Below are 72,089 nucleotides of genomic sequence, written 5' to 3' on the forward strand. Positions count from 1 at the left end.
ATCCATTTCCATGCTTAGCACTAAGGGGGCAGAAATTTCAGATTTTGTGCCCTAACTTCACTGTCCCATTAGGGACTGTTACATTAAGAATTTGAGGAAATGGTAAACATGAAAGTTGTTCCTTATTTTGTCTAGTTGAATTTCTTTTTTTTGAATCACTCCATTTGGAGTTTTGTAGCTCCAGATATGGTCAAAAAACCACAGCTGGCCGGATTAGAGAACTGCAGAATTTACCAAATCTACAGTACCATAAACAGTGACTGCCACTGCCTTGTTGAATAGGTTCTGGTCATATTTTGGGGTAGACATGAAAGTTGTTTTTCTATGTCTTATCTTGTTGCTGTAAAAATTTCAGCTCAATTGACCCATTCTACAATGAGTTATGGCCAAATGAACAGTTACTGTTCATTTGGTCATTCTGCAGAAGCTGATTGCAGGGTATCCGGATTGGGGCCAACTTTTGGTCCTCTTGCTTTGGTCTTTTGGGCATGGTTTCTTCAGCAAAATTGTGCCATTATAAGTTTAGTTTCATGTCCATTTGGCCAAACACCAATTAAACCTACACAGCCAAAGATATGGCAGTCCAAACAGGCTGGACTCACAGCCTCCCTGCTGATGTCACTAGGCAGCCTGCCCATTTCACTTTGCCATGCAATAGTTCACTCCTAATTATGGTCAACTTACCTCAAATGGTCACTAATTGACCATTAGAATGTTCTTTAACAATTTCATAAGAAAAGTCAAATTTTCACTCCCAAACCCTAGCTCAAATTCATGGTTTTGTACAAACTACCCTAGTTAACTAACTAAATCAATATCCTTATGTTTATATACTTTAAACATGATTTCTAGTTCACTCCAAGTCTATCAAAAACACTCAATCCTATTCCTTCCTTAGGGCAGCCGAAATTCATAGAGTACATATACATGAGTTTAGTTCATTTAATCTACCATTTCATAACAATTTCAAGTTCCTAACATGAAATAAAAGAAATACTTATATAAATAAGCACTAACCTCACTTGAGAGCTTTTCAAGAGCTCAAATTCTTCACTTTCTTTCCTTTTCTAGGCTGCCAATCACTTTCCCAAGATGAGTGGACAAGTTTTAATGAAGAGACCTAAGGGTTTTAGGGTAAGAAATCAAAGATTGGAAGGTATAAAAAAAATAAAAGCTATGGAGGAAGAGGAATGGATTTTCAGCTGGCTAAAGATGAAGAAGGAGACCAGAAATTTTTGGTCTATTTTTGACTCTTTTAAGTGTTTTAAGAATGCTTGTTAACTTGTGATTGGTTGGGAGTAAGTAAGTGACATCATGTGATGTCATTATCTTTAATTTTCTTTATTTTCTTTTCTTTTCTTTTCTACTAACTTCAAATTAATTTTTCATCAACATTAATTCATATTTTATGTCATAATAATTATTTACTCAACTGGACAAGTCGGCCAAAAACGTCTCTGAAGGCGAAATGACCAAAATGCCCTCCGTTTGGCTTAACGGGTCAAAATTGTCTGTACCGATTGAAAAATTTTTCTAGATATTTTCTTGGCATTCTACTGCCATAGGAACCTCAATGACCCTTCTCTGGAGTCCCAAAAATTATTTTATGAATTTTTCCCCGGGTCTAGGGCTCCTCATTGCGAGAACCGCAACTTCCCTCTGGTTACCCATCGCTTGGGCACCGGCTCGTTTAACTTGGTTGTATTTTATTTCTAAAATTTTTTCTAAATTTTTCTTATTAATATTTGAGTTAATTATGGTTCCTGACTTTAGTTTAAATATTTTTCCAGACGTTCTAGCTGTCCGGACTGACACCGGTCACCGGAATAGTAGAATGTACGGAGTTGCTACCGGGAGGGTGTTACAAGTATAATTCTAAAGTATTGTATTTTCAATTCCTACAATTCTGAAAATTTCATTTGTACTACTTGATTTAGTTATGTTTCCATTGCTAATCTTTTTCCTTATTTCATTTAATACTAATGTTCTTAAACAATTTCAATAATTTACACTACCCAGGTAACCTATGACAGGCTGACTAAACTGGATTAGGGGTCGTTGGCACTAGACACCACAGTGCCTTGGGCTGTCATACCATGGGACACGGAACGTCAACCACGTATGCAGATAGTATGGCTAAAAAGCCATGATGACATATAATCGGGCATAAAAGCCAATAGTGCGGGCATTAAGCCATGAATACGGGCAAAAAGCCATGAATACAGGCATAAAGCCTTACGCAGTACTACTAAAATAATACCCTATTGGCATGCCAATCTATCCAATCTGACACACGTGTCTAGGCAATACATGGGCACATAGGTACCATTAAATGTTAATAAATTGTGCTTTATGATTTCATTATTTCATGACAAATTCCAATTATAATTTATATATTCATTTGATCATTCATAAGATCACAATTCACATCAATTATCCTTATATACCATTGTACTCAAAGTATTAGTCCTTTCTACAATTGTGACACCCCGTACCCGTGTACAGTATACCCGAGTAAGTAATGCCACACGGTGTACCGGCACACTCTAATATACCCTAATTAATTTTCATCATAATTTTGAATATAACTTGTAAAATATAACTCATTTAAGTCATTTATTGAAATCATAATTTATTTGAGGTTCCGTAAATTTTAAAGAAAATCCGGCAGAGTACCGGCTAAAAAGGGAGAAAACAGTTCTTCGGAACCTGTGAAAAACACTTCCAATAAACAAATTCATTCATTCTCAACTCCAATATCATCACAAAACTCAATATCAAGATCTCAACATTTCAATTTCAATTCTCAATCATCCATCACATGTGATGATCACATATAAATCATAAATAACCATTTACTTTTCCATTCACAAATACAATTTTCATAATTTACATAAACTTCAATATACATTACACAAGTTTAATTACATATGAGAAAATCAAAATTAAGTTACAAAATGTCAAAATGACACCTAGTGTCCTACCAATGCACTACAGAAGTTGAGGTGACACGGACACTGTGCAGAGCTGCAGGATGGACTCACCCAGTCTGTGGTCTACTGGGCTCACGATCTGTATCTCCAGTACCTACGCGTGGCAAAAGCAACGCGCTAAGCAATAATGCTTAGTGGTGCAATAATATAATAAAAGAAAATAGCAAGAAATTAAATGTGTAGTGAATGTGTACGTTTTATTTGTTTAGTATGGGTATATACATTAATTCATTAACTTTGTTCACTTTCATTCATTTGGTTGCCCAAGTAACCTACACTAGACGACTGGACTGGATAACGGGTAAACTGGCACTGGGTATCTAGTACCTCGGGCCGTCACACCATCGGTCACATATGCATCTCCCGGCAGCAATGTAACGACTAACAAGTCAGATGTACATCAGGCACAAGGCCAAATCTCAATACAAGGTCAGAATGGCTAAAAGCCATAAAATCACAGAATGGCATATTGCCATGTGCAGTACTGCTAACTGAACCCTATTGGCATGCCAAACTATCCAAACCAATCATGTTACGTATACTAGGGCATTTGAAACTTTTAAATTCTTCAATTTGTGCATTTCAAGTTCTGATGTCACTATTCACCTCATTGGTCAACAAAAATGTTGACTTTTGGATAGAAAATAGGTGTATTGGTTTTAACACCCCAAACATACCACATTTTGTATTTAAAACTTGTTGGAATTGATTGCCATTTCCATTTCTCAACTTAATTCTAAGAGGGCAGAAATTTCAGTTTTTGAGACCCAACTTTACTGTTCCATTGGGCCCTGTTGCAGTGGGAATTTGAGGAAATGACAAACATAAAAGTTGTTCCTTATTTTGTCTAGTTGAATTTCATTTTTTGAATCACTCCATTTGGAGCTTTGTAGCTCCAGATATGGCTCAAAAACCACAGCTGGCCGGATTGCCAATCTACAGAATTGACCATATCTACAGTAACATGAACAAAGGATCGTGATTGCATTTTTGAATTGGTTCTGGCCATAATTTGGGGTAGGTTTCTTCATGAAAGTTTTTTCTATGTCTTAACTTGTTGCTGTAAAAATTTCAGGTCAATTGACCAAATCTCTGATGAGTTATGGCCAAATAAACGATTACTATTCATTTGGTCATTCTGAGAATCGCCATGTGGTATCCGGATTGGGGCCAAGTTTTGGTCCTCTTGATTTGGTCTTTTGGGCATGGTTTCTTCAGAAAAAATGTGCCATTATAAGTCTAGTTTCATGTCCAATTGGCCAAACACCAATTGGATCAACACAGCCAAAGTTAGGACTGTGTAATTGGATTGAAATTTCAGTCTATTGCTGCTGTCCCTAGGCAGCATAGTCATTCACTTTACCATTCTATTTTTCAGTCCATATTATGGTCAAATCTCCTCAAATGGTCACTAATTGACGATTAGAATATTCTTTAACAATTGCATAAACCAAGTTCACATTTTACTCCCAAAACCCTAGTTCAAGGTCATGATTTCTACAATTTACCTTAGTTAGCTACTAATTCACTAATCTTATGTTTATAAACTTCAAACATGGTTTCTAGTTCACTCAAAGCTCATCAAACAATCAAAATAATTCCTCCACAAGGGCTGCCAAAAATTCATAGTATGTATACACATAATTCTTGTCCATTTTAGTTACAATTCTTATTCAATTCAAGTTACAAATCATAAAAATAAAGAGTTTTAGGTATCTAATGCACTAACCATGAATAGGACAGATTTTTTCCAAGTTAAATCTTCACTTTCCTTCACTTTCTAGGCTGCCAAACACTCTCCCAAGATGAGTGGATGACTTTTAATGAAAGGGGTTTAGGGTTTATGGTGAAAAGAAGAGAGAAAATAAGCTTGATGGAAGTTGGCAATGGAGGTTGGCTATGGGCAAGGGTTTCGGCTGGAATGGGAAGAGGTGGCTGCTGGTTTTTCTTTTAATTTTTTAGTCTCAATTATCTCTTTTATTTGTTAGTCAAATGGTTACTTAATTGTGATTGGTCATAGTGTTCTTAATGACATCTCCATGATGTCATAAATAAGCTTTTTCCTCACTTTCTTTTCTTTCCTCCACTACTCATCTTCAATTTAATTTCTAGTAATGTTTATTCATATTTTATGTCATATTAATTATTTACTCAACTGGACAAGTCGGCCAAAAATCACCTCTGAAGGCGAAATGACCAAAATGCCCTCCGTTTGGCTTAACGGGTCAAAATTGTCTGTACCGATTGAAAAATGTCACACCTTACCCCTCTGTAAGGCATAACATGATCCCGTAGTATACCTAATGAATTACCAACTTCGTCTACTGATAACCCATTAAATACACTACAAGGGATTTTAAAAACTTTTCTTACTTCTTTTACAGTGGTGAGCACTATTTACAGGTGTTTACAGGTGTTAAAGACTTTGGTGAACTGAAGTGAAATAACTAACTCATTTGATTTATTTAGAATTTCTGTAAAATTTTTGGCAAAGTGCCCTCTGTATTTTGGATAAAACAGTTCTTCAGAAAACCTGTAAAAAAGCACTTCAATAATTTTTTCCAAATCTCAACTCCAATACATTTCTCAACACAACAATTTATCAACACAATTCCATAGAAATTTTTCAAAGTCTGAGATAAGGAAATATAATACAACTTTTACAATCCAAAACACTCATAATTAATTTACAACTTCAAGGTACAATTTAATTTACAACTGCTCAAAACCAAAACAATATGTACATACAAAGGTCATACATTACAAGATAAAAGCAAAAGCGGTATACTCAATATACCGTAATCCTCGCCGGATGTATATGCAGCCTAGTCTGCCTGTCTCTCTACTGCGACAAAGAATAAAGCTATCACGAGACAATGTCTCAGTGGTGCACAACATTAACCAAATCCAATTTAAATCACAATTCATAAGTCATGTAAATAGTGGATACTTAAAATCATAATTAAATTCAAGACAATAATTGTCAACAAGAATTTAAACTCCATTTCTCAATATCACAATAATTTTCCATAAGTCAGATCAGGTTTGAATTCAAAAGACATTATATGTCAATGAGAGTTTAAATCCATTTCACAATCTCACAATACACATCAATAAATCACACACAGCTTAATCATGATCCATAATTCAATTCATCCCAAAAGCCGATGGCTAATGAGGTATTCAATTCATCCCAAAAGTCGATGACTAATGTGGAATAACATGGCTAGCTAGCAAAAATATGAGTACTCATTCTATTCGTCCTCAACAGGCACACACCTCAACACTTCAGCCAGAGAGGGAATTCAATTCATCCCACTAGACAAGCTAGAGAGGAATACAATCAATATACATGATAGCTGTGGTTTCAAACCATTTCTAATGCTTTTTAATCAATAAGTATCCATCAATGTCATTCAAACCATTTTTCACAGTTTCAAACTATTCACAATATTTTTCAATCAATAAATATTCCTCAAACACATTTCCACAATTTAAAATAATGATATACAAATAATCAATATTTATTTCCATTGAAAATAATTCAAAAGAAACAGTTGTTGTGCACAAACACAATTTAAAACAATAATATACAAATATTCAATATTTATCTCAATTGAAAAATTCAAAAGTAATAGCCGTTGTGCACAAACCTCTGATATTTGTCTCCTGGTCTTGACTCAGTATTTCTTTTCCTTTTGCTGAGTCCTTGTTAACTGAGAAACACAATTTGAAGTGTTTCAGTACCAAATTAATTTGCCTCTAGCGATAATGTTCGATAAATAATTCACTAAATACCTTTATCTGCTAAGTCACCTAATATACCGACCCTCGTTGCGTTTTAGGTAAATTAGGTCTTAGTGTCATTAATATGTCATATTCGATAGGGTTTTAGGTTTGGTATGTTTTACCAAAGTCATTTCCTCGCTTAGTGCATTTTAATGCAAATTGTTAGATTCCGGGACACTGGTTTGACCTAACCGGACGATCTAGTTCCCTTGGTTTTCGAGTCTCGGTCGAAACTACAAACTTGTAGATCTAGGTCTTATTGCACGCGGTGCAAAATTTCAGGTCAATCCGAGTTAAGTAGACCAAGTTATGGTCATTACACTATTGCTGGTCAAGTGGTACCATTTTAGGTCAATTTTAGGTCAAATTGGTCAATTTTGGTTCGGCCAGTTTTTGGACCCGAACTTGTGCAAGTTGTTTGACTTGCTTATGGTCATTTATGGGCTTTGGTGTCTTCATAAGACTTGTAGGTATGGGTCTTAACTATTCTTGGTCAAAATTTCAGGTCAATTGGACCTGGTTTGAGTGAGTTATGGCCTAAACACTCACTGCTGCCCAATTGGTCATTTTTCAGGTCCTAATTGCATCTAATCCGAATTGGTCAAATTTTTAGGTCACCTTGCAAGCAGAATTTTGGCATGGTTTCTCAATGAAAGTTGGCACATTTTGTGCCTAGTTTCACCCCAAATTGGTCTCATACCAATTGAGGTTACACATTCAAGGTTATAGGCCAAAATATACACTGCCCTCAATATGCATTTCACACCCAAACTTCAAACACACACTTACCTTTGCAAGGTTCACTTCCATACCCTACCAAACTGTTTTGGCACATTACCAACAACATTTTCTACATTACATTTGCATTATTTTGGGCAGATTCCAATCACCCTTAACACACCAAATATCATTCACAATTATAATTCTAAGTACCATTACAAATACACCTAAACATTACAAACTTTACATACACTTTACAACATTAATTTACATACATAACATCCATCCTTCTAGGTCAATATGCTGCCCACACTTCCTTCAATATACACCATTTCTCAAGTGTCCACAAGCTGCCACAAATCACTCATCAACATCACATTGCCATACCATATGCTAATTCCAATCAAAGTGCATAATTCACTATATATATACATGCATTAAATCACTAGGTTACTAACTCACCATGAACAACATTATTTCTCAACAATTATATGCACAATTTCCTCATCAAAAACGTGACCATGGCTGTCCAAAATGACAACAACAATAACCCTTCAAACTCAAAATTTTCCTTCACCAAACTAACACCCATAACATGAACATAAACTTTAACAAAGGATTTCTCAAAAATACAAACTTACCTTTATTTGTAACTTGCTAAACCTTCACCAAACTTCCCAAAATTGGTATCAATATCTTCCTTGTGGTGTGTAGACCATTTTTCATGAAAGGACCTAAGAGCTTGGAGTTGAAAATGGAGGATGGATCAAGCTCAAAGAAAACGTTAATGGAGGTTTTCAAGGGTTCATCAATTCGGCAATGTTGGGAGGTTTTGAGGAAGATGGGATTTCAGGTGGTTAGTGGACCACTTCAGCCATATTTCATGTTTAATAAATCCTATAGTGGTCCACTAACTAAAATTAAAACATTTTATAAGTTAATTTTTCAATTAATCCACATTTAACCCATTATTTCCACTATTTATTTTAGGTACCACCAAATTAATTTTTCATTTCATTTTCTAAGTGTAATACTATTTATTTTTAATGGACATTTAGGTCAAAAGACACTTCGGGATGTTGAATGACCATAATGCCCCTGTTCGGGTGGTTTTCCCGATTTTTCGGTAACACCGTATTTTGTCTGTTTTTCGATTTCTCACTTTTCTTTGTACTAATTATTTAATTTTTCTTTAATCTTTCTAATGAGATTTATACTTCAATAAGGGTCTATTTATGTCCAAAAAATGTTTTCCAGGGTTCCCCGCAGTCCAGGGTTAGTCAACGGTCCACGCCGTGACTTCCCGGTGCGGTCACCCATTGCTAGGTTTCCCGGCTCACTTACTCGGTTACATTTCTTTACTATGATTTTTCCTTTGTTTTTCTTTTCTTGTATTTCATTATTTTATGTCTCCTCACTCATATTGAGGTACGGTTCTAGGCATCCTAGCTGTCCGGACAACACTGGTCACCGGAGCAGTAGAACGCACTACCGAACTTAGGGGTGTTACAATTCTCCCCCCCTTAAATAAATTTCGTCTCGAAATTTTACCTGGCATTAGTCTCTGAACAGCTGTGGGTGCTGTCTCCTCATATCCTCTTCACGTTCCCAAGTAACTTCTGGCTGAATGATGGTTCCACAAAGACTTTAACCAGTGTATCTGCTTGTTCCTCACTGTTTCACCTCATAAGCCAGAATTTTTATGGGTTCTTCCTCATATGAAAGGTCCGATTTACTTCAATCTCTTCAATGACGATTACATGAGATGGGTCTGATCTGTACCTCCTTAACATGGACACATGGAAGACACTGTGTATCCTTGCTAGCTCTGGAGGTAATGCCAACCGGTATGCTAAAGGACCCACTCTTTCCAGAACTTCATATGGTCCGATGAAACGAGGACTTAGTTTCCCTTTTCTGCCAAATCTCATAATCCTCTTCCAAGGAGAAACTTTGAGGAATACCTTATCACCCACTGCATACTCAATATCTCTTCTATTCAGATCAACATAGGACTTCTGGCGGTCTGATGCAGCCTTGAGCCTATCTCTGATTAATCTGATCTTTTCCTCTGTCTGCTGAACAATTTCTGGCCCAATCATTTTCCTTTCACCTACTTCATCCCAACATAAAGGAGTTCTGCACTTCCTGCCATACAAAGCTTCATATGGAGGCATCCCTATGCTTGATTGGTAGCTGTTGTTATAAGCAAACTCAATCAAAGGCAAGTGTGTATCCCAACTACCTTCAAATTCAATCACACAAGCCCGTAGCATATCCTCCAATATCTGAATAACCCTCTCGGTGGCCATCTGCATGCATGCGTGGGTGGAATCTTTGTCTTTGAAGTTCAATCTAGTTCCTAGGGCTCTCTGAAGACTACCCCAGAATCTAGAAGTGAACCTAGGATCTCTGTCAGACACAATTGATACTGGCACTCCATGCAATTTTACAATCTCATATATGTACAATCTGGCCAATCTTTCCAGGCTATAGTCCATCGAACGGCAAAAGTGAGCAGACTTAGTCAATCTGTCAACTATAACCCATACTGCATCATGACTACTCTGTGTCCTTGGAAGTCCTGTAACAAAATCCATAGTTATCCGTTCCCATTTCCACTCTGGTACTGACAAAGGATGTAACAAACCAGCTGGAACTTGATGTTCTGCCTTTACTTGCTGACAAGTTAGGCATTTGGAAACGAATTCAGCTATATCTCTTTTCATGCCCATCCACCAGTAATGCTCTTTCAGCCCTCTGTACATTTTAGTTCCACCAGGGTGCATAGCAAATGGAGACTCATGTGCTTCCTTCATAATGACCTGTCTCAATTCCACATCATTAGGAACGCACATTCTACCCTGATGTAGCAATAAACCATCATCTCTCACAGAGAATTCAGGTTTCTTGCCCTGCTGGACTTCTTTCAGTAACCGATATTTTTCATCACTCTGTGCAGCCATTCTGATCTGATCAATCAACACTGGCTGTACATGCCATGCAACTACTGTCTGTCCCTCATCATCAACCTCTAAACTGGCATGCTGTGCTTTCAATTCATATACCATGGACAAAGGAGAAACTCTGAGACTTGCCATAGTCTTGCGACTTAAGGCGTCAGCCACCACATTTGCTTTCCCTGGCTGATAGTCTATTAAGCAATCATAATCTTTAATGAGTTCTAACCATCTCCTCTGCCTCAAATTCAATTCCTTCTGGGTGCCTAAGTACTTCAAGCTCTTGTGATCTGTGAAGATGTAGCATTTCTCTCCATACAAATAGTGTCTCCAGATCTTTAGAGCAAAAACAATAGCTGCTAACTCCAGATCATGTGTTGGGTAGTTCCTCTCATGCGGTTTCAGCTGGCGTGATGCATAAGCAATGACATTCCGATCTTGCATCAGTACACAGCCTAACCCATTGTGAGAAGCATCACTATAAACTGTGTATTCTTTACCCGGAGTAGGTAAAGTGAAGCTGAGCTTGATTAAGCACCTCTTCAACTCATCAAAACTCTGCTGACATTTATCAGTCCACTGAAATTTTACATCTTTCCGAAGCAGCTTGGTCAGTGGAGAAGATAACATAGAGAATCCCTTCACAAACCGACGGTAATATCCAGCTAAGCCCAGAAAACTGCGAATTTCTGTGATGTTCCTGGGCGGTTTCCAATTAAGGATAGCTTCTACCTTGCTGGAATCTACCTTGATCCCTTCAGCTGACACAACATGTCCCAAAAAGGAGATTTCCTTCAGCCAAAATTCACATTTCGACAATTTGGCGTACAGTTCTTTCTCCCTTAAAATCTGCAGTACAATCCGCAGATGTCTGTCATGCTCCTCTGCACTCCTCGAGTATATCAAAATGTCATCAATAAACACCACCACAAATTGATCAAGATATGGTCTGAAGATAGTGTTCATCAGATCCATAAAAGCGGTGGAGCATTTGTCAACCCGAATGGCATTACTAGAAACTCATAGTGGCCATATCGAGTTCAAAGCGCTTTTGGAATACTCGCTCTTGCACCTTCAATCGATGATAACCGGATCGCAAATCAATTTTGGAGAATATCTGCTGCACCCTTCAATCGATCGAGCGGATCATCAATGCGAGGCAATGGATATCTGTTGTTTATTGTCACCCTATTCAACCGCTGCGTAGTCAATGCATAAGCGGAGAGTACCATCCTTCTTCTTAACAAACAATACTGGTGCTCCCCAAGGTGACACACTAGGGCGGATGAAGCCCTTTTCAAGTAATTCTTGTAACTGTATCTTCAACTCCTTCAACTCTGCTGGTGCCATTCTGTATGGCGTTATGGAGATTGGATCCACACCAGGCAGAACATTAATTTCAAACTGCACTTCTCTTTCCGGAGGTAATCCTGGCAATTCATCAGGAAACACGTCTGGAAAGTCATGTACTGTAGGGATGTCCTTCAATGCTGGACTCCCCACTTGGGTGTCTACCACATGTGCCAAGTATGCTTCACACCCTTTTCTGATCATTTTTCTGGCTAGTGCAGCCGAAATGATGTTGGATGGCAATAGCTGCCTCTCCCCATGTATCACCACATCACTGTACTGAGGGAGACCAAAAGTGATCTTGATCTCTGATCAATCATGGCATGATGCCTAGCTAACCAATCCATGCCCAAGATGATATCATAATCTCTGAAGGGCATTTCAATGAGATCAGACAGGAAAGTGTGTCCTTGGATCACCAAAGGACAATCTTTATACATTCTATTAACCCTGACTTCCTGTCCTAACGGACTTGTTACTAGCACCTCAAAGTCCATTCTTGTACATGGAACAGCAATGCAATCAATGATGCTAGCACTCACATACGAATGGGTAGAACCAGGATCAAATAGCACAAATACATTCTGGTTAAAAGTTGAGAAGGTACCAGCCACAACATCAGATGTCTCTGCCTCTTCTCTTTGTCTCATGGCATAGACTCTGACTGGAGCACTGTCTTGTTCTGACTGTTTTACTGTGCCTTGGCTGCCTGCTGGGTTACCTCTACCCCTGCCTCTACCTCTGCTAGGTGGTTGTGAGCTTCTGGTGACAGGGCTCTGAACTGACCCTTCTGCAGTAGTAGGAGGTGGTCCAATTCTGCGACTATTGGTGTAGTCCTTGGCAAAGTGTCCGGTGCCTCCACAGTTATAACAGGCTCCAATAGCCTTGTAACAGATTCCACCATGATTCTTTCCACAAGTTTCACATTGGCGGGGAGGGTAGGAACTTCTGGTGCTCTGCTGGCCAGATAGGGGAGGTCTCTGTCCTGAATATCTTCCCCTACCAGATTTCTTGCCACCTCTGCCATGTCCCCCATAGTTCTTCCTCTTTCCAGTATGACCACTGGAACTCTGTTCTACAGATTTTCCCTCTTTCTCTGTCTTCTCTGATCTCTTCTTCTCTGGGGCAGTCTCAAACTCAACTCTTTCCAACTCTAGGGCTTGAGAAACAAGTTCAGAGAAGTTAGTGTGTTTGAAGCCGAGCACTTGTACTCTAATACTGGGCTTCAAGCCAGTTTCAAACCTCTTGCATCTTTCCCTGCTGGTAGGAAGCAAACTTACTGCATAGTGGCTAAGGCGGGAGAATTCTCTTTCATACTCAGCCACTGATCTGCCCCTCTGTTTCAAACTTAAGAATTCTTGTAGCTTCTGGTCTACATAAGCATCAGGGATGTATTTGTCTCAATTCCCGAGGAAGTCATTCCAGTGTTAGCATCGCAGTTCTACTGCATCGTGGGGAATGGTTTTCCACCACCATAAGCATCCTCAGTAGTAAGGATACTGAGTATTCAAGTCTGAGCTCCTCTGTACAATGAAGTTTCTTGAACACCCTATCCATCCTCTCTAACCACTGTTCAGCTTCTATAGGATCTACTGTCCCCTTAAACTCTGTAGCCCCATACTTCATCAATTTATCATACTGTCTCGTAGGAGACTGTGGTTGTACCACGGGTGTCTGAATTGGGACTTGAGTAGGCACATTGCCAGCCATTTGCTGGAATATTGCAGCCATCTGCTGAGCGAATCGAGCAGAAATCGCAGATCGCAGGGCTGTCTTTGAACCACTGACATTTTGTACAGCTGGGGCATCCCCTTGCACCTCAGCCTCAATAGACTGATCGACTAAACGATCACCCTCTTCCATATTCAATGCGAGGATCTTAGCTTTCCTGAATAATAACACAAGGATATTCACTCTCGTTAGTGCATATTTATACTGTAATGTACTGTATGTATCAAACAATGATATTGAGCAGTTGTACTATGAAGAAAGAACATTCAAATAACAGGTGAAAACAGAATTTAAAAAACATTGCTCTGATACCACTAAAACATGTCACACCTTACCCCTCTGTAAGGCATAACATGATCCCATAGTATACCTAATGAATTACCAACTTCGTCTACTGATAACCCATTAAATACACTACAAGGGATTTTAAAAACTTTTCTTACTTCTTTTACAGTGGTGAGCACTATTTACAGGTGTTTACAGGTGTTAAAGACTTTGGTGAACTGAAGTGAAATAACTAACTCATTTGATTTATTTAGAATTTCTGTAAAATTTTTGGCAAAGTGCCCTCTGTATTTTGGATAAAACAGTTCTTCAGAAAACTCGTAAAAAGCACTTCAATAATTTTTTCCAAATCTCAACTCCAATACATTTCTCAACACAACAATTTATCAACACAATTCCATAGAAATTTTTCAAAGTCTGAGATAAGGAAATATAATACAACTTTTACAATCCAAAACACTCATAATTAATTTACAACTTCAAGGTACAATTTAATTTACAACTGCTCAAAACCAAAACAATATGTACATACAAAGGTCATACATTACAAGACAAAAAGCAAAAGCGGTATACTCAATATCTTTGTAATCCTCACGGGATGTATATGCAGCCTAGTCTGCCGCTTGCCTCTCTACTGCGACAAAGAATAAAGCTATCACGAGACAATGTCTCAGTGGTGCACAACATTAACCAAATCCAATTTAAATCACAATTCATAAGTCATGTAAATAGTGGATACTTAAAATCATAATTAAATTCAAGACAATAATTGTCAACAAGAATTTAAACTCCATTTCTCAATATCACAATAATTTTCCATAAGTCGATCAGTTTGAATTCAAAAGACAAGATATGTCAATGAGAGTTTAAATCCATTTCACAATCTCACAATACACATCAATAAATCACACACAGCTTAATCATGATCCATAATTCAATTCATCCCAAAAGCCGATGGCTAATGAGGTATTCAATTCATCCCAAAAGTCGATGACTAATGAGGAATAACATGGCTAGCTAGCAAAAATATGAGTACTCATTCTATTCGTCCTCAACAGCACACACCTCAACACTTCAGCCGAGAGGGAATTCAATTCATCCCACTAGACAAGCTAGAGAGGAATACAATCAATATACATGATAGCTGTGGTTTCAAACCATTTCTAATGCTTTTTAATCAATAAGTATCCATCAATGTCATTCAAACCATTTTTCACAGTTTCAAACTATTCACAATATTTTTCAATCAATAAATATTCCTCAAACACATTTCCACAATTTAAAATAATGATATACAAATAATCAATATTTATTTCCATTGAAAATAATTCAAAAGAAACAGTTGTTGTGCACAAACACAATTTAAAACAATAATATACAAATATTCAATATTTATCTCAATTGAAAAATTCAAAAGCAATAGCCGTTGTGCACAAACCTCTGATATTTGTCTCCTGGTCTTGACTCAGTATTTCTTTTCCTTTTGCTGAGTCCTTGTTAACTGAGAAACACAATTTGAAGTGTTTCAGTACCAAATTAATTTGCCTCTAGCGATAATGTTCGATAAATAATTCACTAAATACCTTTATCTGCTAAGTCACCTAATATACCAACCCTCGTTGCGTTTTAGGTAAATTAGGTCTTAGTGTCATTAATATGTCATATTCGATAGGGTTTTAGGTTTGGTATGTTTTACCAAAGTCATTTCCTCGCTTAGTGCATTTTAATGCAAATTGCTGGATTCCGGGACACTGGTTTGACCTAACCGGACGATCTAGTTCCCTTGGTTTTCGGGTCTCGGTCGAAACTACAAACTTGTAGATCTAGGTCTTATTGCACGCGGTGCAAAATTTCAGGTCAATCCGAGTTAAGTAGACCAAGTTATGGTCATTACACTATTGCTGGTCAAGTGGTACCATTTTAGGTCAATTTTAGGTCAAATTGGTCAATTTTGGTTCGGCCAGTTTTTGGACCCGAACTTGTGCAAGTTGTTTGACTTGCTTATGGTCATTTCTGGGCTTTGGTGTCTTCATAAGACTTGTAGGTATGGGTCTTAACTATTCTTGGTCAAAATTTCAGGTCAATTGGACCTGGTTTGAGTGAGTTATGGCCTAAACACTCACTGCTGCCCAATTGGTCATTTTTCAGGTCCTAATTGCATCTAATCCGAATTGGTCAAATTTTTAGGTCACCTTGCAAGCAGAATTTTGGCATGGTTTCTCAATGAAAGTTGGCACATTTTGTGCCTAGTTTCACCCCAAATTGGTCTCATACCAATTGAGGTTACACATTCAAGGTTATAGGCCAAAATATACACTGCCCTCAATATGCATTTCACACCCAAACTTCAAACACACACTTACCTTTGCAAGGTTCACTTCCATACCCTACCAAACTGTTTTGGCACATTACCAACAACATTTTCTACATTACATTTGCATTATTTTGGGCAGATTCCAATCACCCTTAACACACCAAATATCATTCACAATTATAATTCTAAGTACCATTACAAATACACCTAAACATTACAAACTTTACATACACTTTACAACATTAATTTACATACATAACATCCATCCTTCTAGGTCAATATGCTGCCCACACTTCCTTCAATATACACCATTTCTCAAGTGTCCACAAGCTACCACAAATCACTCATCAACATCACATTGCCATACCATATGCTAATTCCCATCAAAGTGCATAATTCACCATATATACATGCATTAAATCACTAGGTTACTAACTCACCATGAACAACATTATTTCTCAACAATTATATGCACAATTTCCTCATCAAAAACGTGACCATGGCTGTCCAAAATGACAACAACAATAACCCTTCAAACTCAAAATTTTCCTTCACCAAACTAACACCCATAACATGAACATAAACTTTAACAAAGGATTTCTCAAAAATACAAACTTACCTTTATTTGTAACTTGCTAAACCTTCACCAAACTTCCCAAAATTGGTATCAATATCTTCCTTGTGGTGTGTAGACCATTTTTCATGAAAGGACCTAAGAGCTTGGAGTTGAAAATGGAGGATGGATCAAGCTCAAAGAAAACGTTAATGGAGGTTTTCAAGGGTTCATCAATTCGGCAATGTTGGGAGGTTTTGAGGAAGATGGGATTTCAGGTGGTTAGTGGACCACTTCAGCCATATTTCATGTTTAATAAATCCTATAGTGGTCCACTAACTAAAATTAAAACATTTTATAAGTTAATTTTTCAATTAATCCACATTTAACCCATTATTTCCACTATTTATTTTAGGTACCACCAAATTAATTTTTCATTTCATTTTCTAAGTGTAATACTATTTATTTTTAATGGACATTTAGGTCAAAAGACACTTCGGGATGTCGAATGACCATAATGCCCCTGTTCGTGGTTTTCCGATTTTTCAGAATAACCGTATTTTGTCTGTTTTTCGATTTCTCACTTTTCTTTGTACTAATTATTTAATTTTTCTGTCATCATTCTAATGAGATTTATACTTCAATAAGGGTCTATTTATGTCCAAAAATGTTTTCCAGTGGTTCCCAGATCCGTGGTTAGTCAACGGTCCACGCCGTGACTTCCCGGTGCGGTCACCCATTGCTAGGTTTCCCGGCTCACTTACTCGGTTACATTTCTTTACTATGATTTTTCCTTTGTTTTTCTTTTCTTGTATTTCATTATTTTATGTCTCCTCACTCATATTGAGGTACGGTTCTAGGCATCCTAGCTGTCCGGACAACACTGGTCACCGGAGCAGCAGAACGCACTACCGAACTTTGGGGTGTTACAAAAAATTTTTCTAAATATTTTCTTGGCATTCTAATGCCATGGGAACCTCAGTAACCCTTCTCTGGAGTCCCAAAAATTATTTTATAATTTTTCCCCCGGGTCTAGGGCTCCTCGTTGCGAGAACCGCAACTTCCCTCTGGTTACCCATCGCTTGGGCACCGGCTCGTTTAACTCGGTTGTATTTTATTTCTAAAATTTTTACCAAATTTTTCTTATTAATATTTGAGTTAATTATGGTTCCTGACTTTAGTTTAAATATTTTTCCGGACGTTCTAGCTGTCCGGACCGACACCGGTCACCGGAACTGTAGAATGTACGGAGTTGCTACCGGGAGGGTGTTACAACAATAATGAGAACTAATGTCTCATCCATATATTAATATGATTCATTTATTCATTCATTATGTCATTCATATGATCACAATTTATAATAACTATTTCATTATAAATTCCATTATATATATTTGTTGTAACATTCTAAACTTTATTTCCTAGTGGAAGTATAATCTCTAGACTCATTTTCATCTAATTTATACATTCATTTGATCATTCATATGATCACAATTCACATCAATTATCCTTCTATACCATTGTACTCAAAGTACTAGTCCTTTCTACAATAATGAGAACTAATGTCTCATCCATACATTAATATGATTAATTTATTCATTCATTATGTCATTCATATGATCACAATTTATAACAATTATTTCATTATGTATTCCATTATATATATTTGTTGTAACATTCTAAACTTTATTTCCTAGTGGAAGTACAATATCTAGACTCATCTTCATCTAATGCATATATTCATGAATATCATTTATATAATTCACAATTTATCAATTCTATCATCTATTTTTCCTTTCTAATTCCTTATCTAATTTATTACATCATTTTATATGTCCCTGGGTTCAACATTTTCATTTATATTGATTTCCAAATCACACTTCAAAATATATTAACAATGTCTCCTAAGTTCTATTTGTGATGAGAATACAAACCTTATCTACATATTTACATAATTTAAACATTCATTAAATCATTTAAGTGAGGTACCTTTCACTCCATTAATTTTGGTTGTTACTATTCACTTAACCATTCCTACACAAAAGTTAACTTTTTAATTCATAATAGATTTGTTAAGCCTTAGTTCACCAAGATACCACATTTTGCATTTTATTTTTGTTGGCATTGATTGCCAATACCATTTCAAAGCTTATTTTATGTTATTCAAAATTTTCACATTTTATACCTTAAGTTTATTATTTCATTGGTCATTGTTACAATGGAAATTTGGCATAATTTTCTTCATCAAAGTTGTTCCTTTATGTGTCTTCTTTAATTTCCTTTTTGGATCACTCCATTTGGAGTTTTGTAGCTCAAGTTATGGTCAATTTACCATAATAGGCCAGATTGGACCTTACCCAGTTTTTCTGGGCAAATTTGGTTTTGCCAGATTTAGTGTCCTAACTTAGACTAGTAATTTGAATTGGTTAGGTTCCGAATTTGAGTTTGTGTTCTTCATGAAAGTTGTTCTAAATTGTCTAATCTTTCTATTGATATAAAATTCAGGTCAATTGAATGTTTCTGGACGGAGTTATGGCTAAATGAACAAACACTATTTATTTGGTCAATTTCCAGGACCAGCAGGTTGGTTACCCGGATTTGGTAAATTTTTAGGGTATTCTAAGTTTGTTTTCTGGGCAAGGTTTCTTCATTAAAGTTGTGCTATTATGTGTCTAATTTCATGTCCAATTGGTCTTGCACCAATTGAATCTACACCACTCAAGTTACAGATGCCCAAACTTGCTGGACTCACATCCAGCCCTGCAAGTCCTATGAGCTAGCATACCCAACCTCAAATCCAAAGCTATAATATACTTCAATTCCTCATCAAACACAGCCAAATGGTTACTAATTGACCATTAGGACTTTCATTCACTAACACATGAGCAAAGCCCTAACTTCATGCCTCAAACCCTAATTCTCAAATATCCATTCATGCACATACATCAATTCAACATACTTAATGATGTTATAAGTCTCATATTCACATTCAAAGCCACCCATAAACAATTTTAACTCATTTAAAACTCATCAAATACTTCAATCATCAAGGCTGCCAAAAATTGAAGTTGGTCCATACATGATTATTTTCTTTCAATTCTTTAAATTTCCAACTCAATTCATGCTCCCAACATGAAATCTAAAGAGAAAGTAAGGAGAAATAGCACTAACCTCTGTGAAAGCCAACCCCAAGCTTGATAAACTTCTTGGTTTCCCTTCTTTTTTGCTGCCTAGGGGTTGTTCAAGGTGCTAGGATTAATTTTTATGAAGATAACGAGTAGGTTTGGGGTGAGATAAGGAAGGAAATAAAGCTAAAAAATTCATCAATGGTGGAAGGCTCATGGAAGTGTCTCGGCAAGCTGAAGAAGAAGAAGGAAAATCTGATTTTTTTTTCTTTTATTTTTACCTCTTTTAATTGTTTTAAGAAAGTTTATTGCATTGTGATTGGTGGAGGCATGTTAAATGACAACATCTTATGTTATAATTCCAATTTTTATACATTTTCTTTTCTTTTCTTTCCTACTCATTTTTAATTTAATTTTAAGCAATATTTATTCATATTTTATGTCATATAATTCACTTACTTAAATGGACAAGTTGGTCAAAAGTCGTCTCTGAAGGTGAAATGACCAAAATGCCATTCGTTTGGCTTAAGGAGCTAAAATTATTTGTACCGATTGATAAAATTCTCCTAACATTTTCTTGGCATTCTAATGCTACTTAGGGCTCTGTAACTCTTCTCTGATCCCAGAAATTATTTCAAGGGATTCCCATCAGGTTTAGGGTTACTAGCTATCTTCACCGCTACTTCCCGTTAGAGTCACCCATCGCTAAGGTATCGGCTCATTTAACTTTGTTGTATTTCATTTCTAAAACTTTTTTTTTTTAATTTTTCTTACCATTATTTGATTTATTTATGACTCCTCATGCTATTTTAATTATAGTTCCAGACATTCTGGTTGTCCGGTCAGACATTATTCACCGAAATATTAGAACGTATGGACTATCTAAAGTGAGAGTGTTACAAGCATACATGGCACTTCTAATACTCATTAATCACAACTCAATTATGTCAATTTGGGCAGAATACACAAGTGCTCAATGCACATATTACAATCCTAATTCTCAAAGTTTAATTCAACATATACATACACATGAAATCACTTAATTTTACTACATACAATTCCAACCATTTCTTACATATACTACCCTTAATCCATCAATACCATAATTCATCATTTAAATTCATAAAATCAAACATTAATCCATGAATTTCAAGGCTGTTGAAATTGGCCATTTGCCAAGGCTCTCAAATACACTTTTCAAACTTCTAATTTCAAGTGTTCAATATACATACATGAGAGGTAATTTATCAATACATCAAATTCACCTAATCAACACTAATTTCCATCATTTTAGTGTAAGAAAAACTCAAGCAAGCTCACCTCCCATGGCAGCCGAAAATGGGCAGATTGCAAACTCAACAATTTCTTTTAAATTTCAACACCAATCAACTCCCCTTAACCTAAATATCAAGAATACCAAAGAAAGGTAGGAAGTTTGGACACTTAACACTTAAGGGTTTTCCCAAAACCACACCAAATCCTTCCTTTCTTGCTCCCAAAAGCTTCCTCAAGTTGAGTGTGCAAGGTTTAATGAAGGAATTGGGGTGAAAGATGGCTTGAAGATGGGTGCATGGAGCTTTGTCTAAGCTTCGGCCATGGAGGAAAATGTTGGAGTGGTTTCAGCAAGTTGTTGAGAGGTTGAAGATGAGATTATTTTCTATCCAGGAAGGCTTATATAGGTCCACTTAATAATGGTTAGTGGAGCACTAATCTTGGTTAATGAATTAATTAATTCCAAAGTTCTTTAATTTGCAATTATGCCACCAATCTTCCACTATTTATATTATATACCCAATTCTTCTTTTTCATGACATTTTCAAAGTTTAATATCACTTATTTTTAATGGAAATTGAGCTCAAAAGTCAACTCTAGGTATCAAATGACCAAAATGCCCCTTCTCGGGTTATATTTCGGATTTTTCGATAACATTGATTTTTTATCGGTTTCTTGATTTTTTGTCGGTTTCTTGATTTTTCATTTTTATTTGTATTAATTCATTAATTTTTCTTTTAATTACACCTCAATAGGCCTTTAATTATGTCTCCAAATTTATTTTCGAGGGTTCCTAGCGGTCTTGGGGTCGGCAATTGCCTTCGCCGTAACTTCCCAATGCCGTTACCCATCGCTACGGTGCTGGCTCGTTTAACTTAGTTTCATTTCCTCTCTTTTATTTTTTCTTAATTTTTCTTGTATTTTTTTTTTATTTATTTCATCAATTTATGTCTGTTCACTCTCACCGAAGTATAGTTCTAGACATTTCTGACTGTCTGTATTCTAGCTATCCACATTCTGACTGTTTATACTCTGGCTGTCGGCCCGGACAACCTCAGTCATCGGAACAGTATAACGTATAGACTACGTAAGTGAGGATGTTACAACTCTTCCCCTCTAAAAAGGAATTTCATCCTCGAAATTTATTCAGTGTAAATAATCGAAGGACCGCTATCTCCTTGTCTTTTAGCTTTTTCGTATTATAATACTTTACTTTCTCTTTAATCTGTCTCACTAGTCTTAGTTTTATAATTTTATCCTTATTTTGATTTACTATCGGAAATACGTAGCTCTATACAATAGTCCCAGGTCGGTACTATAATCTACAACTTACAGCACAAACATCGAGAATATTGCATAGTTACCACGGTATATCCCAATAGATCAGATTTTCTAACATCTTATCTTTCTTGACTTCACTTTTTAGAGCTGAGTTACCTTTTATTTTTTACTATTCTGCTCAACTTAACATTCTTAAGTGACTTTCATTTCACTATGGTTACTATCTTCTTAAAATCCACTCTAATTCTATCAGTTAATAATAATACCTCCCATCTCAAGTCAATTTTTTTAGAAACCAGATCCTATTTCCCATCAAACTGTGGTCTAATGGTTAATAACTAAAATATCTTATTTAGATTTATCCATTTGAACTCCTTTCTTTAATAATGCATAGGTCTATAATATCATAAAGAACAAATACTTTACCTCAACTTCCCATCTGAAGCATCTTACTCTTCTCTAGCTTGGGTAACATTTGCAGGCGATGTTACTCTTACCTCTGGTCCTCCTATAGTCTCAATTACTGTAACACCTCTCACCCATCTACAGTGTAGCCGAGCAAGGTGTGCTACACAGTGTGCTGAAGCACCTAGTATGTGATTATCTCATTTTCTGAACTCAATTTGATTTAAGAAGTTTTTTATGTAATGTTCATATCACACTGGTCCTATTTTCATACTTTAATAAAATCAGTATTTCAAAAATCGTAATAAAAATCAGGCAAGGTGCCGTCTGTATTTCAAACAAACTGTCCTTCTAAACCTGTTAAAAACAATTCAATATAATAATCTCAACCTTACAAATAATTTTTCAGTCTCAAAATTTCATAGTTTCAAAATACAATCCATCATAGTTTTAAAATACAATCCATCATGGTTTCAAAAATGAACGAAAATTGTTTTAAAATCCCTTGTAATATATTTAATGGGTTATCGGTAGGCGAAGTATGGTAATTCATTATGTGTACTATAGGAGCATGTTATATCTTACGAGGAGTAGGGTGTGACATGTTTTAGTGGTATCAGAGCTAGTTTTTAAAAGTAAATTTTGAACTGTGAATTTGAAATATTTTTCGATAAGCATAACTGCTCAAATGTTTAATACATATAGTACATTTACATCATAAATATGAACTAATGGGGAGAAATCTCCTTATGTTGGTTGTATAGAAAAAAACAAATCCTGTGAATAGATATGGACAAGGGGGATAAAATGGTAGAGCAGTCTGATACAGCTGACGTACAAGGAGAGGCCCCAGTTCCGCAGAGCATTGGAGGTCCACCTGCACCAGTCCCTCCTATACAAATTACTGCACAAATGGCCCAGCAGATGGCCATGTTCTTTCACCAGATGGCTGATAATCTGTCAGCCCAGGCCCAAGTACAAACCCAGCCCCCTCAAGAGCAGCATGAAAAAGCGAAAAATGGGAAATCTATCAGCCAAAGTTCGAGTAGTAATTTGGGAAAGAGGAAAGATTTTGAGGGACCCCCAGCTCCTAAGTATGATAGAGGCGGATCTTCAGGGCGGAAGCAATCAAGAACCATTCATCAAAGAACCATTCATCAAAGAACCAGAAGTTCCTACCCTATCCGTATCTGTGACGTTTGTGGAAAATTACATGGGGGTATTTACTTTAGGGTTACTGGAGCCTGCTTCAATTGTGGTGAAATCGGACATTTCGCCCCAGATTGTACTAGTGCATGTCAATTTATGCCACATACTACACCAGAAGGATCAGTCCAAGGTTCTGAATTTAGAGGCTCATTAATAGTTAGTAGGGGCAGAGGTAGAAGTAGAGACAACACTTCAGGTAATCCTAGCACAATGGACCAACCCGAGCAGAGGAATACACTAGAAAGAGGGAATGCCATGCATCAAGGGGAAAAAGCAGAGACTTCAGATATAGTTGCCGGCACGTTCTTAATTTTTGAAAGGAATAATTATGTACTATTTGATTCCGGCTCTACTTATTTATATGCTAATGCTAAAATTATATGTTTTAATGTTATTCCCTTGCATGGAGATAAATTTTGATGTGTTCGTAATTAGTATTTTAGGAAAAGAATTACGATAATAAGCGTGATTGGAATTAATTTTGGAAATGTTTCTAGTGAGATACATCTCCTAGACTATGATAAATTATAAAGTTAATTAGTAAGCCTAATTTGGTAAGGCAAGAGGACCTAAAAGTAAGTTATAGTAATATAGCTACCTTAGATGCGGGTAAGGGTATTACTGCTAATAGATGTTAGTAGATACCATAATCAAAATAAGTTTAAGATATTAGTGGATTTGAAAGAAATAAGATATAGGAAAGTTTGATCTATTGGGATGTATCGTAGTAACTATGCAATATTCTTGATGTTTGTGCTATAAGCTGTAGATTACAGTACTGACTTGGGATTTATTATGTAGAGATACGTACTACTCAATAGTACATAAGGATAAGAATAGTTATAAATGACTTTCGCTCTGGTGCAAATATACCAAAATAGAGTTTTATTACTATAACTGAGTTTGAAAATCCTAATTCGGGATTTAAAACTCTATAATTAGAATATCAAAATATTATGGTTGCAAGGGAGTGAGAGTTAAAGACTCCGTTACCCTAGCATGAATTACAGTACATCAGGAATTATTATGGGACTAGAGATTTTAGCATGGTCAAAATTTAAAAATAACACCTATAGGGCTAAGTCATCTAGTCTCCGATATGGGGTTTATAGTTGTTCTGGTATTGTAATGTATCTTTTGCTCAAGGTTTAGTAAGGAACAATATTTTATTTGTTTAGCAGTAAGGCACAAAATATGATTTTGTTCCCCTATAAGAGACAAGATGCTATGGATGACAATTATAACTTATAAAACAGTTAAGAAATGATGTTCTACTGATAACAGTAATTGGATAGGAACTAGTTGGCCAGGTATTCTTTAGGAAGAGCACAATTTTATTATGCAAACCATAAGGATTAGATTAGAATTAAAGCGAAACTTTTGAATAGCATGGGAAAAAGGAGAGTCTGGTAGACTCCCTTCTTAAGATTGAAGAATTGTTTATGGTTCAAAAAAAAAAAAGGGTAATGATCGCAAACCAGCAGAAAATAATTTATAGGATATCGGTAGATAAAAGAAAATATAGAAGTAAAAATTTGAATAGTGGGTGCAAATGTAATAAAGAAACGTTATGAATATTAGCTAAAGTGTTGACTAGAATGGTTAGAGGACCAAATCAAAGTAATATTGAAGTATAGTGGATTATTAGGGACAGTAAGAGGTGCTAAATTACTACTCGACAGTCAAGTTAAGGAAGAAGATAAGATTGAGGAATAAAATAATTAAAATTAAGTTGTGAAATGAAAAAAGAAACAAATAGAACAGTAAGAAATGAGAAAAATATTGGATGAGGAATTGCCACAAAGGCAAACAACTTACTTAAAACGCGTAACGATATCCCGTACTATTTTACCAAGAAAGAAATAAGTTAAACAAAATCAAACAAGATAGTGCAAAATGGCACATAGGCCTTAGTCATAAATGGAGATGGTAAGATAATGGTTATGGACCTATGGCTAAGTAAGAGATAAGCAGTTCATATATAACAAACAAGGTCATTTAAAAAAAAAAAAAACTACGAAGGAAAATAATTGCTAAAACTATAGCAAGAAAAGACTAAAATATTCTAAACTAAACTGAAGGTTGCATCAAATGATCAAGAGATTTGATAAGAAAAGAGTAAAACTAAGTTTTCGCTCATAGGATCATACGAGGTCCTAGAAAGAGTGGATCCACTAGTACATAGATTTGCTTAACTCTAAAATTAAAATGAATTTGAATCTAACTTATGACAGAAGCTCATAAGAAACTTAACACACGAGGTGAGCAATCGATGAGTAAATAGTATTGGTTAAAGTGCTAAAGACCATTATTCCAATTATGAAGCTATGTAGAAATGTGAGAAAAACATGAAAAAATAAAACGTATGACTATTTAGGGACAAATAGTGGACATAATTTTGAGAACGAAATTTATTTTAAGGGGGAGAGAATTGTAACACCCCTATTTGCATAGCCGGGTATATTTCACTATTCCGGTGACCGGTGTTGGTCTAGATAATTAGGGGGATTAGAACCACATCTAAGACAACTAGATAAGCCCTAAACACAAATAATTAGTTAAGTACAAATAAGAAAAACAGAACATAAGAAGTTAAATGAGCCGAGAGTCACAGCGATGGGTGACCTTCTCGGGAAGGACTGCGAGATCGATTTAAACTTGAATTTCAAACCATAAAATGTGACGTCGCTGTCCTTAGGACTATTGAGAACACAGTGGAAAAGTGAAAATCACGAAAAAGAATTTTTAAGTAGGTCAAATAATTAGGTCAGGAATCCGAAAGAAATATCAAATAACTTGCAAACCGGATTAGATTAGCGAGGGGCAATTTGGTCAATTCACCCCTAGAGGTGATTCTTGACTTAACTGTCCAATAAAATCAGACAAATGAAAATTTCGGAATAGCAAATTAAATTAAAAAACCATTGAAAAATAAAAGAAAAAGAAAAAAGAAAAGAAAATTGCCTTATGACACCATGTGTGTGGCATCACACATGACCTCATAATTAAATTCTAATTACTTGAAATTTTAAGTAAAAAAGAAGGATAAGTATACATAAAAACAAAATTAAAAAGCTAATTTTCTATCATCTTCTCCATTTTTGCTGTGGCACTCACCTCTCTCATTTCTCTCCCTAAGTTCCTCCATGAGAGCTTAAATTAAGCTTTGAAAACCCTAAATTTCACGATAAATTTCCTAGTTTCTCAAGTTAAACCTTGATTTTGAGTATTAAAAAGAAGTGTAGAAGAAAGAAATTAGAGAAAAATTGGAGAATTAAGAATATTAGAAAGCTCAAGTGAGGTAAGAATTTAAATTGAAATTTTTAGTTTAAAACATATGTTTTGAGTTAATTCAACTTAGATTTTAACTTAAATTCAAAAGAAAACTATTATGGGGGACCAAATAGAAATTTCAGCCAGCTAGGATTAGGGTTTGAAATGAATGAGTTTGATTGTTTTGAATGATTATTTGAGATGAATTAAGTGTATAGATGTTGATTATGTACTTTAAATTCATTAATTGAATGAATTGTGTACGTTAGGGTTGTTGGCACTTAGGGTTTGGGAGAAAAATTGTAAAAAATGGTCAATGGATATAAATGACCCTATTTGAGTTGAGAAATGGTCAATTGTGGCCATTTGTGGTGTGTATGAATTGTTGGAGACAAGTTTAAATTCGGATTGGAGAGGGTCAATCTGCGGGCAGCTTGACCTAGGTCCCTTTCAGGAACCAAAACTAGACACAAAATGGCACATTTTTTATTTAGGAATCATGCCCAGAAAATGACCATACCATAGTGAACAAATTGGCCAAATCCGGATTAGGCAATCTGACCTGTACAAAAATGACCAAAAAAATAATGTTTGTTCATTTTGGACATAACTTGGCCTAGGCAGGTCTAAATGACCTAAAATTTTACCAGTAGAAAGCTGAGATATAGAACTAAAACTTTCATGAAGAATACAAACCCAAAATATGCCCTTAACTAAGTCATTTAGTCACCCAAATTTGGTGACCTAAAACTACCAGAACCCAGAATTTGCCTAGAAAATCTGGGTTAGACCAATCCGGCAGCCATGATTCAAATAGCTATAATTTGAGCTACAAAACTCCAATTGGAGTGATTCAAAAAGGAGAATAAAGTTAAGATAATAAGGAACAATTTCTATGAAGAAAACTTAGCTAAATTCTAATAGCAACATGACCAATGGAACAGTGTAACATATGACACCAAAACTGAAAATTTACAATTTTGCCTAAAAGACTTAAAATTTGAGAAAACAACCAAAACCAACAAATTAGGTAACCAAAATATGGTATGTGGGTGAAATTAGAATTCTCATACATATTAAGCATTAGAAAGTCAACAAATTGACTTGAATAGTATCATGAATAGTAACCCCAAAATACAAATTTTAAAGAGCGTCAAGTTTAGCATATTAAAGCTAGGTATAAGTAGATTTGAATTTATTTTTGCAGTTATGATAAATGGTGATACTGAAATACTGTGAAACTGTGTATTTCAGTGGTAAAGAATACCGGGAAAGAACCTGAGACACCGAGTCAAGGCCAAGAGACGACTCGTATAAGGTTTGTGCACAACTAACTATTTTGTTACGTTTCACTTCTAAATTGATTTGAACAAGTTTATTTTATGATTTAAAATTTTGTTGTGTTGAGGATTTTAATTTGTTGAATGAAATTGTATAAATTAAATGTAAATTTTCTTATGCAGTTAAGGATTTATTGCATAGTTTTGAGGATTGTAAATTTTAAGTTTGATGTGTTGCCAACTTTGAGCATGAATTTATGATGATTCAATATGTTAATGGTTTGTAACCACTTTATAAATAGAAATTGTTTTGAATATGATTTGAAACCACAGTTGACATAGCAATATATGTTGTGAATTCTCATTAGCTTGTCTAGTGAGATATCTCCTCCACTAGATGGGGTGAGTTCCTTCCTCTCTGGCTTGCCAGTTGGGGAAGAGTTTGAATGAGTACTCATATATACTAGCTAGTCTTTGTTCCCCCCTTTTAGCCTCGGTTATTAGGAGAGTTTGAAATATCGTGGTGTATAACACGGCATCTATTTGAATTTTGGGTCATGGGTTCAATTGTGTGAATTGTTGGCAACGCCCTTTAAATTATGCATAGTTTGATAAATTGTGGTTGAAATAAATAATTTGTCAGTGATTCAAAATATTTTTATATTGTTTCAAGATTTACAAGAAATGTAGATAAATAATTAATAGTTGATCAAAATGTTATTCAAATGAATAATTTGCATGAATGAAAATATTGATTTCTGAATGTAATGAATTTTGAAGACTTTACAAATTTTAAATTTTTATTTGTTATGAATTGTCAAGCATAACTTGTATTAAGTTTAAAATTATTAGTTTGTGCACCACTGAGTTCACCACTCAGCGATAGCTTTGTATGCTATCGCTGGTGAAAGAAAATATAAATCAGCTGAGTAAGATTACTGAAAGGCATAGTGAGACTTTCTTGGGGTATATCATAGGTATACCCTTGTACTTTAGATTTTGATGTAATTCTGTAATTATATCTATGAAATTTACTTTGAGCAGTTGTACCAACTCTTTTGTAATATATTTTTGGATTGTAATTAAATACAAATTATTATAAGGTTATCTTGAGATTTTATGTATTTATAAAGTTTTGCACTACTAAATTTTTAATAATCCCATGAATGTAAATATTAATTTTGTTACCTTAATGAGAGGTTTCAATGTTTGATTTAATTTAAACTGTGTATTGAGTTGCTTGTGTTGATTTATGACATGAGATTGAATAATGGAGTTGTGATCGAGAAATATATTGGGAGTGTTTTTATTTTCAGGTTTTGAAGAACTGTTTTTTCAAAATATAAACGGCACTCTGCCGAAATTTTTGTAAAATTTGCGGAGATTTTAAATGTCTAAAAATTTGATTTATGTTTGGACTTTAAATAAAGGTTTTTAATATCTGAAAAAAATTTTACCCACCAATTAAAAAAAAATGAATGAAAATTGTTTTAAAATCCCTTGTAGTATATTTAATGGGTTATTGGTAGGCGAAGTACGATAATTCATTAGGTGTACTGTGGGAGCATATTACATCTTACGATGAGTAGGGTGAGACATGTTTTAGTGGTATCAGAGCTAGTTTTTAAAAGTAAAATTTGAACTGTGAATTTGAAATATTTTTTGAAAAGTATAACTGCCCAAATGTTTGATACATATAGTACATTTACATGATAAATATAAACTAACGGAGAGAAATCTCCTTGTGTTGGTTGTATAAAAAAAAAAACAAATCCTGTGAATAGATATGGACAAGGGGGATAAAATGGTAGAGCAGTCTGATACAGCTGACGTACAAGGAGAGGCCCCAGTTTTGCAGAGCGTTGGAGGTCCAGCTGCACCAGTCCCTCCTATACAAATTACTGAACAAATGGCCTAGCAGATGGGCATGTTCTTTCAGCAAATGGCTAGTAATCTGTCAGCCCAGGCCCAAGTAGAAACCTAATGTAACACCCCTAATTGCATAGCCTGGTATATTTCATTATTCCGGTGACTGGAGTCGGTCCGGACAATTAAAGGGATTAGAACCACACTTAAGACAACTAGATAAGCCATAAACATAAATAATTAGTACTTGTCAATTAGTTAAGTATAAATAAGAAAAATAGAATATAAGAAGTTAAACGAGCCGAGAGTCACAGCGATGGATGACCTTCTCAGGAAGAACTGCGAAGTCGATTTAAACTCAAATTTCGAACCGTAAAATGTGGCGCCGCGGCCCTTAAGACCATTACAAACACAATGGGAAAGAGAAAATCATGGAATAAGGTTGTTAAGCCAGTCAAATATTAGGTCAGGGAGCCGAAAGAAATATTAAATTATTTGCAAACCGGGTTGAACCGGCGAGGGGCAATTTGGTCAATTGACCCCGAGAGCTGACTCCTGACCTAACTGTCAAATAAAATCAGAGAAAAGAAAATTTCAGAATCAAAAATTAAATTAAAGAACTAATAGAAAAATAAAAAAAATAAAAAAAAAGAGAAAATGGAAAAGTATAAAGTGATGACATCATGCATGACCTCATGCATGATGCAATAATTACTATAATTGAAAAGATTTATTTAATTGGATTTATGGTCTTCCATAAGATAAAAATACAAGAAAAGAAAGAAAAAAAAAACAAAAAAAGGTATCATCTTCCCTAAGTTGCCGCCCTCACTCTCTCTCTCCCTCTCCCTCAACAAAACTCCATTGAAGCTTGCACTCAAGCTTTTGTTTCCTCACTTAACCTTAATTTCTACCATAATTATTTCATAAAACCTTACTACCCTCACTTGAGAAGGAGATTTAGCAAAGAAAGAAGGAAGAAAAAGGGGAAATTGAAGAAGGGAACATCCAAATTAAGGTTAGTAATTTAAGTTTAAAAAAATTCAGTTTATACTTTGTGTTTGTAGCTCAATTAACTTAGATTTTCACTTAAAAATCAAATAAAATTGTGAAGGACGAGGGGCAATTTGGTCAATTGACCCCGCGAGGGGCAATTTGGTCAATTGACCCCGAGAGCTGACTCCTTACCTAACTGTCAAATAAAATCAGAGAAAAGAAAATTTCAGAATCAAAAATTAAATTAAAGAACTAATAGAAAAATAAAAAAAAAATAAAAAAAAGAGAAAATGGAAAAGTATAAAGTGATGACATCATGCATGACCTCATGCATGATGCAATAATTACTATAATTGAAAAGATTTATTTAATTGGATTTATGGTCTTCCATAAGATAAAAATACAAGAAAAGAAAGAAAAAAAAAAAAAACAAAAAAAGGTATCATCTTCCCTAAGTTGCCGCCCTCACTCTCTCTCTCCCTCTCCCTCAACAAAACTCCATTGAAGCTTGCACTCAAGCTTTTGTTTCCTCACTTAACCTTAATTTCTACCATAATTATTTCATAAAACCTTACTACCGTCACTTGAGAAGGAGATTTAGCAAAGAAAGAAGGAAGAAAAAGGGGAAATTGAAGAAGGGAACATCCAAATTAAGGTTAGTAATTTAAGTTTAAAAAAATTCAGTTTATACTTTGTGTTTGTAGCTCAATTAACTTAGATTTTCACTTAAAAATCAAATAAAATTGTGAAGGACCAAGTTGAATTTTGGCAACTAGGGTTTTGATATATGTATGCATGAATTTGGTGGATTTAAAAGTGTAAGTGAGCTTAATTGTGTTGAATGATTATGATTAAATGCATTGAATTGGTTAAATGCAATTAATTGGTGAACTAGGGTTTTGGACACTTAGGGTTTGGGAGAAAAAATGTGGAGAAATGGTGAAATGATGTGGTTGACCTATTTTGAGGTGAGAAATGGTCAATTTTGACCAAATGAAGTGTGTTGGAAGTGTTGGAGTTGAGGTTAAATTCGGATTCAATGTGGTCATGCTTCAGGCAGCAGGACCAAGGTCCCTTTGAGGGATCAAAACTGAAACTTTACAAGTCCAATCGGTATGAGACCAATTGGGAATGAAAATAGACACAAAATGAAACAATTTTCATTTAGGAATCATGCCCAAAAAGTGACCAAAACCTAGTGAACAAATTGACCAAATCCGGAAATTCTCAGTCTGCCCTGTACAAACTGACCAAATGAATAGTGTTTGTTCATTTGGCCATAACTTGAGCTAGGCAGGTCTAAATGACGTGAAAGTTTACCAGTAGACAGATGAGATATAGTCCTAAAACTTTCATGAAGAACATAAATCCAAATTATGCCATTAACCAAGTCATTTGGCCACCCAAAGTTGGTGACCTAAAACTACTAGAACCAGAATTTGCCCAAAAATCTGGGTTAAGTCCAATCCGGTAGCCATGGTTCAAATGGCTATAACTTGAGCTACAAAACTCCAATTAGAGTGATTCAAAAAGAAGAATAAATTTAAGACAATAGGGAACATTTTCTATAATTCTAACAGTAAAATGACCAATGGAATAGTGCAACCTAAGACACCAAAACTGAAAATTTGCAATTTTACCTAAAAGACTTAAGTTTTGAGAAAATGACCAAAACCAATAAGTTTGGTAACCCAAATGTGGTATGTGGGTGAAGTTGGAGTTTCCATACATATTAAGCCTTAGAAAGTCAATAAATTGACTTGAATAGTGTAGTGAATAGTAACCCGAAACACAAATTTTAAAGAATGTCAAGTTTAGCATATATAAGCTAGATAAAAGTGAATTTGAATTTATTTTTGGATTTATGCTTAGTTATGGTACTAAAACACTGTGAAACTGTGTGTTTCAGCTGAAAAAGGCTCGGAAAGTCTAAAAGACTGAGTCAAGGCCTAGAGGATACTCACGTCAAGTTTGTGCACAATAAACCCTATTTAAGCATTTTATCATTGAAAAATGGATTTAGTATGCATTATGAGTTAAGAACTTTTGTGTTGCCATTTTGTGAATGAAAATGTAAGTTTGAAAATTGATTTGATTTTTGTATGCAATATTTGAATAAATTGTTTTAAATTGATTTCGGATTCACACTTAGCATGACAGTACCATATTATTCCCCCATTTATGGGGTTGAGATCGATTATTCTCCTCCCTCTCTGGTTTACCAGTTGAGGTTGTAGATCGGATGAGTACTCATTAGCTAGCTAGCCACCTCCCTCATTGATTTCGATTAGTGGGGTTGTAGATTGCTTTGTCATGGTGTACAACGTGGCATTGATCAGAAATTTTGTGTCATGGCTTAAGTTGTGTATGCATTGGCAACACTGTGTTTATTAAATTATTTGACCCAAAAATTTTGCTATAATGAGTTTTGATAATTGGTGAAATATAATTGTGCAACATTTAAATTGTGTTTTGTCAATGAATGATTTATGTATTATATTTTAATTTTTATTGTGCACCACTGAGTATTTTTATACTCAGCGATAGCTTATTTTGCTGTCGCATATAAGAGCAAGTAGAAAGCAGCAAAGTGAGCTACTATTGAAAATGAGGACTACACTGATCTTTTTGTACGGGTATTATTTTATACCCTTGTAGTTATTTTGATGTAAATATTGTAATGTTTTATGTATCAATGTAAAGTTGAGCAGTTGTATAATAAATTATAATAATATTATCTTTGGATTTTCTTTTTGTAAATTAAGATTTGTATTTGTGAATTTCGTACTATATGCACTGTGGATGAAGTTATGAAATATTTTAAGTTGATAAATTTTTAGTTGAATTGTGGAATGAATTGAATTGTATTGACTTGAGATTATTTAGAGGTTGGGAGTTGTGGAAAATTTATTAGAAGTGTTTTTCTCAGGTATTTGAAGAACTGTTTTCTCAAAATACAGATAGCACTCTGCCAAAATTTTTATAAAATTTGCAGAAAAATAAAAATGGACAAAATTTTTTACTAGTTTTTAAGCTTTGAATAAATGATTTTAATTCCTACCAAAATGCTCACCGCTTCCAAAATGTAAGAAAATGGTTTTAAAATCCCTTGTAGTGTATTTAATGAATTATCGGTAGGTAAAGTTTGGTAGTTCATTAGGTATTCTCCAGGATCATGTTATGCCTTACAGAGGGGTAAGGTGTGACACCTAACCCCCTCAAGAGCAGCATGAAAAAGAGAAAAGTGGAAAATCTATCTGCTAAAGTTCGAGTAGTAATTTGGGAAAGAGAAAAGATTTTGAGGGACCCCAAGCTCCTAAGTATGACAGAGGCGGATCTTTAGGGCAGAAGCAATCAAGAACCAGAAGTTCTTACCCTATCCGTATCTATGACGTTTGCGGAAATTTGCACAGGGGTATTTGCTATAGGGTCACTGGAGCCTGCTTTAATTGTGGTGGAATCGGACATTTCGCCCCAGATTGTACTAACGCACGTCGATTAATACCACATACTACACTAGAAGGATCAGTCCAAGGTTTTGAATTTAGAGGCTCATTAATAGTTAGTAGGGGCAGAGGTAGAAGCAGAACACTTCAGGTAATCCTAGCACAATGGACCAACCCGAGTAGAGGAATACACTAGAAAGAGGGAACGCCATGCATCGAGGGGAAAAAGCAGAGACTTTAGATGTAGTTGCCTGTACGTTCTTAATTTTTGAAAGGAATAATTATGTATTATTTGATTTCGGCTCTACTTATTTATATGCTAATGCTAAAATTATATGTTCTGCTGCTATTCCCTTGCATGGAGATAAATTTTGATGTGTTAGTAATTAGTCTTTTAGGATAAGAATTGCGATAATAAGCGTGATTGGAATTAATTTTGAAAAAGTTTCTAGTGAGATACATCTCCTAGACTATGATAAATTATAAAGTTAATTAGTAAGCCTAATTAGGCAAGGCAAGAGGACCTAAAAGTAAGTTATAGTAATATAGCTACCTTAGATGCAAGTAAGGGTATTACTACTAATAGATGTTAGTAGATACCATAATCAAAATAAGTTTAAGATATTAGTGGATTTCAAAGAAATAAGATATAGGGAAGTTTGATCTATTGGGATGTATCATAGTAACTGTGCAATATTCTTGATGTTTGTGCTGTAAGTTGCAGATTACAGTACTGACTTGGGATTTATTGTGTAGAGCTACGTACTACTCAATAGTACATAAGGATAAGAATAGTTATAAATGACTTTCGCTCTGGTACAAATATACCAGAATAGAGTTTTATCGCTATAACTGAGTTTGAAAATCCTAATTTGGGATTTAAAACTCTATAATTAGAATATCAAAATATTCTGGTTGCAAGGGAGTGAGAGTTAAAGACTCCGTTACCCTAGCATGAATTATAGTACATCAGGAATTGCTATGGGACTAGAGATTTTAGCATGGTCAAAATTTAAAAATAACACCTATAGAGCTAAGTCATCCAGTCTCCGATATGGGGTTTATAGTTGTTCTGATATTGCAAAGGATCTTTTGCTCAAGGTTTAGCAAGGAACAGTATTATATTTGTGTAGCAGTAAGACACAAAATATGATTTTGTTCCCCTAGAAGAGACAGGATGCTATGGATGACAATTATAACTTATAAAACAGTTAAGAAATGATGTTCTATTGATAACAGTAATTCGATAGGAACTAGTTGGCCAGGTATTCTTTAGGAAGAGCACAATTTTCTTATGCAAACCATAAGGATTAGATTAGAATTAAAGCAAAACTTTTGAATAGCATGGGTGTAACACCCCTATGTTCGGTAGTGCGTTCTACTGTTCCGGTGACCAGTGTTGTCCGGATAGTAAGGATGCCTAGAACTACACTTAAATATTGGTGAGGAGACATAAAATAATGAAATATAAGAAAAGAAAATAAAAGAAAAATAAAAGAAAAATTATAGCAATGAAATGTAACCAAGTTAAACGAGCTGAAAACCATAGCGATGGGTGACCGCACTAGGAAGTTGCGGCGTGGACCGTTGACTAGCCTTGGACTACGGAAAATCCTGAAAAATATTTTTAAGACTTAAATAAACATCTATTGAAGTATAAATTTCATTAGAAATAACAAAGAAAAATTACTTAATTAGTACAAAGAAAAACGAGAAATCGAGAAACCGACAAAAAATAGTGTTACCGAAAAATTAGGAATGCAATCCGAATAGGGGCATTGTGGTCATTTGACACCCCGAGATGCCTTTTGACCTAAATTTCCAATAAAAATAAGTGACATTAAAGTTTGAAAACCCCATAAAAAAATGAAATTTAAATGAAAAATAAATGAGGAAACTTTTGGGGTAAGATTTTGAATAATGAAAAGTTTAACATTAATTTATCCTTAAGCTAAGTTAGTGGACCATTATTCCTCATATAATATCATAAGTGGATAGAAACATCCACTAACTTTCTGCATTCATCATCTTCTCCACTTAATTTTCATTTGGCCGAACCAAATTTTCTTCCAAGGTCCATCCATGGCCACCCCATCATGCAAGCTCCATCCACCATCATCAAGCCATTAGTTCTTTTAGGTTTCTTCACTAAAGTTGTTCTATATAGCTTGGGCAACATTTTGAGAGTAAGAAAGGAAATTTTTGGTGGAGTTTTGAAGAAGTCCAAAAGAGGTAAATATGTATTTTTCAATCTTACTTCCTTAAACTTCGAGTGGATGTTGTGAGTAGTTAATTTATGGAAGAATTTTTGAAGTTTGATGTTTTAATGGAGATGTACATTTTGGCAGCCATACAAATTCAGTATATGTAGCTTGTTTTTACTTGTTTATGGTTGTTTAAGATGTTGTTATTGATGGCAGCATGGATATGTGTATAATGGTTTGGAATTGGGCATGTAAATGGGGTATGTTCACGTGGTTAAATGATGTAAATGGACTTTGGAAAATTCTGTATTATAGTGTGCATATTGAGAATGGTTACAAGCTATCCAAAATGACCAAAAATGTGTTGTTAAATGTGTTAATGGTAAGGTACAAACCAGAATTTGCATGAAGGAAGTAATTTGGTGAGTGTTGAATATGTAATTGGTAAGTGATGAGGAGTGTGTAATAGGGCAGTGTATGTTTTGACTTAGAACCTTAAGTGTGTAACTCCAATTGGTATGAGACCAATTGGAGGTGAAACTAGGCACAAAATGTGCCAACTTTCATGAAGGATGCTTGCCTAAATTCTGCCTATAAGGTAACTTGAAAAATGACCAAATTCGAATTAGTGACTTGAAAGCCTGAAAATTGACTATTTGGGCAGTATTTAGTGTTTTGGCCATAACTCACTCAAACCAGGTCCAAATGACCTGAAATTTTTACCATGAATAGTTTAGACAAAGATCTACAATTCTTATGAAGACACCAAAGCTCAGAAATGGCCAGAACCAAGCAAAATAGCTTGCACAAGTTCGGGTACCAAAACTGGCCGAACCAAAAGTGACCTAAAAATGACCTAAAGTTACCATTTTGATGCATTTTGTCCAGCATTGGTAAATTGACCATAACTTGGTCTACACAACTCAAAATGACCTGAAATTTTGCCTCGTGTGCAATAAGACATAGACCTACAAGTTTGTAGTTTGAACCGAAACCCGAAAACAGAGGGAACTAGGTCATCCGGCTAGGTCAAATTAGTATACCAAAATTCGGTAAATTGCAATAAAATGCAATATACTTGAAAATGAAATTGGTAACATATACCAACACTAAAATTCTATAAAATGTGACATATTGGTAACATTAAACCTAATTCATCTAGAATGCATCGAGGGTCAACATCTTAGGTTGACTAAGGAAATAATAGAATTCAATAAATGAATTATTAAGCCTTATTGTTAGAGACGGTTTAAATGAGTACTGAAACACTTCAAATTGTGTGTTTCAGTTAGCAAAGACTCAGGGAAGGGGAAGGAAACACTGAGTCAGAGCTAAGAGGCATTTATCAGAGGTTTGTGCACAACCAGTTTTTAACTAATTTTATTCTGAAAATTTCATATGATTAAATGATGTTATTTTCCTTATGAATTATGTTTATCAAGTATTGGATTTAATTCAATGATTGTTAAAATTGTTATAGTATGTATGAATTTGGCTTTGTGAAATGGTATTTCCACAAGTATTAAGCATTGTTGTGGATTGAATAAATTATGCTTTGGAAAATTGTGATAGAACATGTTTTGAATTGTGATGGGCAATTTGCATGCAAAAATGCAAATTTATGATTTGAATTGTGATGAGCATAAAAATTATTGAATATTGGAATTGACTTTGAATCGAATTGTATTGTGATTTATGCTCACTAAAAGAATTGTGATATTGTTTTATATCTCACTATAGATGCTTAACTAGGTTATTACCCATCTCTCTCATTTGTTGAGAAGACAATGGAGTTAGTCGTATTTTGATTACCATGGTACGTGCACAAGCTTAGATTCTCCTCTTATTAGAGGTTAGATATAAGTTTTTATGTTATGGCCCTTTCGGAAGATTCATTATTGTGATGTGTATTGTGCACGATGATTCGACCTCCCCGACCATAGGGAGTTAGAATCACCCCGAAGATGGCCCTTTCGGATTAGTCTTGCATAGTTAGTGAGATAAAGAATGGTTTTTGAGATAAAGAATGGTTTTCGAGATAAAGAATGGTTTTCGAGATAAAGAATGGTTTTCGAGATAAAGAACGGTTTTTGAATAATAAAGATTTGTGATTTTAATTATGATTTATGTATAATTGATTTTGTTGGAATTAATCTTTATTTCTAATAAATTGTTGGAATTACCTTAAATGGTTAGTTATGATTTGATAAATTGAATTTCATGATCAAAGTCATTTTATACAAATGATTTATATTATTGGCAATAAATATTTTGAGTTTTGGAATTTGATGAGTATCCAGATTTCCAAATTAATTGCTGTAATTTTTGTTAAGGTATATTGTACTATGTTTTAAATTATAGTTGTATACCACTGAGTTCACCATTCAGCGATAGCTTTGTATGCTGTCGCAGGTGAAAAGAGCATAGAGCAATTGAGTAAGCTTCTTTGAAGAGACATTCAGATCAGCTCCAGGTATACCCATGTACACAGGTTTTGATGTATGCATGTAATAATATGTATATAAATTATTTGAGCAGTTGTATAAAAACTCTTGTAAAATTTTTTGGTATGTAATTATATATAAATTATTGTAAATGTAAATTTCAAGTTTCATTTACCTGAATAGTTTTGTAATATTAATTATTGAGTCTTGTAATCAATAAAATGCTTCTTTTATGATGAGGTTGGTTTGAAAATGAAATGATTGACTATTGAGATTGAATTGTGAGATGAAATGAAGTTTCTTGGAGTTGTATTTGAGAAAACATATTGGGAGTGTTTTTCCTTTTTAGGTTTGAAGAACTATTTTCTCAAAACACAATCGGAACTTTGCCAAAATTTTGAAAAAAATTTTATAACACCAGATTTTAATCGATGATTTAAATTTCAAAAAAATTGTTTTAAAATCCCTTGTAGTATATTTAATGGATTATCGGTAGGCAAAGTACGATAATTCATTAGGTGTACTACGGGATCATGTTATATCTTACGGGGGAGTAGGGTGTGACAATGGGAAAAAGGAGAGTCTGGTAGACTCCCTTCTTATGATTGAAGAATTATTTATGGTTCAAAAAATAAAAAGGGTAATGATCGCAAACCAACGAAAAATAAGCTATAGGATATCGGTAGAAAAAAGAAAATATAAAAGTAAAAATTTGAATAGTGGGTGCAAATGTAATAAAGAAAGGTTATGAATACTAGTTACAGTATTGACTAGAATGGTCAGAGGACCAAATCAAAGTAATATTGAAGTATAGTGGATTATTAGGGATGATAAGAGGTGCTAAATTACAACTCGATAGTCAAGTTAAGGAAGAAGATAAGATTGAGGAATAAAATAATTAAAATTAAGTTGTGACATAAAAAAAGACACAAATAGAAAGTAAGAAATGAGAAAAATACTAGATAAGGAATTGCCACAAAGGCAAACAACTTACTTAAAATGCGTAACGATATCCCAAACTATTTTATCAAGAAAGAAATAAGTTAAACAAAATCAAACAAGATAGTGCAAAATGGCACATAGGCCTTGATCATAAATGGAGATGGCAAGATAATGGTTATGGACCTATGGCTAAAAAAGAGATAAGCAGTTCATATATAACCAACAAGGTCATTTAAAAAAAAAATACAAAGAAAAATAATTGCTAAAACAATAGCAAGAAAAGACTAAAATATTCTAAACTAAACTGAAGGTTGCATCAAATGATCAAGAGATTTGATAAGAAAAGAGTAAAACTAAGTTTTCACCCATAGGATCATACGAGGTCCTAGAAAGAGTGGATCCACTAGTACATAGATTTGCTTACCTCTAAAATGGAAATGAATTTGAATCTAACTTGTGACAGAAGCTCATAAGAATTTTGACACACGAGGTGAGCAATCGATGAGTAAATAGTATTGGTTAAAGTACTACAGACCATTATTCCGATTATGAAGCTACGTAGAAAAGTGAAAAAAAAACATGAGAAAACAACACGTATGACTATTTGAGGACAGATAGTGGACACAATTTCGATGACGAAATTTATTTTAAGGGGGAGAGAATTGTAACACCGCTATTTGCATAGCCTAGTATATTTCACTGTTCCAGTGACCGGTGTCAGTCCGGATAATTAAGGGGATTAGAACCACATCTAGGACAACTAGATAAGCCCTGAACACAAATAATTAGTAATTGTCAATTAGTTAAGTATAAATAAGAAAAATAGAACATAAGAAGTTAAATGAGCGGAGAGTCACAGTGATGAGTGACCTTCTCGGGAAGGACTACGAGGTCGATTTAAACTCGAATTTCAAACCATAAAATGTGACGTCGGGGTCCTTAGGACTATTGAGAACACAGTGGAAAAGAGAAAATCACGAAAAATAATTTTTAAGCAGGTCAAATAATTAAGTCAGGGATCCGAAAGAAATATCAAATAACATGCAAACCGGATCAGACCGGCGAGGGGCAATTTAGTTAATTCACCCCTAGAGGTGATTCCTGACTTAACTGTCCAATAAAATCAAATTAAATTAAAGAACCATTGAAAACTAAAGAAAAAAGAAAAAAGAAAAGAAAATTGCCTTATGACATCATGTGTGTGACATCACACATGACCTCATAATTAAATTCTAATTACTTGAAATTTTGACTAAGTCAAAAGGAAGGATAATTATACATAAAAACAAAGTTAAAAAGCTAATTTTCTATCATCTTCTCCATGTTTGCCGTGGCACTCACCTCTCTCATTTCCCTCCCTAAGTTCCTCCATGAGAGTTTAAATTTAAGCTTTCAAAACCCTAAATTTCACCATAAATTTCCTAGTTCCTGAAGTTAAACCTTGATTTTAAGTATTGAAAAGAAGTGTAGAAGAAAGAAATTTGAGAAAAATTGGAGAATTAAGAAGATTGGAAAGCTTAAGTGAGGTAAGAATTTAAATTGAAATTTTTAGTTTAAAACATATGTTTTGAGTTAATTTAACTTAGATTTTAACTTAAATTCAAAAGAAAACTATTATGGGGGACCAAATAGAAATTTCAGCCAGCTAGGATTAGGGTTTGAAATGAATGAGTTTGATGGTTTTGAATGATTATTTGAGATGAATTAAGTGTATATATGTTGATTATGTACTTTAAATTCATTAATTGAATGAATTGTGTAAGTTAGGGTTCTTGGCACTTAGGGTTTGGGAGAAAAATTGTAAAAAATAGTCAATGGATATAAATGACCTTATTTGAGTTGAGAAATGGTCAATTGAGACCATTTGTGGTGTGTATGAATTGTTGGAAACAAGTTTAAATTCGGATTAGAGAGGGTCAATCTGCAGGCAGCTTAACCTAGGTCCCTTTCAGGGACCAAAACTGAAAATTTACCGACCCAATTGGTGTGAGGCAAATTGGGAATGAAACTAGACACAAAATGGCGCATTTTTCATTTCATAATCATGCCTAGAAAGTGACCATACCATAGTGAACAAATTGGCCAAATCCAGATTAGGCAATCTGACCTGTACAAAAATGACCAAATAAATAGTATTTGTTCATTTGACCATAACTTGGGCTACGTAGGTCTAAATGACCTGAAATTTTACCAGTAGAAATTTGAGATATAGACCTAAAACTTTCATGAAGAACATAAATCCAAATTATGTCCTTATCTAAGTCATTTTGTCATCCAAATTCGGTAACCTAAAACTGCCAGAACCCAGAATTTGCCCAGAAAATCTGGGTTAGACCACTCCGGCAGCCATGATTCAAATGGCTATAACTTGAGCTAAAAAACTCCAATTGGAGTGATTCAAAATGAAAAATAAAGTTAAGACAACAAGGAACAATTTCTATGAAGAAAACTTAGCCAAATTCTAACAGCAACATGACCAATGGAATAGTGCAACATAGGACACCAAAACTGAAAATTTGTAATTTTGCCTAAAAGACTTAAAATTTGAGAAAACAACCAAAGCCAACAAATTAGGTAACCCAAATGTGGTATGTGGGTGAAATTAGAATTCTCATACCTATTAAGCATTAGAAAGTCAACAAATTGACTTGAATAGTGTCATGAATAGTAACCACGAAATACAAATTTTAAAGAACGTCAAGTTTAGCATATTAAAGCTAAGTATAAGTAGATTTGAATTTATTTTTGGAGTTATGATAAATGGTGATACTGAAATACTATGAAACTGTGTATTTCAGTGGAAAAGAATACCGAAAAAGAACCCAAGACATCGAGTCAAGGCCAAGAGGCGACTCGTATAAGGTTTGTGCACAACTAACTATTTTGTTACTTTTCACTTCTAAATTGATTTGAACAAGTTTATTTTATGATTTATAATTTTGTTGTGTTGAGGATTTTAATTTCTTGAATGAAATTTTATAAATTAAATGTAAATTTTCTTATGCATTTAAGGATTTATTGCATGGTTTTGAAGATTGTAAATTTTAAGTTTAATGTGTTGCCAACCTTGAGCATGAATTTATGATGATTCAATATGTTAATTGTTTGTAAACACTTTGTAAATAGAAATTGTTTTGAATATGATTTGAAACCACAGTTGACATGGCAATATATGTTGTGAATTGTCATTAGCTTGTCTAGTGAGATATCTCCTCCACTAGATGGGGTGAGTTCCTTCCTCTCTAGCTTGCCAGTTGGGGAAGAGTTTGAATGAGTACTCATATATACTTGCTATTCTTTGTTCCTCCCTTTTAGCCTCAGTTATTGGGAGAGTTTGAAATGTTGTGGTATACAACACGACATCTTTTTGAATTTTGGGTCATGGGTTCAACTGTGTGAATTGTTGGCAACGCCCTTTAAATTATGCATAGTTTGATAAATTGTAGTTGAAATAAATAATTTGTCAGTGATTCAAAATATTTTTGTATTGTTTCGAGATTTACAACAAATGTAGATAAATAATTACTATTTGATCAAAATGTTATTCAAATGAATAATTTGTATGAATGAAAATATTGATTTCAGAATGTTATGAATTTTGAAGAATTTAGAAATTTTAAATTTTTATTTGTTATGAATTTTCAAGCATAACTTGTATTAAGTTTTAAATTATTAGTTTGTACGCCACTAAGTTCACTACTCAACGATAGCTTTGTATGCTGTCGCAAGTGAAAGAAAATATAAAGTAGCTGAGCATGATTACTGAAAGGCATAGTGCGACTATCTTTAGGTATATCATAGGTATACCCTTGTACTTTAGATTTTGATGTAATTCTGTAATTATATGTATGAAATTTACTTTGAACAATTGTACCAACTCTTTTGTAATATAGTTTTAGATTGTAATTAAATACAAATTATTATAAGGTTATCTTGAGATTTTATGTATTTATAAAGTTTTGCACTACTAGATTTTTAATGATCCCATGAATGTAAATATTAATTTTGTTACCTTAATGAGAGGTTTCAATGTTTGATTTAATTTAAACTATGTATTGAGTTGCTTGTGCTGATTTGTGAAATGAGATTGAATAATAGAGTTGTGATTGAGAAATATATTGGGAGTGTCTTTATTTTCAGGTTTTAAAGAACTGTTTTGTCAAAATATAGACGGCATTCTGTCGAAATTTTTGTAAAAATTGTGGAGATTTTAAATATATAAAAATTTGATTTATGTTTGGACTTTAAATAAAGGTTTTTAATATCTGAAAAAAATTTTACCCATCAATTAAAAAAAATGAACGAAAATTGTTTTAAAATTCCTTGTAGTATATTTAATGGGTTATCGGTAGGCGAAGTACGATAATTTATTAGGTGTACTGCGAGAGCATGTTACATCTTACGAGGAGTAGGGTGTGACATGTTTTAGTGGTATCAGAGCTAGTTTTTAAAAGTAAATTTTGAATTGTGAATTTGAAATATTTTTCGATAAGTATAACTGCTCAAATTTTTGATACATATAGTACATTTACATCATAAATATGAACTAACGGGGAGAAATCTCATTGTGTTGATTGTATAGAAAAAAAACAAATCCTGTGAATAGATATGGACAAGGGGGATAAAACGGTAGAGCAGTCTGATACAGCTAACATATAAGGAGAGGCCCCAGTTCCACAGAGTGTTAGAGATCCAGCTGCACTAGTCCCTCCTATACAAATTACTGCACAAATGGCCCAGTAGGTGGCCATGTTCTTTCAGCAGATGGCCATGTTCTAATCTATCAGCTCAAGTCCAAGTACAAACCCAACCCCCTCAAGAGCAGCATGAAAATTGCAGAGATTTTAAATTTCTAAAAATTTGATTTATGTTTGGACTTTAAATAAAGGTTTTTAATATTTGAAAAAATTTTTATCCACCAATTAAAAAAAATGAACGAAAATTATTTTAAAATCCCTTGTAGTATATTTAATGGGTTATCCATAGGCGAAGTACGATAATTCATTTGGTGTACTACAGGAGTATGTTACATCTTACGAGGAGTAGGGTGTGACAGTGACAAATATAAAGAAATATACACTAAAATAAAATAAATGAATTGTTTATGGATTTATGACATCGATATGAACTTATGGACTTTAAATAAACCTTTCATTTTTTTTTTTTTTGCTAATTTTTGTGGTGTTGTCTATCAATATACTGAATTTAGCTATTTAAATTAATAACGCTTAAATTAACTACCCGTGTAGCCTATACACTGACCAGACTGGATAAATGGATATACTAGCACTAGCTACCAAGTACCTCGAGCCATCACACCATCGGTCACAAAGTGTCTCCGTGTTTGCAAACAGTGTAGCTAAAAAGCCATATAGTCAATCCGGCGATAAGCCAAGTATAATAATAAAATCCGTATAGCCGTAGGCTATTAAAGTCACAGTGCGGCACAATATGCCATAAAAACACAGTATGGCATAAAGCCATTTATATAACAGCTGTCAGAATCCTATTGGCATGCCAACCTATCCAAACTAGTTAACTAGGCAAACTATGGCACATTACAAATTAATTGTTTAATTCTTCATTTTTTTGAGTTTACTAGTTATCATGTAATTTACAAGTCAATGTAAATGTTGACCTTTTTAGGTAATATGGATAAGTGATTCTAGCATCAACATGTCACAATTTGTAATTCAATATGTTGTCAATATAGAGCAATTTACCCATTTTACAAGTTGGCATTCATTGCCAAATTACTTCAAGCTTCATTGTATATAAATGTTAAATTTTCAATTTTAGTGTGCTAGATTAGTCTAGCTTAATGTCCTATTTTTCTTTGTTTTTAGCTTCTGGTCAAAGAAGCAAAATTGTAGCTCTATGTCTTATTGAACTTTTGGCACAAATTTCAGGTCATTCTGAGTTGTATAGACCAACATATGATCACTTTACTAAAGCTGGACAGATTGCATCTTTAGTATAAAATTTGGTCAATTTTAGGTCAAATTAAATTCTGGTAGTTTTGGTATCCTAATTTGGGCAAGCAATTTGATTTGGTTCTGGCCATTTCTGGGCTTTGATGTCTTCATAAGAATTGTAGATCTATGTCCAAGCTTTCCATGGTAAAAATTTCAGATCATTTGGACCTGTTTTGAGTGAGTTATGGTCATTTTAGTGACTACTATTCATATACTAAAAAATCTGGACTTGCACATTGCCAATTCTAGATTAGGTCATTTTTAAGGTTAGTTTCTAGGCAAAATTTTGGCAACATTTCTACATGAAAGTTGGCCTCTTTTGTGTCTAGTTTCATCTCCCATTGGCCTCATACCAATTGGGGTCACCAATTGTCACTTATGGTTCAATTTACGTATTTCCTTCACAACACACAATCTGCACGTAAAGAAAACTTCCAAATGACACTTCTCCTCCTCCCAAAACTACAAATATACATTAATAAAACTTCTATACCATTCATCATATCTCAGTCATGTCCATTTTAGCAGAATATACAAGTGCTCCATGTACATTATACAACCCTAATTTGCAAAGTTAAATCAATATAATATATACATGAAAACACTTGATTATTACATATACCTCCTAACTATTACTTCACATACACTACCCACAATTCATCTTCACCATAATTTATCAAGAAAATTCATGAAACCAAACACTAATTCATGAATTTAAAGGCTGCCAAAAGGGCAGTTTGCTAAGGCATACAGATTACTTTCCAAACCCTTAAATTCAAGTACTCAATGTACATATACATGGAAACTAAATTACTATAACTTTAAAATGACTAAATCAACATTATTTTCCATCCATTAGAGGTAAGAAAAACTCAAGCAACATAGGTTCTCATGGCTGCCGAAATTGAACAATTCAATAACTCAATAATTTCTTTCATTCGCTTCACCATTCAACTCATCTCAACCTAAACATGAAGTTTACTAAAGCAAGGGAGGGGATTTGGACACTTACCTCAACTTGACCTTGATAAAACCTTGGAATTTTCTATACTTTTTGCTGCCTATAGGTTTCCCAGGATGTGTAGATCGATTTTAATGAAGAACAATCTAAGAAATTATGGCTTGATGATTGAGAGAGAAAGCTTCATGCATGGTGCGACCACGGAGGATTTGGTTTGGGAGCTCCATTTTGGCAAGAAGAAGAATAAGACCAAGTTAGTGGAATCTGTTGTCCCAAAGTCCTATATAGATGTTCCAAATTAGGAGTTAGTGGAGCACTTAGGTTAGTTTTATTGTTTATTTATTCAAAGTTTCACAGTTTGGATTTTATACCCCATTTCTTTTACTATTCATATAATGTACCTCATTTTAATTTTTCATGACATTTTCAAAGTGTAATATCATTTATTTTTAATGGACATTGAGGTCAAAAGGCAACTCTAAGTGTCAAATGACCAAATGCCCTTCTTCGAATTATATTCCTGATTTCGGTAACACCGATTTTTGTCTGTTTCTCGATTTTTCATTTTTCTTTGTACTAATTTATTAATTTTTTTAAAAATTTCTAGTGTTAATTACATTTCAATAAACCTTTAATTATGTCCCAAAACTTAATTCCGAGGGTTCCCTGCAGTCCTAGAGTCGGTAATTGTCTTCGCTATAACTTCTCGGTGCGGTCACCCATCGCTACGGTGCCGGCTCGTTTAACTTAGTTTTATTTTCTCTCTTTTATTTTTCTTTAATTTTTCTTGTATTTTATTTTTATTTATTTCATCATTATATGTCTGTTCACTATCACCGAAGTGTAGTTCCAGATATCCTGACTTGCCCGGACTGACATTAGGTCATCGGAGCAACAGAACGTACAAAATACATACAGGGAGGATGTTACAACTCTTTCCCTGTAAATAAAAATTTCGTCCTCGAAATTTACCTGATGTGAAGAGCTGAGGGAATTGTTGCCTCATTATCTCCTTGCTCTCCCATGTTGCCTCTTCCTTGTTATGGTGCCTCCATAGGATTTTCACTAGTAGAATTGTCTTGTTTTTGAGCTCTTTTACTTCTCATGCCAAGATTTTAATCGGTTCTTCTTCATATGTCAGATCAGGTTGTACGACACTTTCTTCTGCGGAGATGACATGTGAAGGATCTGATTTGTATCTTTTGAGCATCGAGACATGGAACACATTATGTATCTTGTCCAGCTCAGGTTGTAAGGCTAATCTGTAGGCTATTGGTCCCACATGTTCAATAACTTCATATGGACTAATGAACCTAGGGCTTAATTTTCCCTTTTTCTCGAATCTCAACACTTTCTTCCATGGTGATACTTTGCGAATACCTTCTCGCCAACTTCATACTCAATGTCCTTTCTTTTCAAGTCAGCATAAGATTTCTGTCGGTCTGAGGCAACTTTCAAATTAGCCTTTATCAGTTTCACCTTTTCCTCTGTCTGTTTTACTAGGTCTAGTCCCACTAGCTTATCTTCACCCAATTTAGTCTAACATACAGGTGTTCTGCATTTTCTCCCATACAGTGCTTCACAGGGTGCCATTTATATGCTAGTTTGATAGCTATTGTTGTATGCAAATTCTGCCCGTGGAAGGTATCTGTCCCAACTTCCCTCAAACTCAATAACACAACTCCTCAGCATATCCTCGAGGACCTATCACATATGTTCGTTTATTATTATCATTATCAGTTCAATTTATTGTTTGCAATAACACAATGAGTTTCAAAATTTACGTCGATTATTCTTTCTAACTGTCCATCCATCTAAGGATGGAAGGCTGTACTAAAATGGAGTTCTGTGCCCAAGGATTCTTATAATTTCTTCCAAAATTTAGATGTAAACCTTGGGTCTCTATTAGATATGATGGAAAGTGGGATTCCATATAGTCTAACTATCTCATTGATGTACAACTCTGCTAGCTTTTCTAGTAAGTAGTCAATTTTGACTGGCAGAAAATGTGCTGATTTGGTCAACTTATCCATAATCACCCATACTGCATCATGCTTCTTCTGAGTGAGAAGTAGACCACTGACAAAGTCCATAGTGACTCGATCCCATTTCCATTCAGGTATGTTTATAGGCTATAACAAACTTGATGGAACTTGATGTTCTGCTTTGACTTGCTGACATGTCAAGCATCTAGTTACATAGTCAGCTGTAACACCCTCTCGGTAGCAACTCCGTACATTCTACTGTTTCGGTGACTGGTGTCGGTCCGGACAGCTAAAACGTCCGGAAAAATATTTAAACTAAAGTCAGGAACCATAATTAACTCAAATATTAATAAGAAAAATTTAGGAAAAATTTTTGAAATAAAATACAACCAAGTTAAACGAGCCGGTGCCCAAGCGATGGGTAATCAAAGTGAAGTTGCGGTTCTCGCAATGAGGAGCCCTGGACCCGGGGAAAAATTCATAAAATAATTTTTGGGACTCCAGAGAAGGGTCATTGAGGTTCCTATGGCATTAGAATGCCAAGAAATTATTTAGAAAAATTTTTCAATCGGTACAGACAATTTTGACCCGTTAAGCCAAACGGAGGGCATTTTGGCCATTTCGCCTTCAGAGACGATTTTTGGCCGACTTGTCCAGTTGAGTAAATAATTATTATGACATAAAATATGAATTAAGGTTGATGAAAAATTAATTTAAAGTTAGTAGAAAAGAAAAGAAAAGAAAAATAAAGAAAATTAGGGATAATGACATCACATGATGTCATTATCTTACTCCCAACCAATCACAAGTTAACAAGCATTCTTAAAACATTTAAAAGATACAAAATGGACCAAAAATTCTGGTCATCTTCTTCTTCTTCTTTCTCAAAACGTGACCTCTCTTCCATAGCCCTCCATAAAAATTTCTTGCATCACTTCCATTTTCCCATGAATTTCCACTATAAAACCCTAGACACCTTTCATTAAAACTTGTCCATACCTCTTGGGGAAGTGTTTGGCAGCCTAGAAAAGGAAGGAAAGTGAAGTTTGAGCTTGGAAAATTCTGCCCTACAAGAGGTTAGTGCACTTATACACCTTAAGCTCTTTATTTCCATGTTAGTGACTTGAATTGAGTAAGAATTTGTGAATTAAATGAACCAAATATATGTTTATGTCCACCATGAATTTCAGCAGCCCTAAGGAAGGAACAATGATGGAGTGTTTTTGATGGTTTTAATGGACTTAAAATGAATTAGAGATTATGTTTAAGGTGTATATACACATATAGAATGAATGAAAGTGCTTAACTAGGTGTATGGGTGAATTGAAAGGGAAAATTAGGGTTTTGGGAGTGAAAAATTGGACTTGGCTTATGAAATGATTAATGGACATTCTAATGGTCAATTAGTGACCATTTGAGGCAAGTTAATCATAATTTGAAGTGAGCTAATGTATGGCAAATTGAAATGGGAAGGCTGCCTAGAGACAGCAGCAATGAGGCTGTGATTCCAGCTCATTTAGACAGCCATAACTTTGGTTGTGTAGGTCCAATTTGTGTTTGGCCAATTGGAAATGAAACTATACTTATAATGGCACAATTTTGCTGAAGAAACCATGCCCAAAAGACCAAAGAAAGTGGACCAAAAGTTGGCCCCAATCCGGATACCCTGCAACAGCACCTACAGAAATGACCAAATGAACAGTAACTGTTCATTTGGCCATAACTCACTGTAGATATGATCAATTGACCTGAAATTTTTACAGCAACAAGTTAAGACATAGACAAACAACTTTCATGAAGAAACCTACCCCAAATTATGACCAGAACCTATCCAACAAGACAGTGGCATTCACTGTTCATGGTACTGTAGATTTGATAATTCTGCAGTTTTTCCAATCCGGACAGCTGTGGTTTTTGGACCATAACTGGAGCTACAAAACTCCAAATGGAGTGATTTAAAAAACGAAATTCAACTAGACAAAATAAGGAACAACTTTCATGTTTACCATTTCCTCAAATTCCCACTGCAACAGTGCTTAATGGAAGAGTAAAGTTAGGCTTCAAAAACTGAAAATTCTGCTTCCCTTGGTTTAAGTTTAGAAATGGTATTATTGCTTAATGCCAACAAGTTTTCAATGCAAAATGTGGTATGTTGGGTGTGTTAAAACCAATGTACCTATTTTCTATCCAAAAGTCAACATTTTTGTTGACCAATAAGGTGAATAGTGACACCAAAACTTGAAAATTCAAAATTTGAAATTAGAAATGCATTTAGGGGACTTTAAATTGCAATTGGCAATTAATACTAGCAAATGTAAAACTAAAAATGTGGGATCTTGGTGTAATTAGAATTAATATATCCATTAAGTATAAAAAGGTCAACATTTTGGGTTGACTAGTAAGGTGAATAGTAATCAAAATGATTAGTAAATTAAGATGAAGACCTAGAACCAATTCTAAGCTTAAATGCTTAGAATTGTATGACAAATGTGGACGATGCATCCTAGTCAAAATTGTTAAAAAGAAATTAAGGCCATAAATTTGAAATACATGAAATATTTATGGATTACTTGAAACATGAAAAATAAGTCACCAAATTGATGTGAATAATTAGTTAGGGCTTATATGCCCATCACAAATGGAATTCATAACATATTAATAACTCAACTTGAAATATAAAAATTGTAATTACATGAGTAGATTCTTGAATGTATAAATGAGAAAAGAAAAATGTTTTGAGTACAATGGTATAAAAGGATAATTGATGTAAATTGTGATCATATAAATGATCAAATGAATGTATGAATTATAATCGAAATTTATCATGAAATAATGAAGTCATAAAATACAATATATTAATATTTAAAGATATTATGTGCCCTTGTATTGCCTAGACATGTGTATCAGATTGGATAGTTTGGCATGCCAATAGTGTATTGTTTTAGCAGTACTGCAAAAGGCTTTATGCCTATATTCATAGCTCTATGCCCGTATTCATGGCTCTTATGCCCGTATTCATGGCTTTTATGCCCGATTAAGTGATATCATGGCTTTTAGCCATACTGACTGCATATGTGGTTGACGTTCTGCGTCCCATGGTATGACGGCCCGAGGCACCGCGGTATCCAGAGCCAACGACCCGTTATCCAGTTTAGTCAGCCTGTCGTAGGTTACTTGGGCAGTGTAATTTATTAAAATAAATTAAGACTATTAGTAATTAAAAATATTAGAAATCAAATAAATGAGTTAATAAGACTTCAAAAGAATTAGTTATAATTATGAAATGATCCAAACCACATAAAAATTGTTAAGTAAAATGATAAAAGAGTTGCAAAAATAGGTATAACTTAACTAAATATTTTAAATGTACCTTCTATTGCCATATAAATATAAACTGAGTATTTTTATTAATTCTGTATGTTGTACATTATCCCTGTGAATTTCGAAATTAAACGCTTTCAAAGCAAAACAAATGAGAACAAAAGATAATTAATATTAGACACATTGTATTAAATTAAATTGATTCTTAAATATTCAAATTATGCTTCGTTCTTTCTTTATTTGTATATTTTATTTTCTTTTTCTATTATTGCACCACTAAGCAGAAATGCTTAGCGCGATGGATTTGTTTCCTCGCGCAGGTACTTTGACTAAGATTTTTAGATTCCAGATCTGCAGAAGTGGCTGGAGTATTCAAGGTTGTCACCTCCTCAGCAATGCATGTAGATAGGGCCCATATAGGTCATATTTTGTATTTAGTATAAAATGCTAGATATTGTATTATAATGTAGATTATGAGCAGGTAATTAATAGAAATGTAATGTAATTTAATAAATTAGCTTTTTCATATGTAATTAATTTATATATCATGTAAACTATGAAATTATGTAAATTAAAGAAATTTGAAAATTTTACTTATGTGATTTGAGCATGAATGAGATTGTATGGATTCGAAGACAGATTTGAAATATATAGATAATGCATGGAAATGAATATGAAATTGAGATATATGAATGAGATGTGAATTATGAGATGGTTGTGAAAATAATTGATGAGATTTTATTTGTAAAATATTATTGAAACTTTCAAACAGGTAAATAGTAAAATACGTCAACTGGTAATAAAATAAGGGAAACTCCGCTGGTTTCTCCGTCGAAAAATTTATTAATATTAAAATATATCGAGATCAAAATATGAAAGGAATAAAGTAAGATAAGATAGGGTGCTCCGGCACCGAATGTAGCACACTTTGCTCGGCTACACTGTAGTCGGGTGAGGGGTGTTACATTTATTCGTATCAGAGCGCGGTTTAGGCGTTCCTAAGCATAGATAGATAGAATAAGATTGTGTGCATAACATGCATTGCATTTATATGAGTTGAGGTGACACTAATTGTAACATCCTCCCGGTAGCAACTCCGTACATTCTATTGTTCCGGCGACCGGTGTCGGTCCGGACTGCTAGAACATCCGGAAAAATATTTAAACTAAAGTCAGGAACCATAATTAACTCAAATATTAATGAGAAAAATTTAGTAAAAATTTTAGAAATAAAATACAGTTAAGTCAAATGAGCCGGTGCCCAAGCGATGGGTAACCGGAGGAAAGTTGCGGTTCTCGCAACGAGGAGCCCTAGACCCGGGAGAAAAATTATAACATAATTTTTGGGACTCCAGAGAAGGGTTATTGAGGTTTCCATGGCATTAGAATGCCAAGAAAATACCTAGAAAAATTTTTCAATCGGTACAGACAATTTTGACCCGTTAAGCCAAACGGAGGGCATTTTGGTCATTTCGCCTTCAGAGGTGATTTTTGGCCGACTTGTCCAGTTGAGTAAATAATTAATATGACATAAAATATGAATTAATATTGATGAAAAATTAATTGAAAGTTAGTAGAAAAGAAAAGAAAAGAAAATGAAATAAAATGCAATAAATTATATAAAAATGAGATTTGGAGATTTATGCTTCTACTATAAATAAAATTAAAATACTATGAACGATAATTGGAACATATAATGAAATAATAAACTTATGAACATTTAATGGTACTAAAGTGCCCTTGTATTGTCTAGACATGTGTGTCAAATTGGATAGTTTGGCATGCCAATAGGGTATTGTTTTAGCAGTACTGCGAAAGGCTTTATGCCTGTATTCATGGCTTTATGCCCGCATTCATGGCTTTTATGCCCGTATTCATGGCTTTTATGCCCGATTATGTGAGGTCATGGCTTTTTAGCCATACTGACTGCATACGTGGTTGACGTTCTGCGTCCCATGGTATGACGGTCCGAGGCACCGCGGTGTCCAGTGCCAACGACCCGTTATCCAGTTCAGTCAGCCTGTCGTAGGTGTAACACCCTCCCGGTAACCACTCCGTACATTTTACTGTTCCGGTGACCGGTGTCGGTCCGGACAGCTAGAACGTCCGGAAAAATATTTAAATTAAAGTCAGAAACCATAATTAACTCAAATATTAATAAGAAACACTTAGTAAAAATTTTAGAAATAAAATACAACTGAGTCAAACCAGCCGGTGCCCAAGCGATGGGTAACCGGAGGAAGTTGCTTCTAAACGAGGAGCCCTAGACCGGGAAAAATTATAAAATAATTTTTGGGACTCCAGAGAAGGGTCATTGAGGTTCCCATGGCATTAGAATGCCAAGAAAATACTTAGAAAAATTTTTCAATCGGTACAGACGATTTTGACCCGTTAAGCCAAACGGAGGGCATTTTGGTCATTTCGCCTTCCGAGGTGATTTTTGGCCGACTTGCCCAGTTGAGTAAATAATTAATATGACATAAAATATGAAGAAACATTGCTAGAAATTAAATTGAAAATGAGTAGTGGAGGAAAGAAAAGAAAAATGCAATAAAATGCAATTTATGACATCAATGTGATGTCATTTGTAATTTCCAACCAATCACACTTAAGCACCCATTTAACCAACAAATAAAATAGATAAATAAGACTAAATAAAGACCAAAAGAAGACCAAAAACGTGGGCAGCCATCTCCTTCTCCATTTCAGCCACACCATAGCCAAGAAGCAAACCTACATTGTTCTTCCTCACTCAAGCTTGAAGATCTCTCAACCCTCACCCCAAAACCCTAAGTTATCTTCACAAAAATTAACCTATACACCCTAAGCAAGCTCTAGGCAGCCACAAAGAGGAGGAATTCTTGAGTTTTCACAAGCTCAATAAGTTGAGCAAAGAGGTTAGTGCAACTATAAACATAAAACTTTTAAATTTCATGATTTTGGACTTGAAATTTAGTAAGACTTGTAATTTAAATAAATAAAAACCTATGTGTATGAGCTCTTGAATGTTGGCTGCCCTAGAAAAAGAATATGTAGGAGTGTTTTGATGAACTTGAAGTGAGCTAGAATCATGTTGGAAGTTTATAAACACAAGCATAATGAATTAAAAGCTAACTAAAGTAAATTGTATAAAACATGAAATTGAATTAGGGTTTAGGAAAGGTGAAAATTGATTTGGCTTATAAAATTGTTAGAGGACATATTAATGGTCAATTAGTGACCATTTGAGGTATGTTGACCACAATTTGAACTTAAAAATGGTATGGCAAAGTCAAGGTATGAGCTGCCCTATGACAGCAGCATAGGGACTGAAATTTCAGTCCCTTTGCACTGCCATAACTTGGGCTGTGCTAGTCCAATTGAAGTTTGGCCAATTGGACATGAAACTAGGCTTATAATGGCACATTTTTGCTGAAGAAACCATGCCCCAAAGACCAAAGCAAAAGGGTCAAAACCCAGCTCCAATCCGGATACCCTGCACTGAATTCTGCAGAATTTGCTAAATGAACAGTAACTGTTCATTTGGCCATAAGTCACTGTATATTTGGTCAATTGGTCTGAAATTTTTACAGCAACAAGTTAAGACATAGACAAACAACTTTCATGAAGGAACCTACCCCAAATTATGGCCAGAACCCATTCAACCAAGTGACTCAAGTCACTGTTCATGCACTGTAGATATGGTAATTTTCTGCAGAATGCAATCCGGGCAGCTTGGGTTTTTGGGCCATATCTGGAGCTACAAAACTCCAAATGGAGTGATTCAAAAAAGGAAATTCAACTAGACAAAATAAGGAACAACTTTCATGTTTTACATTTTTTCAAATTCCAACAGTAACAGTGTCCAATAGAACAGTGAAGTTAGGGCACCAAAACTGAAATTTTCTGCTAGTGTGGGTTACACTTTGAAATTTCAAAAACACTTAATGCCAACAAGTTTTAAACACCAAATGTGGTATGTTGGGAGTGCCAAAGTTGATGCACACATTTTTATGCTAAAAGTCAACATTTTTGTTGACCAATGATGAATAGTAACACCAAAAAAGTTGAAATTCACAAATTGACGAATTTAAGAGTTTCAAATGCCCTAGTATACCTAACAAGATTGGTTTGGATAGTTTGGCATGCCAATAGGGTTCAGATAGCAGTACTGCACATGGCAAAAATGCCATTCTGTGATTTCATGGCTTTTAGCCATTCTGACTTTGTATTGAGACTTGGCCTTGTGCCTGATATTATTTACAGCTTGTTAGCTGTTCTGTTGCACACCGGGAGATGCATATGTGACCGATGGTGTGACGGCCCGAGGTACTAGGTACCCAGCGCCAGTTTACCCGTTATCCAGTCCAGTCGTCTAGTGTAGGTTACTTGGGGCAACCAAATGAATAAAAGTGAACAAAGTTAATGAATTAATGAATATACCAAGATCAAACAAAGAAAGCATACACATTGTATACACATTTATTTTCTTGCTATTTTCTTCTATTATATTATTGCACCACTAAGCATTATTGCTTAGCGCGTTGCTTTTGCCACGCGTAGGTACTGGAGACCCCGATCGTGAGCCCAGTAGACCACAGACTGGGTGAGGCCATCCACGCTTTCGATTATGCGTGTCACCTCGTCACCTGCAGTGCATTGGTAGGACACTAGATGCCATTTTGTCATCTTGTAATTAACTTTTTATTTTCTCATATGTATTTAGGATTTATGTAATGTATCTGGAGGTTCATGTAAATAATAAAGATTTATGGTTATGTATGGTATTAATTTGAGTATTTAATGGTTGTGTATGTATGAGAACCCTGAGAAAGGGATGTTTTGAAAAATGAAAAGGTTGTTGAGACCTGAAATTGACAAATTACCGAGATATTGATATTGAGTTTTATTGATGATATTGGAGTTTGAGATGATGAAATAAAAATATTGGAAGTGTTTTTAACAGGTTTCGAAGAACGGTTTTCTCCATTTTTAGCCGGTACTCCGCCGGATTTTCTTAAAAATTTTCGGAACCTTAAATGAATGATACTTTTGATAAATGGTTTAAATAATTTGTATTTCATAAATTATGTGCAAAAGCATTGTCTAAATTAATTGAGGAATATTAGAGTGTGCCGGTACACCAGGTGGCATTACTTACTCGGGTATACTGTACACGGGTAAGGGGTGTCACAGTAGGTTACTTGGGCAGTGTAAATTATTGAAATAAATTAAGACTATTAGTAATCAAAAATATTACAGATCAAATAAATGAGTTAATAAGACTTCAAAAGAATTAGTTACAATTATGAAATGGTCCAAACCACATAAAAATTGGATCCTTATTTTGAAATGTTTATCTTTCTTATTTTGAATAGGATATGGATCCTTCCTCTCAAAGAGCCGTTGAGGAGGAAGTGGAGAGTTATGCTCCACCTGCAGCAGCTGAGACTGGGGGCATGAGAGAATGCGCTCACGCTCAAGCGAGAACACCTTTCAGCCTCCACAGGCCATGTTTCAACAAATGGCCGACTTCTTTAGACAGATGGCTGGGGTAATGCCAGCACCACCACCACCACCACCACCAGCTCCACAGCAGAAATCACACCTGGAAAGGTTAAGGAAGTTTGGAGCTGTGGATTTCTATGGCAAGAGAGAAGATGACTCATGCGGTAGAACCGGTTGAACAGGCAGGCAGTACTAAAAGCAGCTCCACCGTACTCGAGCAAAACACAGAAGCCGCCATCTCTTTGTTGCAAGATGATGCCTATGAATGGTGGGACAACGTGTCGATGAAGTGCAGCCGTAAGTCAGAATTTGGGATTTCTTTCTCTCTGAGTTCAAGAAGAAGTATGTGGGTACTGTATATTTGGAAGAGAGAAGAAGAGAATTTATTAACCTGAGGCAGAGACAATTGTCAGTGGCTGAGTATGAGAAAGAATTCGTCCGATTAAGTCGCTACGGAAGGGAGATAGTCCCAAATGAAGCTGAAAGATGCAAGAGATTTGAAGAGGGACTAAATGACAACATCAAGATCCAGCTCACTGCCTTGGGAATCACCGAATTTACCAAGTTAGTGGAAGCTGCCATAAAGGTTGAAAAAGTGAGAATTAGTGAGTGGACTAGAAGAGAGAGACAACAGAAGAGGGGACCGGGTCAGTCTAGTTCAGCTCCTGCATTAGGGAAGAAGTTCAAGGGTCCTCCTACACAGAGTTCGGGTCAGCCACAGGGCCAGGGTCAGTCTCAGGGGCCCAGGCCACAGTTCACTCCTAGGAGAGGTCAGTCCACACCATCAGTGGGCAGCTCTCCAGGGATGGGGTTCAGGGGACCAGCCCCGGCATCTTCTGTGTGTCCACATTGTCAGAAATGGCATAAGGGGGAGTGTTGGAGAGTGACTGGTGCTTGCTTGAGGTGTGGGTCAACAGAGCATCAGTTGAAGAACTGCCCACGCAGAACCACTACAGCTGCTCCAACACAAGCAGACAGACCTGCTCCTGCACCACAGAGGGGTAGAAAATCTGGCAAGTCTGAGGCTGTAGGACCATCACAGAGGCCTGTATCTGAGCCAGCAGAGAGGCCTGACAGCAGACCACCTGCAAGAGCTTATGCTATTAGAGCTCAGGAGGAGCAAGATGCCCCGGATGTCATCAGGGGTACGTTCTTCCTCTACACTACACCTGTGCATGCATTGGTGGATCCAGGATCCACTCATTCATACATCTGCATCAATCTACCCGTAGAAAGGGGGATATTGGTAGGGGAGAGTGACCAAGACATTCTGGTCACTAATCCATTGGGTCACAGTGTGGTAGTGAACAAGGTATACAAGGGTTGCCCGTTAAGGATTCAGGGGTATGAATTCTTGGCAGACCTGATTGAGTTACCCTTCCATGAGTTTGACGTGATTTTGGGAATGGACTGGTTGTCACGTCATCAGGCAATAGTTGATTGCAAATTGAAGAGAATTTCTCTAAAAACTTCAGAGGGTAATGAGATCACAGTTGTGGGGAAAGGATGATTTCTTGTCCAATGTCATCTCAAACACGATTGCAAGAAGAATGATGAGAAAAGGTCGTGAAGCCTACCTAGCACATGTGGTGGATACTAGGCGAGCTAAGCCAAACCTCGAGTGACATACCCACGTGAGAGACTTCCAGTATTTCTGAAGAGTTACCCAGTTTGCCACCGTAAAGGGAAGTCGAATTTGCTATTGAGACACCGCCGCACAAAGACCCATTTCCATTGCTCCTTATAGGATGGCACCCATCGAATTGAGGGAGTTGAAAACTCAGTTGCAAGAGTTGCTTGATAAGGGGTTCATACGCCCCAGTGTGTCACCATGGGGAGCTCCAGTGCTGTTTGTAAAGAAGAAGGATGGGACTTTGAGGCTATGTATTGATTATCGGCAGTTGAATAAAGTGACTGTGAAGAACAAGTATCCGTTGCCTAGAATTGATGATCTGTTTGATCAGCTGAAGGGAGCAGGAGTATTTTCTAAGATTGATCTCGCATCGGTATCATCACCGAGGGTGAAAGATGTAGATGTGCCCAAGACTGCATTCAGGACCCGGTATGGGCATTATGAGTTTCTGGTGATGCCCTTTGGCTTAACAAATGCACCAGCCGCATTCATGGACCTTATGAACCGTATCTTTCATCCACACTTAGATCGGTTCGTAGTGGTCTTTATTGATGATATTTTGGTGTACTCCAAGACCAGGGAAGAACATGATGAACATTTGAGGATTGTTCTGCAAACCTCATGGAAAAGAAGTCGTATGCTAAGTTGTCCAAGTGTGACTTTTGGCTGAATGAGATTGCATTCCTTGGACACATAGTGTCACCGATGGGATTAGGTGGATCCCAAGAAAATAGAAGCGATGATGGAATGGAAGCCTCCTAAACACAACCGAGGTCGAAGCTTCTTGGGGCTAGCTGGGTATTACAGAAGATTTGTGAAGGATTTTCCTAATAGCCGCTCCAATGACCAAGTTGTTACACAAGAATGTCGATTTGACCGAATGACAAGTGTCAGACCAGTTTTGAGAAGTTGAAGGCTATGTTGACAGAGGCACCAGTGTTAACACAGCCAGTGTCAGGGAAGGACTTTGTGGTCTACAGTGATGCCTCTCATAATGGGCTAGGGTGTGTATTGATGCAAGAGGGGAAAGTGATCGCCTATGCTTCCAGACAGCTAAGGCCACATGAACAAAATTACCCTACCCATGATTTAGAGCTTGCAGCAATTATCTTCGCACTGAAGATATGGAGGCATTACTTGTATGGTGAAAAGTGCTACATTTACACAGACCACAAGAGCCTAAAATATTTGCCAACCCAGAAGGAGCTCAACCTTAGACAGAGGCGATGGATTGAGTTCCTGAAGGACTATGACTGTGTAATTGATTACCATCCTGGGAAGGCAAATGTAGTTGCTGATGCTTTGAGCAGAAAATCCATGATAGCCTTGAGATCATTGAATGCCCGTCTATCTTTAGTTTGTGATGGAGCCATCTTGGCTGAGTTGCAAGTGAGGCCAAACCTGCTACAGCAGATTTTAGATGGGCAGAAGGTAGATAAGAAGCTAATGGCTATTATGAGCAAAATCCCAGAGGGAAAAGCAACTGACTATGGGGTGAAAGCTGATGGGTGTCTGTATTACAAAGGAAGACTGTGTGTACCAGATAATGGGGAATTGAAGACCAGTATTCTAAAAGAGGCACACACCAGTGTATATGCTATGCACCCAGGAAGTACAAAGATGTATCATGATCTGAAACTCCAGTATTGGTGGCCTGGTATGAAGAGAGATATCGGTGACTATGTGACTAAATGCTTGACATGTCAGCAAGTCAAGGCAGAACATCAAGTTCCATCAGGATTGCTACAGCCTATACGCATACCTGAATGGAAGTGGGATCGGGTCACCATGGATTTTGTAAGTGGTTTGCCTCTCACCCAGAAGAAACATGATGCAGCATGGGTGATAGTTGATAGATTGACAAAGTCAGCACACTTCTCGCGATTAGACCGACTACTCACTAGAGAGGTTAGCAGAATTGTATATTAGTGAGATAGTTAGACTGCATGGAATTCCACTTTCCATCATATCTGACCGAGACCCAAGGTTTACATCGAGATTTTGGAAGAAGTTGCATGAATCCTTGGGTACACAACTCCATTTCAAAGATGACTTTCCATCCTCGCACGGATGGGCAATCGTAAAGAGTAATCCAGGTAAACAATTGAAACCCATGAAATTGATACAAATATTGAATTGAAATGATAACAATAACGTGAAATACTTGCCAGGTCCTTGAGGATATGCTGAGGAGTTGTGTCATTGAGTTTGAGGGAAGTTGGGATAGATACCTCCCACTGGCAGAATTTGCATACAACAATAGCTACCAAGCTAGCATTCAAATGGCCCCATATGAAGCGTATGGGAGAAAATGTAGAACTCAGTGTCGGACTGAATTGGGCGAAGACAATCGGTAGGGCTGCACTGTGAAACAGCCGAGGAGAAAGTGAAATCAATCAAAGCCAACTTGAAGGTTGCCTCGCATGCATGTAAATCTTATGCCGACCAAGAGAAAAGAGATAGAATATATGGTTGGCGACAAAGTGTTCCTCAAGGTGTCACCATGGAAGAAAGTGTTGAGGTTTGGAAGAAAAGGTAAGTTGAGCCCTAGGTTCATTGGCCCATATGAAGTCATTGAACGTGTGGGTCCAGTGGCCTATAGGCTAGCTTTACCACCAGAGCTGGACAAGATCCAGAATGTGTTCCACGTGTCCATGCTCAGAAGGTACCGCTGCACCCTTCACATGTCATCTCCAGAGAAGAAATTGAAATACAGCCGGATTTGACATATGAAGAAGAACCTCTACGGATCCTAGCTCGGGAAGTGAAAGAGTTGAGGAACAAACAGATTCCATTGGTGAAAGTGCTTTGGAGGCACCACAACACCGAGGAGGCAACTTGGGAAAATGAAGAGACGATGAGGCAACAGTTCCCTCAACTGTTTGCATCAGGTAAATTTCGAGGACGAAATTTAAATAAGAGGGGAAGAGTTGTAACACCCTCCCGGTAACCACTCCGTCCATTTCTTGCTCGGTGATCAGGTCGGTCCGGACAGCTAGAACGTCCGGAAAAATATTTAAATTAAAGTCAGAAACCATAATTAACTCAAATATTAATAAGAAACACTTAGTAAAAATTTTAGAAATAAAATACAACTGAGTCAAACCAGCCGGTGCCCAAGCGATGGGTAACCGGAGGGAAGTTGCGGTTCTCGCAACGAGGAGCCCTAGACCCGGGGGAAAAATTATAAAATAATTTTTGGGACTCCAGAGAAGGGTCATTGAGGTTCCCATGGCATTAGAATGCCAAGAAAATACTTAGAAAAATTTTTCAATCGGTACAGACGATTTTGACCCGTTAAGCCAAACGGAGGGCATTTTGGTCATTTCGCCTTCCGAGGTGATTTTTGGCCGACTTGCCCAGTTGAGTAAATAATTAATATGACATAAAATATGAAGAAACATTGCTAGAAATTAAATTGAAAATGAGTAGTGGAGGAAAGAAAAGAAAAATGCAATAAAATGCAATTTATGACATCAATGTGATGTCATTTGTAATTTCCAACCAATCACACTTAAGCACCCATTTAACCAACAAATAAAATAGATAAATAAGACTAAATAAAGACCAAAAGAAGACCAAAAACGTGGGCAGCCATCTCCTTCTCCATTTCAGCCACACCATAGCCAAGAAGCAAACCTACATTGTTCTTCCTCACTCAAGCTTGAAGATCTCTCAACCCTTACCCCAAAACCCTAAGTTATCTTCACAAAAATTAACCTATACACCCTAAGCAAGCTCTAGGCAGCCACAAAGAGGAGGAATTCTTGAGTTTTCACAAGCTCAATAAGTTGAGCAAAGAGGTTAGTGCAACTATAAACATAAAACTTTTAAATTTCATGATTTTGGACTTGAAATTTAGTAAGACTTGTAATTTAAATAAATAAAAACCTATGTGTATGAGCTCTTGAATGTTGGCTGCCCTAGAAAAAGAATATGTAGGAGTGTTTTGATGAACTTGAAGTGAGCTAGAATCATGTTGGAAGTTTATAAACACAAGCATAATGAATTAAAAGCTAACTAAAGTAAATTGTATAAAACATGAAATTGAATTAGGGTTTAGGAAAGGTGAAAATTGATTTGGCTTATAAAATTGTTAGAGGACATATTAATGGTCAATTAGTGACCATTTGAGGTATGTTGACCACAATTTGAACTTAAAAATGGTATGGCAAAGTCAAGGTATGAGCTGCCCTATGACAGCAGCATAGGGACTGAAATTTCAGTCCCTTTGCACTGCCATAACTTGGGCTGTGCTAGTCCAATTGAAGTTTGGCCAATTGGACATGAAACTAGGCTTATAATGGCACATTTTTGCTGAAGAAACCATGCCCCAAAGACCAAAGCAAAAGGGTCAAAACCCAGCTCCAATCCGGATACCCTGCACTGAATTCTGCAGAATTTGCTAAATGAACAGTAACTGTTCATTTGGCCATAAGTCACTGTATATTTGGTCAATTGGTCTGAAATTTTTACAGCAACAAGTTAAGACATAGACAAACAACTTTCATGAAGGAACCTACCCCAAATTATGGCCAGAACCCATTCAACCAAGTGACTCAAGTCACTGTTCATGCACTGTAGATATGGTAATTTTCTGCAGAATGCAATCCGGGCAGCTTGGGTTTTTGGGCCATATCTGGAGCTACAAAACTCCAAATGGAGTGATTCAAAAAAGGAAATTCAACTAGACAAAATAAGGAACAACTTTCATGTTTTACATTTTTTCAAATTCCAACAGTAACAGTGTCCAATAGAACAGTGAAGTTAGGGCACCAAAACTGAAATTTTCTGCTAGTGTGGGTTACACTTTGAAATTTCAAAAACACTTAATGCCAACAAGTTTTAAACACCAAATGTGGTATGTTGGGAGTGCCAAAGTTGATGCACACATTTTTATGCTAAAAGTCAACATTTTTGTTGACCAATGATGAATAGTAACACCAAAAAAGTTGAAATTCACAAATTGACGAATTTAAGAGTTTCAAATGCCCTAGTATACCTAACAAGATTGGTTTGGATAGTTTGGCATGCCAATAGGGTTCAGATAGCAGTACTGCACATGGCAAAAATGCCATTCTGTGATTTCATGGCTTTTAGCCATTCTGACTTTGTATTGAGACTTGGCCTTGTGCCTGATATTATTTACGACTTGTTAGCCGCTCTGCACACCGAGATGCATATGTGACCGATGGTGTGACGGCCCGAGGTACTAGGTACCCAGCGCCAGTTTACCCGTTATCCAGTCCAGTCGTCTAGTGTAGGTTACTTGGGGCAACCAAATGAATAAAAGTGAACAAAGTTAATGAATTAATGAATATACCAAGATCAAACAAAGAAAGCATACACATTGTATACACATTTATTTTCTTGCTATTTTCTTCTATTATATTATTGCACCACTAAGCATTATTGCTTAGCGCGTTGCTTTTGCCACGCGTAGGTACTGGAGACCCCGATCGTGAGCCCAGTAGACCACAGACTGGGTGAGGCCATCCGACAGTTCTGCTCAGTGTCTGTGTCACCTCGTCACCTGCAGTGCATTGGTAGGACACTAGATGCCATTTTGTCATCTTGTAATTAACTTTTTATTTTCTCATATGTATTTAGGATTTATGTAATGTATCTGGAGGTTCATGTAAATAATAAAGATTTATGGTTATGTATGGTATTAATTTGAGTATTTAATGGTTGTGTATGTATGAGAACCCTGAGAAAGGGATGTTTTGAAAAATGAAAAGGTTGTTGAGACCTGAAATTGACAAATTACCGAGATATTGATATTGAGTTTTATTGATGATATTGGAGTTTGAGATGATGAAATAAAAATATTGGAAGTGTTTTTAACAGGTTTCGAAGAACGGTTTTCTCCATTTTTAGCCGGTACTCCGCCGGATTTTCTTAAAAATTTTCGGAACCTTAAATGAATGATACTTTTGATAAATGGTTTAAATAATTTGTATTTCATAAATTATGTGCAAAAGCATTGTCTAAATTAATTGAGGAATATTAGAGTGTGCCGGTACACCAGGTGGCATTACTTACTCGGGTATACTGTACACGGGTAAGGGGTGTCACAGTAGGTTACTTGGGCAGTGTAAATTATTGAAATAAATTAAGACTATTAGTAATCAAAAATATTACAGATCAAATAAATGAGTTAATAAGACTTCAAAAGAATTAGTTACAATTATGAAATGGTCCAAACCACATAAAAATTGTTAAGTAAAATGATAAAAGAGTTGCAAAAATAGGTATAACTTAACTAAATATTTTAAATGTACCTTCTATTGCCATATGAATATAAATTGAGTATTTTTATTAATTCTGTATAACGTACATTATCACTGTGAATTTCGGAATTAAACACTTCCAAAGCGAAACAAATGAGAACAAAAGATAATTAACATTAGACACATTGTATTAAATTAAATTGATTCTTAAGTATTCAAATTATGCTTTGTTCTTTCATTATTCATATATATTATTTCTTGTTATATTATTGCACCACTAAGCAGAAATGCTTAGCGCGATGGAATTGCTTCCTCCCGCAGGTACTGAAGGAAAAAAAAAAAAAAAAAAAACCAGTAGACTCTCGACTGAGATTTTTGGAGTCCAGATCTGCAGAAGTGTTAGAAGAGTTCAAGATTGTCACCTCCTCAGCAATGCATGTAGATAGGGCTCATTTTATACATGTTATGTATATTGTTCATTCCTAGCACATTGTAAATTATTTGTATATCTTGTACAAAATAAACTCATGTAATTAACCTATGAATTATGGGAGCTACTCAAAGTAAGTATTTTAATATGTAAATTAAAGAAGTTTGAAAATTTTACTTATGTGATTTGAGCATGAATGAGATTGTATGGATTCGAAGACAGATTTGAAATATATAGATAATGCATGGAAATGAATATGAAATTGAGATGTATGAATGAGATGTGAATTATGAGATGGTTATGAAAATAATTGATGAGATTTTATTTGTAAAATATTATTGAAATTTTCAAACAGGTAAATAGTAAAATACGTCAACTGGTAAGAAAATAGGGGAAACTCCGCTGGTTTCTCCGTCGAAAAAAAAATAATTAATATTAAAATATAACGAGATCAAATTATGAAAGGAATAAAGTAAGATAAGATAGGGTGCTCCGGCACCGATTGTAGCACACCTTGTTCGGCTACACTGTAGTCGGGTGAGGGGTGTTACATTTAGTGGTATCAGAGCGCGGTTTAGGCGTTTCTAGACCTAGATAGACTGCATATCATGCATTGCATTCATAAGAGTCGAGGTGACACTATTGCAGATCTGTATTTCCTGTTTATTTTAGGTTAAGGTATGGAATAAGAGAGTGAAGAGACAATGAGATAGCGAATGGAGATGAGAAGGAGACTGTATTTAAGATGAAAAAGGATGAGTACATAACTGTTTGAGAATAGGATTAAGACTAAGGAGAAAGTGAAGTAGGATAACACGGAAAGGTGAAGAAATAAAGAGGTAATAGCTCCTCGACTATTTACACTAGGTAAATTTCGAGGACGAAATTTAAATTAGAAGGGAAGAGTTGTAACGTCCTCCCGGTAGCAACTCCGTACATTCTATTGTTCCGGCGACCGGTGTCGGTCCGGACTGCTAGAACGTCCGGAAAAATATTTAAACTAAAGTCAGGAACCATAATTAACTCAAATATTAATGAGAAAAATTTAGTAAAAATTTTAGAAATAAAATACAGTTAAGTCAAATGAGCCGGTGCCCAAGCGATGGGTAACCGGAGGAAAGTTGCGGTTCTCGCAACGAGGAGCCCTAGACCCGAGAGAAAAATTATAAAATAATTTTTGGGACTCCAGAGAAGGGTTATTGAGGTTTCCATGGCATTAGAATGCCAAGAAAATACCTAGAAAAATTTTTCAATCGGTACAGACAATTTTGACCCGTTAAGCCAAACGGAGGGCATTTTGGTCATTTCGCCTTCAGAGGTGATTTTTGGCCGACTTGTCCAGTTGAGTAAATAATTAATATGACATAAAATATGAATTAATATTGATGAAAAATTAATTGAAAGTTAGTAGAAAAGAAAAGAAAAGAAAATGCAATAAAATGCCAAATATGACATATTGTGATGTCATTTAAAAAGCTTCCTCCAATCACAATTAAACAACCCTTTAATTAACTAATAAAAGAGACCAAAGGAGACCAAAAATTCTGGTCATCTTCTTCTTCTTCTTCAGCCAAAATGTGACCTCCCCTTTTCCATAACCCTCCATGAAAGTTTCCTTTAATTTCTTCCATTTCCCATGAAATTCCACTACTAAACCCTAAGTCACCTTCACTAAAACTTGTCCCCACATCACAAGGCAACTCTAGGCAGCCACAAAGAGGAGAAATTCTAGAGTTTTCACATGCTCAATAAGTTGAGCAAAGAGGTTAGTGCTTAATTATGCATGTATATCTCTTGTTCCATGTTAAGGACTTAAAAATGAGTATGAAATTGTGGATTAAATGAATGAAACTTATGGGTATGTATGCCATGGATTTCGGCTGCCCTAAGGAAGGAATAGGATTGAGTGTTTGTGATGGACTTGGAGTGAACTAGAAACCATGTTTAAAGTGTATAAATATAAGGATAGTGAACTAGTAGTTAATTAAGTTATGTTGTGAAAATTCATAATGGGAATTAGGGTTTTGAGGAGTGAAAATTGGTTTTGGCTTATGAAGTGGTAAGGGAACATTATAATGGTCAATTAGTGACCATTTGAGGTGAGTTTACCATAATTTGAAGAGATTTAGAGTGATGCAAACTGAATTGGTGGACTGCCCAATGAGTGCAGCAGGGTGGTTGTGATTCTAGCCCACTTGGACTGCCATATCTTTGGCTGTGTTGGTCCAATTGGTGTTTGGCCAATTGGAAATGAAACTAGGCTTATAATGGCACATTTTTGCTGAAGAAACCATGCCCAAAAGACCAAAGCAAGAGGACCAAAAGTTGGCCCCAATCCGGATACCCTGCAACAGCACCTGCAGAAATGACCAAATGAACAGTAGCTGTTCATTTGGCCATAACTCACTGTAAATATGGTCAATTGACCTGACATTTTTACAGCAACAAGTTAAGACATAGATAAACAACTTTCATGAAGAAACCTACCCCAAATTATGACCAGAACCTAACCCAAATGGCAGTGGCAGTCACTGTTCATGTTACTGTAGATATGGTCAATTCTGCAGTTTGGCAATCCGGCCAGCTGTGGTTTTTGGACCATATCTGGAGTTACAAAACTCCAAATGGAGTGATTCAAAAAAAGAAATTCAACTAGACAAAATAAGGAACAACTTTCATATTTACCATTTCCTCAAATTCCCACTGCAACAGTGTCTAATGGAATAGTAAAGTTAGGCTTCACAAACTGAAAATTCTGCCCTTTTGGTTTTAAGCTTAGAAATGGTAATGGCAATCAATTCCAACAAGTTTTAAATACAAAATGTGGTATGTTTGGGGTGTTAAAACCAATACACCTATTTTCTATCCAAAAGTCAACATTTTTGTTGACCAATGAGGTGAATAGTAAACAAAATGACACATAATACATAAGTAATACAACTTGAAATATAAAATGTAATTAACACAAATGGATTGTTTAGAGTATAAATGAGATAAAGTTATCATTAGGATTTACGTCTTTATTTCAAATAGGATTATAATACCTTGTACAAAAATTGGTACATGAGGGGTAATAATGTGAACACTAATTCATATAAATATTGTAACGATTAGATGAATCACATGGATGTGTAAATGGGTTAATTGCTCTCATCATGAGAGAAATGAAAATATTTCGATGTACAAATGGTACATGAAAATCGATTGATGTAAATTGCAATTAACGTGAATGGTATGATGAATGCATAAATTATATAAAAATGAGATTTGGAGATTTATGCTTCTACTATAAATAAAATTAAAATACTATGAACGATAATTGGAACATATAATGAAATAATAAACTTATGAACATTTAATGGTACTAAAGTGCCCTTGTATTGCCTAGACATGTGTGTCAGATTGGATAGTTTGGCACGCCAATAGGGTATTGTTTTAACAGTACTGCGAAAGGCTTTATGCCTGTATTCATGGCTTTATGCCCGCATTCATGGCTTTTATGCCCGTATTCATGGCTTTTATGCCCGATTATGTGAGGTCATGGCTTTTTAGCCATATTGACTGCATACGTGGTTGACGTTCTGCGTCCCATGGTATGACGGCTCGAGGCACCGCGGTGTCCAGTGCCAACGACCCGTTATCCAGTTCAGTCAGCCTGTCGTAGGTTACTTGGGCAGTGTAAATTATTGAAATAAATTAAGACTATTAGTAATCAAAAATATTACAGATCAAATAAATGAGTTAATAAGACTTCAAAAGAATTAGTTACAATTATGAAATGGTCCAAACCACATAAAAATTGTTAAGTAAAATGATAAAAGAGTTGCAAAAATAGGTATAACTTAACTAAATATTTTAAATGTACCTTCTATTGCCATATGAATATAAATTGAGTATTTTTATTAATTCTGTATAACGTACATTATCACTGTGAATTTCGGAATTAAACGCTTCCAAAGCGAAAAAAATGAGAACAAAAGATAATTAACATTAGACACATTGTATTAAATTAAATTGATTCTTAAGTATTCAAATTATGCTTTGTTCTTTCATTATTCGTATATATTATTTCTTGTTATATTATTGCACCACTAAGCAGAAATGCTTAGCGCGATGGAATTGCTTCCTCGCGCAGGTACTGAAGGAAAAAAAAAAAAACCAGTAGACTGTCGACTGAGATTTTTGGAGTCCAGATCTGCAGAAGTGTTAGAAGAGTTCAAGATTGTCACCTCCTCAGCAATGCATGTAGATAGGGCTCATTTTATACATGTTATGTATATTGTTCATTCCTAGCACATTGTAAATTATTTGTATATCTTGTACAAAATAAACTCATGTAATTAACCTATGAATTATGGGAGCTACTCAAAGTAAGTATTTTAATATGTAAATTAAAGAAGTTTGAAAATTTTACTTATGTGATTTGAGCATGAATGAGATTGTATGGATTCGAAGACAGATTTGAAATATATAGATAATGCATGGAAATGAATATGAAATTGAGATGTATGAATGAGATGTGAATTATGAGATGGTTATGAAAATAATTGATGAGATTTTATTTGTAAAATATTATTGAAATTTTCAAACAGGTAAATAGTAAAATACGTCAACTGGTAAGAAAATAGGGGAAACTCCGCTGGTTTCTCCGTCGAAAAAAAAATAATTAATATTAAAATATAACGAGATCAAATTATGAAAGGAATAAAGTAAGATAAGATAGGGTGCTCCGGCACCGATTGTAGCACGCCTTGTTCGGCTACACTGTAGTCGGGTGAGGGGTGTTACATTTAGTTGTATCAGAGCGCGGTTTAGGCGTTTCTGGACCTAGATAGACTGCATATCATGCATTGCATTCATAAGAGTCAAGTTGACACTATTGCAGATCTGTATTTCCTATTTATTTTAGGTTAAGGTATGGAATAAGAGAGTGAAGAGACAATGAGATAGCGAATGGAGATGAGAAGGAGACTGTATTTAAGATGAAAAAGGATGAGTACATAACTGTTTGAGGATAGGATTGAGACTAAGGAGAAAGTGAAGTAGGATAACACAGAAAGGTGAAGAAATAAAGAGGTAATAGCTCCTCGACTATTTACACTGGGTAAATTTCGAGGACGAAATTTAAATTAGAAGGGAAGAGTTGTAACATCCTCCCGGTAGCAACTCCGTACATTCTATTGTTCCGGCGACCGGTGTCGGTCCGGACTGCTAGAACGTCCGGAAAAATATTTAAACTAAAGTCAGGAACCATAATTAACTCAAATATTAATGAGAAAAATTTAGTAAAAATTTTAGAAATAAAATACAGTTAAGTCAAATGAGCCGGTGCCCAAGCGATGGGTAACCGGAGGAAAGTTGCGGTTCTCGCAATGAGGAGCCCTAGACCCGGGAGAAAAATTATAAAATAATTTTTCGGACTCCAGAGAAGGGTTATTGAGGTTTCCATGGCATTAGAATGCCAAGAAAATACCTAGAAAAATTTTTCAATCGGTAAAGACAATTTTGACCCGTTAAGCCAAACGGAGGGCATTTTGGTCATTTCGCCTTCAGAGGTGATTTTTGGCCGACTTGTCCAGTTGAGTAAATAATTAATATGACATAAAATATGAATTAATATTGATGAA

The sequence above is a fragment of the Hevea brasiliensis genome, chromosome 11 (assembly GCF_030052815.1).
Source record: "Hevea brasiliensis isolate MT/VB/25A 57/8 chromosome 11, ASM3005281v1, whole genome shotgun sequence".
NCBI classification, from domain to species: domain Eukaryota; kingdom Viridiplantae; phylum Streptophyta; class Magnoliopsida; order Malpighiales; family Euphorbiaceae; genus Hevea; species Hevea brasiliensis.